This window comes from Labrus bergylta, chromosome 23, assembly GCF_963930695.1.
Source record: "Labrus bergylta chromosome 23, fLabBer1.1, whole genome shotgun sequence".
Taxonomy (NCBI): domain Eukaryota; kingdom Metazoa; phylum Chordata; class Actinopteri; order Labriformes; family Labridae; genus Labrus; species Labrus bergylta.
Genome location: NC_089217.1, coordinates 11,333,699 through 11,405,787, shown reverse-complemented (window position 1 = coordinate 11,405,787; position 72,089 = coordinate 11,333,699). Strand labels below are relative to the sequence as shown.

At 40.3% G+C, this 72,089-nt stretch overlaps 1 protein-coding gene across 1 annotated transcript; it reads right to left on the bottom strand.

The window, feature by feature from the left end:
* Positions 1 to 23,405: 23,405 nt before the first annotated feature.
* pdzrn4 (PDZ domain containing ring finger 4) lies at positions 23,406 to 59,800 on the bottom strand. Its single transcript, XM_020650393.3, has 9 exons — positions 59,336 to 59,800; positions 39,000 to 39,271; positions 38,076 to 38,178; positions 32,682 to 32,780; positions 30,560 to 30,622; positions 28,388 to 28,489; positions 28,043 to 28,159; positions 26,236 to 27,288; positions 23,406 to 26,156 (listed from the first exon to the last, which is right to left on the bottom strand). The coding sequence occupies exons 1-9, from the start codon at positions 59,402 to 59,404 to the stop codon at positions 25,584 to 25,586; spliced, it is 2,451 nt and encodes an 816-aa protein (XP_020506049.2). The 5' UTR covers positions 59,405 to 59,800; the 3' UTR covers positions 23,406 to 25,583.
* Positions 59,801 to 72,089: the final 12,289 nt, after the last annotated feature.

The window sequence follows — 72,089 nt, the reverse complement described above, 5'->3', positions numbered from 1 at the left end:
CCTCAATCATGGCCTGACAATATTTACCCCCGGAGTGATCTGATTCACATACAAAAAAATCAAAAAAATCAGCATGTCCTTGTGTGTGTGGTCATACATGTGTGATCACGTGTCCATAGGTGCAAAAATTATGCTTTGGAAGCATTTATGAATGTGAGTGAGGTGTGGAGTGTATAGCTTTATTGTATTCAGAGAGCCCAGAGCTTATCTCTTCCTTTACCCCACTCTCCACATTCTCTGCCTCACACACACACACACACACACACACACACACACACACACACACACACACACACACACACACACACACACACACACACACACACACACACACACACACACACACACACACACACACACAGTCTTTTCCCTGCATGTTTTTCAATTAGGTAATTACAGTGGAACTGAATAGGGCCTGCCTGGACAGTGGCGCTCTTTTGTAGAAGCACCTGTCCCCCCATAGACAGCAATTACCTGCCAGACTGGAGGGGAGTTGCAGGCTATTGTCTGTGTGCATATATTTGAGAATGTGTGAAACGCTGACTATGTACTGTATGCATGGATACAAGTGTGTTTGCCAGCACGCTCATTTTAAAGCTAAAGGGTCTATTGTGTGGGTCAGATCTGCAAGAAGAGGTTGCACTCAATCATTTTTCAGTGACAGTGAAGCTAGACGATGTCAAGCACATTTTTTTGAAATATAAATATGTGCATTGAAAAAGTAAAATGCAAATGTAATGTTACATATTTGTGAGCGACCTGCAGTGGGAAAAGAGGATTGTCCTTTTGAGTTACATAGTTCAGATTACCACCTACAAGCATGTTGTTAAATTCAAGACATTAAACACTCACTGAACCCATTAACCCCTACTTTAATGATGGGTTTCTCTCAGAATGAGCAAAAAGAAAGGGATCTGTACAAGACAAAAATGTGAAGGAGTCATGGAGAGATAGATTCAATAAACTTCACTCAGCATTAAAGCTCCTGTGAGGAGTTTTCAGCTGGTGATAAAACAGACTGCTTTTGTAGGTCAAGTAGAGGGATCAGTATTCATTTTCAAACAAGAGCAGTATCCATCTTATTGATTATTTCTAAATTGTCATTTTTAATGCTCGTAACCGCTGTTGCCGGGTCGGTGTCAGATGAGTGGAGCTTTAAACACAATCACATCATGTGATATAGCATACAAGGTAACCGGGAAAACGTGAAAAGATCCTCATTGGTAATGTGTACAAAGGTATCTGTACCCTTCAATGTATTATACATACCCAATGAAAAAGAGGAGAAAATGAAAACTGATTAAAGTTACCCTATTGGCTCAATGGAGTAGTATAAAAACTAAATTAAAATGTAATGCAGAGTTAAAACATAAAATTACAAAGATACCAGAGTTGTTGATCCCAGCATCTATCATTTTCCCTGCATCAATTACGAGTAAGAGCCTGTGAACTGTGACTCTACCGGTCTTAAAACATACGAATACATTGTGAAATGAGTCACTTCAACTGTGTTGGCTTTGCGTTGAAAACGCTCTACATCCATAAAGTGTGAATACTTTAAGAAGAGATTTGAAAGATTTTATATTTAACCATTAATAAAAAGTGGAAATAAAATGTGGATGATGGCACGTTTAGATCACTTTAGTTGCTTTTAGCCAATAGCATAGAGTCAAAGGATCAGCACCGCAGCACACTTGGAAATATACTATGTATTAAATGTTTTTACAACCTATAATAACGAGGTTTTCAGGTACAATAAATACCTTAGAATAAAGCTGTACCATGATGGAATGAAAGTTCTTGTAAGGGTTTTTTTTTTTTACGCACTGCAGTACTCATTTATTCATGCATCAAAGCTCATTTTCTGTCCTGAAAATAAAAGCAGTACAGCCGATTGGAACCCCAGCTACTTGTTGTTCTGTCAGGCAGCTGAGGTGTATTTGTCCATATTACATCCTGGTGAATCTCGTGCTGGTGTCTTGTTCTTACAGCTCCCTAGGGTGTTAATTTACGCCCGAGTCCATTTTATAGTGAACACCTATTGATCTGCTTGGACACACATGTACAATGTACAGCGCTGAAGCTCTGTAAAGATGAGCCAAAATGTGTTCTGCAAATTGACGGGAGCATCATGTGCATGCATGTATGTATGTATGTGTGTGTTTCACACTGTGCAATTCTCAAACCTCTCAAGGTGGCGAAACACGTCAGTAACAACCTATCACATCTGTTCCCATGACGATGGGATCCATTCTGTTAATTAAAGCCCTTTACTTTGTCGTTATGTTATGTGATGGACAGGTTAAAGTGGGCCATTAAGGCTTACAGGAGCTGGAGAACACACACAAACACGAATAACATAGTTAAATAATGCGACTGGCTAAGTGGAAGACTCGATATGCTCCATTGTCTCTCAATCTGTTTACATCTCTGTTATTTCCCCTTGGTAAAAGCACTGATGTATGAAGACAGTTTGCTGTCACATGCGTTCTATCACTGACTCCCAAATTATTTCCATGAGTAAAATGCACAGCGACTAATGGTTGAGCATCTTGGCTGGGTTCCAAGTCGCTGTAATCAGATGCGTTCAGCCTTTATCAGTGATGTTTATCAGGCTTATCGCCTCTCGATGTTCCGGGCGGAGGATTTAAGGCAGGATACGAGGCTGATGGCTGTGATCAATCACTGATAGTGTCGCAATGGGACTAACGAGGTCTCTTAACGAAGGAACACAGAGAAAAGGATATAATTGGGAGAAGCCGTGATTACCTCCCTCCGAAAGATGGATTCATTCCGTCTGGGGAGGCAGGCGAAGGAGAGGAGGTGGGAGATGTAGTGAAAGAAAAGGTCAATACCATAGACAAATACTACAGTGGACAGAGTGTCCATCATCAGTCCCGCCAATGGGACAACTAGAACCCTACCTGCACTCGAAAAGATGATTTATTATAACATATTCCACTGTTAAATTAATGATGACTCTTAAAAGTTATATATAGATTAATAACCATTTCCTCAATCATGCTTTGGCTCAGTGGTAGTTGTCTCTCAACCTGAGGGATCAGGGGTTCGATCCCCAGCTCCTGCAGCCACATTTCCGATGTGTCCTTGGGCAAGACGCTTGACCCCCAGTTGCTACTGCTGCTGTGTCAGTGGCTGGTGAATGTGAATGACGGACACTGAATGGGTGTGAATGGACCTGTGGTATTAAAAAAACGCTTTGACCAATCAGAAGACTAGAAAAGGGCTGCACAAGCTCAAGTCCATTTACCATTTACACTAAAAGTATTCTGTTCAAACTGAAGCCGTCTGTGTTTGCATCCACAAGGGCATCTGAAACTTCATTAAAAATTCAAAAGGGACATGTGAAACAAAGGGGTGTAAAAAGCTGAGTCATGTTCTTCCATAATCCTGTCCTGTGTAGTTGCTTACTATAGGTAAAAGAATCGGCCAGGCAGTGTCAGTTCTTTATAAACAACAGTCAGCCACTTTCCCAGCCTCTTGATTCCCCCAGTTACAAACGTGTCAATTCAGCTTTATATCACATTTCCCGCTAATGGCATTATTGCAAAACTAATTGATCCCCATTCTATGTATGTACGTGTTATACAAGAGGGTGAGGCAGAGTAATGGTAAACACCATTATGTTATTATGTGACTATCATTATTATGTGTGTCAGTCGACTGGCTAGATCGAAGCAGATGTTTGATGTTCTGAAACCACAAGGTGATGATTCCAAACCAGCGTAACCGATTAGCTTGATTATAAGCGAGACTAGTTTCTTAAACTTGCATCCGTTAAAGGGATACTTCACCGGTTGAAACATGAATCTGTATTGAAATTGGGTCATATATGTAGTAGAAATGTGAAATACATTTTGAAGTTGGTGCGTTCTTGACCGAGAAAAGGCAGTACGTGTCTGTTTGGCTCATGTGGATGAAAGACAACAACTCCCAGAATGCACAGCTCCGCCCCATCAATTTGTATTTAGCTCTTAGTGTATGACTCTTGCCTGCCTTTTGACCCTGTCTTTTTGCCTAACCATCTGGATTTGTTGTTTATCTGTCGACCTGTGTACTGAACCCCTGCCTGGATTAAAGGACTGTCTTTTGATCGCTACCTCTGAGTCTGCGATTGCCTCCATATAGTGTTTGTTTGTGTGTCAAGATGTGGGGCTCTACTTAATCTCCTATAAATTACAGAAAACTGTCGCTTATGTAAGATCCAGGTATCTCACTTAATAAAGAACAGCAATTATATTCATGATTAACCCATTTGTCAAACAAGGTTGTTCTGCCAACACCAGTACTCCTTCCTTTCCTGGTCTTTCATATGCCCTCTTGAGGATATCCGTCTTTTTTCCGAGTCACGGACCAGCAGCAGTCAGGCAGACAGAACCAGCCTGTGGATCCTCCTGCTCAGACGAACACATTAAGGGCACTTCAGCTGCTCAGACAGGCCTCACTTTGATCCGAGAATACACAGAGTCCTCAGTGCTGACAGTTTACGTAAGCAGCAGATCCTAGGCTGTCTCTCAGATCAGCGCCACTTTGGCAAAAAGAAACGACTTGCTCTTTTTATTTTTTTGATAGTGCGGACGTGGAAACAGACCTGGGAGAAAGACAGACAGGGGGAAACAAAGCGAAGTAGAAAGGCTCTGACACATGTGGGCTTTGAACAAGGTGCATCTCAATCGAAGAGGAATGGTGGAGACTTCTCAGGCATTCCAAACATGATACAGCAGTCACGCCGCAGTCAAGGTCGAATGCAAGCGTGAAGATGTCCAAATCTTTCCATGCTGCTGCTCCGATGGTGAAATAGAAGTGAAATCAATACCCTGAAAACTCTTTAACGGTCCAGCGGAATTATTCCACTTTCAAAGTACTCATTCATTAAACGGTTAATGACTCGAAATGAGAAATTAATTTAACGTCCTGTGGAACATTCCCAGTAAGTGTGTGTGAGAGGGATGGGCCCTGCTCAGCCACTGGACTAATGTTCTTCAAAGTCGAGATGAATGGAGCCCTGCCTTCTTCAGTGAACCCCATTTCTCCTGTACCCATCATAGATATGGGCTGCTGCTTTTCCCCCCTGACCACATTCAATTTATAGTTTAATTAACATTCTGAAGCAGAAAAAAAACCCTCCTATATACCAACTCTCTCTCAAGATGTGTTCAAAGACATAGGGATTTGAATAAGCACTGTGATTTTGACTGAGATATTGTTCTATCATTTGACTGAGCCACATATATAAAAACCTGACAGCTCGTATAAGACTTACTTTCTGCCATTGTACTGTTTAAAAAAAAAAAAACCCTCCATTTCTTTGTTCACTGGGGAGTAATAAAAACAGATGGCAACAAAAATGATCCATGTAGTAGTAGGAGGACAACTTTGAATCATAACTCATCCTGAGCTCATCACAGTAATGTTGTGTTTGCAAAGTGGCTAATTCCTTTTTGATTCAGTGCCATCGTAAAAAGACACACTCTTTGTGGAAGTGGACCCTATTTCAGCTGTCAGGACGGGCTACAGGCTTACTGTCAGCGCTAACATTGGCCGATGCTGATTAAAGCTCTAAATTTTGATCATTGGTGATTCAGACTCTCAATAATGGTGAGCAGTAATTAAGCTGTCACAAAAGGGCAAGGTCATTTCCTCTCTCTGGTAATGATACAAACAACTTTTCTGTGTTTATGTATTTTCAGCAGCTAATGGTAATTATGCTGGCAAATGAAAGAACGGAACTTGAGCCAATTTTTTTAATCGACTTCAGGATGACACACAACTATTGTGACGTGAGGAGCAAGAGAGAGATCGGTCCTCCACTAGTTCTTTGGTCTTGAATGCCAATTATTCACAAAAAAAAGAAAATACAAAAATTGTCTGCAAAAATACTCAGACAGATGTAAATAAACCTGCGCAGCCTGCCTATTGTTGGGAAACAGTCCATACATTTACTCTTAAGGAAAAAGTCAATTCATTTTGTTAGTTCGACCAAAGCTGGACTTTTAAAATGTCTTTGAACCACACCACATATAGTCCCCGGAGTTATAATAGATTGACGTTAGTTTTCCATTTAGAGGACACTAAAAACTATGAGATTTGGTTTGTTTCTGTTTGTTGAAATGTTGAATTGTTTGGTCTTATCCCATCCATATCTGTGGTATGTACTTCATGCAAATGTAGAAAAAGAATTACTGGAAATGTAAACTTTGGATAAATTTAAGTTGGGTTTACATTTCTTTCCAAATAAATACCAAAAACCTGTCATCTTTTCTTCTGAAGTATTACACTATAGGCTTGTGGAATGCTACTACACCCAAAATCGATTACCAGTAAGTATGGAAGCTAGCTTATTTCTCACTGTGATTGTACGATACATTCTCAAACCATTGTACATCATATGCAACAGCAACACATGCATCAAGCTTACAGTGGACAGATATGGATTGTTTGAATGTACATCACTGCAGAGGAATAATTACATCTTCTGATTGTACCAAGCCTGAGCCCTCGCGGGAGACACGCTGCCCCTAAACAAAGAAGGATTCATAATGAAATGATGAGACATGGACTATCAGAGGATGATGCACCGGGAGGGGAAGCAATGATTTAAAAGATGTGGACAAGCTAAGACTTAATCACTTTATCTGATTGGCATTTGAAGGCATGAATCTCAATTAGCAAGTCTTTTTTGGCAGTTATGCTGGGTCCATTTCCCGTGATTGGAATCTGCCTGTCTGTCAGCCAGTTAATTAACAGCACTAGATGAAAATATTTTGAAAACTGCTCAACCAAATATGATCTTTAGGAGTGTCTTTCCAAAAATACCAAAATGTTAAATTCAACCTTATGCGGAAAATACGTTGATCTAATGCCATGTGGACTGAATTTCTACCAAATCAGCACCTTTTCTCATGTTCTTTTTCTTCGTTCTCTGCTGTTGTTGTCGCTCCATTGTCTTATAATTAATGATTTCCTATCTTTGTCGCTTTGTCTCTGCATGCTAGCCCCTGTGTACTGTATCCTTTTTGCTTTTGTGTGCCCTTGATTATGCCTGAATAGGAAACAATGCGTTCTCTAACTGATGGGCCTTTTCCCTCAGCATCCAGGTTCTCTATCGGTTTTTCCAAAAATGCTTGCTTTTGTACCTGCCCCCATCAATAGCTCAATTATTAGCAAACCAAACAGTCGCCGTGGTTACCTGCAGATAAGCAACTACACTAATTCAGTTAGCCTGTTATCTCATCAAGTCGGAAGGTAAAATGAAAGACGCCGGGAAAACACCTAATTAACCGCTTTGATGTATTGTCCCTTTGTACAATCAGCAAAAAGATTAGCATGCTAACTCCACTGCTGCGATCCAAGAATAACAGTGTGCTTTGGGTTTTTTTTTTGTGTGTGTTAATTTTTCTGAATAATTCACTCTATGATCTTCTTTTTGGTGCACAAAAACGAACAAGCAGATTCCATGGAGCCTCCTTTGCATCACCTGGGGTCATTTTGAGGGAACGCTAATCTAGGATTCAGTTTGATAATATGTATATGAAACATTCTCTCCCCTCTCTCTCTCTCTCTCTCTCTCTCTCTCTCTCTCTCTCTCGCTCTGAAAGCGTTGATTGTGCATCCTTCAGTAGGCTGTGTCTGATATCAGCAGAGGCTCTCGGGGGGTGATGCGTGAGTGTGTTTTGCCTGTGGATGACATCGGGGAACGGCTCAGACGAGTATCCTACTTGACAGTTGCTCGCCGCCATTCGATGCCTCTCACCTGAGGCGGAGGCACCGCCGTCCTTCAAAACCATCTGCCTGTCTTTCACTGCTAATTGATTTGTCCTTGGATGGAGGTGTTCGGAAATGCTTTGGGGAGGATATGTATTTTGACAGATGCTCTTCCATACACAAGAAAAAAGGCGGGGCGTTTCTGATGCCTTGGGGTGAATTAGTTCGTCTTTTTGATGCTTTGAGTTGCTCCAAGAAAGCGATAGGGTGTTTTAACGGTTTGGCATCCAAGCAGTTTTATTGCGGCAATCTGGTTTATTTTCTTTGTGCTTCTAAGTACATTAAACTCTCTCTCTTTTTCTTTCTTGCCCTCTGGTAGCTCCCTAACTAAACCAGCACTTTCCAGTCTTTGGGGATTTGTGCTTAAATGCGAGAAAACACCATCGCAGCAGGGGGGCCGCCTCCCTGCATTTCTCATACAGCTTCCAAACAGCTTTGCCTTAAGCAGTATGTCATATTCCCCAAGCACTGGATTCAATACGTTGAGTTTTGTTTCTGAACACATTGTGATAGCCCACCATTATTGTGTGTGTTTTTTTGTCAGCAAGACTGCATGAAGGCAATAATTAATTAAGTAAATGAGGAATTATTCAAGAAGAAGAGGCTGCCAGATACAAGTGGAACACTGTAGCCTTTAGTTTGAATTCAGTGCACACAAGGGATTGGTCCAGAACTGAATGTTTTTGCACAACTGCACACTAAAAAAGTTATTTCCCCTCCTCCATACTTCACCATATCTCAACTAATCAATAGCCTGGGAGAAGAACGGGTTTTCAGCCATGTGATGCTCTATATTACAAACTTTAATTAATCAGATTCCAGCCCAGAGTTATGAGGAAAATCTATAAATGATAACCAAAAATGGGAGAAAGGATTTTTTTTTTTGTACCTTACTTTACATGCTTTGAAGAGCCCATACTATGCCCTTTTTGGGGTTCATATATTTAATCTATGTACCTACTTTTGTACGTTCACAATAGCTAAAGTCTGAAAAAAGTGTCTGTTTTCATGTACTGCTCCTCCTTGCTCCCTCTACGCTCTGAGTCTGTCAGCTACGCTCTGTTGAGCCCACACTGTTAGACCCCACACTGTTAGACCCCACATGGGCCAAGTCTGCTCTGATTGGTCTGCCGATCCGCTCTGTCGTTATTGGTCAGTTCTCGGAAATGTCCCACCTCTTTTACCATATTGGGAATGCAGCCACTTGCTCCTTCCGAGGGGAGCATAAACATTAGCACCTTAGCACTACTGTGCTACTGCAGGCGTGCAACATGAGCTGCTGGGCTTGCCACAACAAGCCAATGGGCTTAGATCAGTGATCTCACACTGACAATGACGTCGGACTGACACATGTTTTTTCGAGGGGGGCTAGAACCGAGCGTTACATGCAGCTAATGCTGCAGCTAACAGGAGGACGTAGGAGAAGCCGCGTTTCTGCAGACTTTGAATTTTTGCACATAGATGTGCCTAAACATGCACAGGACACTTGGAAAACACACTAAAGCGCATATAAAACCAGAAAAAGCATAATAGGGGACCTTTAACTTAATCCTTAATCCAATAGAAGCGGCTTCAACAGTCGCACTCATACCTTCCTAATGACCACAGGCTCCATGGGGGACTTAACTGTCCTCTCCCTCCTCCTCCCCTGACCTGGAAGCCGGTGTAGACTTTAACTACCCACCTATAATTGGTCTGGCTCAGGATTTATTCCCAGGTGAGAGTGTACAGCGAACAATGTGAGAAGCTAATGTATTGGTGTCAGAAAAGGTTAAACGCCTTCACTGGCATTAGAAGGTAATTAAGCCTTTGTCCCGACACGGAAATGAAGAAAAAACACAAACATGTATTGCATATGATATTCACTTAGTAATAAATGGAAATATGAAGCTTTGCTAATACGACAGTTTGAAAGCGATCTACTTCTTCTAATTGAAATTTAAAAAGTAGTTTTAGAATGGACATTTACAATGATAGTATACCACCAAAAGAGGCTTTTTCCATGTCAACATCTATATATGATTACCATATCAGTATCGATATCTCATACTGATCAGTACCTAATACCAGATACTTATATATTTGTATTGATATCTGACACAAATTGAAGTACCTATACCGGTTACTGATAGCAATATCATTATCCAAAGAGGCACTGCTTGTCAACAAGTAAGGCAGGCAACTACTTGGGGCCCCAGACAAGAAGGGGGCCCCAGAGGGCTGACAAATTTTAAACGAAAGCAGCGACCCATAATGTGCAAATTTTGCATTGCCAGTAGGAGGAAACCTCTCTAAGGGGGCCCCATCTGACAGTACTTACTCTCGTTGCCCTCCTGAAGTGTGGTTGGAAGGCTCCCCAAACAGACTTTAGAATCGCCACTGATTATCTAATACCGATATTGGGATCAATGTCTGATTTATTAGTACCAGCCGCTGAAACTGCCTAAAATCCAGTATTGGAGATTATGCAAAGACCTAATACCATAACCAGTAAGCCCCTTAAAAGAGAGCAATCATATATCATGTGACAATAACATACAACAACAGTATGATGCAACGTTTCTCAAAGCTAGCAAAATATCAGCAATTAGTGTGTTTTTTTAAACTGATATAATGTTGTTTTTTTTCTGTGGCATAGGGATTCTAGTTATTGGCCAATAAGTCTAGGTATCTGAATCAGTAATGGGAAATGAATCCTCAGACACCAGTATGTAAAAGGCTTTGAGGCTGCAGCATCTTGTTGGAGCTATAAGGTGGACACACATGCAGCAACACAATCCTTTGGCCAATTGGAGGAAAGCCACAGCAATGGAGGCTTTTCAAGATGCAGGTTTAATTATCGATCGTACCTGTGATCGCATACCCACTAATCTAATACTGGCATGAATGACTTCTGGGAGTGTGTGTTGATTCCTCGGAGGCTGTGGTCTACAGAAGAAACGTTTAACCATTTGCATTTAGATTGTGTGTTGACACAGAATCTGGACATATGGCCTCCTGATTTGGACATGTATGGGCGGAGAGCAGCAGACATGGAGGGCCCAAGAGATAGAGGTGGTCTTATGTGGATGCACATGTGGATGTTTTGTATGTACACATGGCGTTAATAGCCATTTCTACCTTCCTCTGGTTTTCCTCAGGTCTCTCCCCTATCAGTGATGAAGGATTGGAGGATTCCTAGCATTGGCTCCGCTCTAGCTTATTGCTTATTAGTTGGCCCCGGACACCCTGAGGAGAACATAGAGGTAAATATAAGGGGGATTTAAGGAGGTTCCATCTAGTGAATGGATGGATTACATGATTATAAAGAGCCCTGCAGGGAGGCTTTGATGTTAGTAGAGGCAACCAGCTGAGGGAAAGGAAAACATAAAGACACAGTTAGCACAAGAGGAGAGAAAGAAGGGGGACACCGGTGAATTTTGTGAGCAAGTATTCTTATTAGACCATAGAAGAGTTACTGTGCTGTGATACTGTGGTGTACTGTATGCTAATGAGCTCTCTGCTTTAGGGAAGGTCAGCACCAGTGTCATATCAAGAGAGTTAAAAGAAAATGGTGTTTATACAATCTGGGCCTGATCTTTTTGGCAGGATAACATTTTGCTTAGTTGCTTCACAACTAAATGGAATGAACAGTTTATTGAACAAGCACTAAATCAGAATTGTACCAACTGTTAGGTTTTAAATCTTACAGTTTCTCTTTCCGAGTCTACATAATAGGCTGTTGACACAAAATTTACTCAAAATTGACCTTAATCTGATGTATAAAAATGTAAATCTTAATTTTCTGTTTTGATGTTGCATCACAGCAACATCAGCATTCACTTGCTGATTTATTGGTGCTCTTAAAAATGTATAATGTTTCTTTTCCATATAAAAAAAAGTCTAAAATAGACTCTAGAGAGAGATTTGTTTTAGTATTTTGTAGTTTAATATTTTGTTTATCCTGTCACCACCCGGCTCTTAAAGCCTGACAAAATCACTGAAATGTACGGTTTGAACTGAACAGTTTATTACCAGAATACAACAAAACATGTTGCAGTTCAGGAGCTGAGGTGATGGTGTGACACAAACACACAGACAGAAGGGCAAAACACAGTAGCAGGCCCTGCTGGCGGGAGGGCCGTCACAGTCCATACGTTTACATGATCCCAAATGTTTCTAACAATGTTCAGTAGAAAAGTCTTTAATTGTATGCAAGGTTAGTGAGCATCTTGTTTTTACAAGAAGACAGAGCTTCACTTTTTATGACAGCCTTCTTTATGTGTGGCTTTATCATTAGTATAAAAAAATGATATAGTTCTAGAATTCATTTAGCAGACGCTTTTGTCCAAAGCGACAAACATCAGAGAGTAAGAACAACACGAGAAAGGATCTAGAGAGGAGGAAGCAACGTCAGTAATTACAATCAATCGTTGTTGCTGTTTAAAAAAACGTCCGTCGTTACAATGGATGTTATATTGTGTTTATTCCAGCAGAATAAACACATTGTTAAATAGTGCTCTTTTATCCACATTTACACTTGCAGAGTTCATATATTACTGTGATTCTGTTTCATTGAAGAGGACATCATCTTAGCTCAGTTGGTAGAGTCGGTCATCTCTCAACCGGACGGTTGGGGGTTCGATCCCCTGCACCTGCAGCCACATGTCCAATGTGTCCTTGGGCATGACACTTCACCCCAAGTTGCTCCCACTGCTTCATCAGTATGAAAGTGTTTGAATGTGATCAGTTAATACTGATGGTCACTTTACACAGCAGCCTCTGCCATCAGTGTGTGAATGGGTATATTGACCTGTGGTGTCAAAGGACTTTGAGTAGTCAGATGACTAGAAAAGTGCTACAAGCTCAAGTGCTTTGGCCATTTACAGTAATTTGAAACCTAGTTCTTCTACTCAGTGCCTTACATACAGACATTTCTGCAGCCTTTGTGCAGCTGCAGAAACCATCACATCGGTCTTTTCCCCCCCACTCAGCCTCACTTTGTCATGCAGCAATTACTAATGAGACTATTGCTCCTTACATGACAAATGCTCTCATGATAGCAACTCAATCGATCAGTCGGTGAAACAAATGTAGGTTTGTTAGGACTGCGAGAGAGACGAAATGCAACACGTTGATCATAACGAGTTTGTTCTTATTGACTGACTGTTCCGTTGATATTTACAGAGCTCTGCTGTGTGAAACAGTTCATTATCGATCTCCCAGCATACACTTCTCTGTCCAGCTGTCAAATAAGCAGCTTTAGTCTAAAGCTGTTTTTATTGATATTCCTCGGTGTTTCTTGTATTTTCTGTTTTTCTTGCTTTTTCTTTTCGCACTCAGATGAATCTTTTATTGATTTCAACCTTCAGAACGCTCGCTTTTCTTTTCCCTGCAAAATGCCAAAGGTGTGAAAAATTAAATCCAGTTTTTAACCTTTCTGAGCATGTGAGTCACATACACTTAACCACCACTAGAACAACCTTATCACATATTTTATTCAGATATCTTACTCAGAGCATCTACAGAACTTTTCCTGGAGTGTTTCACATTTTGAACTGCCTGGAGACTCAAAACTTGCAGAAAACTTTATTAACTTAAATTAACGATTGAAGGGATGAACCTAAGGTTGAATTTATTGCCTGGATTCAGATTTTTCAAAGTTTTTGCATAGACCTGCATTGTATCTAAAACAATTCACGCAAAAATCTTTGATCACAACACAACATCTTTGTACTCAACTTGTTAATAACAGCTGCCCACCCATTAAGAGAGCTTTCATGCTTGCAAAAAACTTGTGAAAACAAATAATTAAATACCAAGAATTTTGCCATAAACGACTGCCCAGACATTCATGGCCTCTGTAGATGAGTAAGACAAGCATTTATGATCTCCTTATTTTCATCATCAGTTCAAAATGTAAAAAAAAACGAGTTTAGATGTGCTATGTAGTTAAGCGTAACCCTAACTGATAGCATGCTAATGTATTATAACCTTCATAACACTAGTGTGTTAACATAGACATTGTGAAGATGATTGCATGCCGATGTCAGCTGTAGACTCTTGTTCTACAGATCGTTTGATCTTGTCTGATATCCTGTTGATTGTTTGATGTGTGTGCACAGTTTAAAAACTTTTAAAAATAAATTGGAAGTATTTTCATTATTCCAGATTGTGTATATCAAGTAAGTTGGTGTATGAAGGCCTATAAGAATAAAATATTTTTATCTCATTTGTTTGAATAAACTACAAACTGAATAGCAGCACATATTTAATTGTTTTGGATTTTGGTTTATCTACAAGGCTTACATGCTGCATCATTAAATTGTAAATGGATTTTTTTTTCCTGGACGCTGCCAACAAAGTGTATGCAGGGGTTAATTGTCTTGCCCAAGGAGACATTGTACATGTGGCTGCAGGAGGTGAGGATCAAACCCCCAACCTTCTGGGTGAGAGACAAGCGACTCCATTAATTGAGCCACAGCTCCCCCATAAACTATTCTCTTCATTTCTTTCACAGTGATTGGCCCACAGGCCCTAGCGACTTAACTACAACATCACAGTGCAGCCTCTCATAGAGTCCTGATCAATTACTCAGAGAAGAACCTGATTTTTGCCTCATTTCCTTCCCTCATTTTATCACAGCTTCACAGGGACTGTCGAGGAAGGGCGCACCATCTGTGCACTTTTACTCACAAAGGAAAGAAAGGCGTGTTTAAGAGAGTCTTGTTGGAGACACTTGTTCCTCTGGAAATCTTCTTGCCACTGAAATCAATTTGCTTTCATCAGGCCTAATGACACTTAGTTAGGGCTCCAATTTCCGAGGAGGCCATTCAGGGAGCTGTTTACCGAGGATGAAGTAACTTAGGGAAAACACTTCAGGATCTATATTGTCAATAGATTTTACGAAAAAGATCAAACTAAGTGCACAACCTGAATCTTCTTCTGCCTTTACAGTGAGCCATTTATTTACTTTTTCCTTTAAGTGGAAAGCCTCTTGTTCCTTTTATTGACTCATTTATTTTGCAAATGATCCTTTATGCCCACCCAAACGCTGTTTCTTCTCTTTATAACAACTGTGTCATTTTATACATTTTGTTTACCCCATTACAGAAAGAAATGTTCAATCCAACCAGCTGTCTTGATAAAAATGTATAAAACCCCTAAACAAAGCACAAATGAAAAAGATGATCCAGAGCTAGGCTAATGGCTACACTTGGTTACAGAAGTCCTTGGAGCTAAACTATAGCATGCTAACATGCTCACAACAACAATGCTAAAATTATCACACACCATAAAAACTTCACCGCCATCTCTACATGATAACTCTTTTTGATGACCACTTAATACACAGTTGAGCTGAGGCGAATTAGAATGGCTGTAGTTTTGCAGGCATCTGGTCATAAACTGAAATAATGGCCGAATTTGAATTCTGACCGGTTAAAGTCACTGTCACGTTGAACCACAAATTCTGAATCTAAATGCACAACTCAGGAGACAGGAAGCCAAATCAAAGTCTGAGGATCAAGGTTGTTACACAGAAAACCAAACTCACAGGCTGACATTGGCCTATTCCAAAAATTGGCCGGAAAAAGACTTAGCATAATGCAAAAATTACTAGATCATTAAGGCTACCAAGAACAGGAGGTAATCATTTCTTGAAAGCTGACACAGAGGTAGAAGAAAAACTAGCACAAAAGGAAAGGAACACAGAGGTTGTTTTTGAAACTGCCTACTGCATACTAACATCAACCAGAGATGTATTCAGTATGTACTGAAAACTGCATACGGCATACCTGATCAATAGTAGTATGTATACATGCCAGTCGGTGGTTATTTTGCAGAAAGCTGGTTTCCGGTCTTTGGATCTGGATTTAACAACAGTCCAGCTGATGGCAAACGCTGCTACAGTGTATCATTTACTTGTGGTCTGAAAGAAGCAATTCATTTTGATTTTCAGCATTTTTAGAATCAAAAAATATTATTGGTGGTATCTTTGTGTGGTTTGGTCTGGTTGTGGTCATTTCAGTCTCTGACTTGGCACTTTGGATTGTGGAATACAAGGGCAACACACAAATACGATTTTAGTGAAAAATAAAACAGCAATGACATTTACTACAATTTTTTATTTTCTATAGCCTTTGATCGATAACACTAATAACTTTTGAAAAGATATAACTTCAAACAATTCACAAGCATCTTTCAATTCTACCATATTGTAATACTACTTGTGATTATGTGGCAGGCTGAAAGTAGAGAACCTCTGCAGTCAACTGTTCATCCCCAGCTTCATAAACATGACATATCTCATATATTTAGAAAAAAGGAGGTAGTTATATGCGCATCATGTAGGTGCAGGGCAGTTCATAAACAGCAGACTGAAGAAGTAAAAATGATCACATGAAGAAGACCTCTGGTCCAAACATTGTGATTGTTTTAAAGCTTTTGTGATATTTGAGCCAGAGCTTCTTCTTCCTCATAATTTATGTATTCCACATGAAATCCCATCACATAAGTAAAACTCTTCAGGGGTCTTGATACTTCTTATTGGTCTACTGTTTGTAGAAGTACTGGACTGCTCTATTTGTACAGTCCAACAAAAATGAGCCAATATGGACCTTCTTGTTCAAAAATGAAGCTCAGCACTCACTCTTTCCATCAATCCAGAATAGGGAAGGTGCCCAGGCCCAGTGACCACGCAGTGAAGACCTTATTGAACAGAATCACAGCATGACTTTTGGTACTTCATACCAGATGTTTTGCACAGAGACACCAGACTGAAAGCAGACGCTTTACGCCAAGACGTCCTAAATCGTTTTTCACTTTCACTGCCCGCTTCTTGTGGTTGCTAACCATGATATTGTCTTGTTTGAGGTCTGGATGCACAATTCACATGGATGTTAAGAGGAAAGGGCTGTGGCCAATTGATGTTGAATCTGACGCAACTCTGACATTGTAAGACCCTGGTTGTTTCTGTCCTCCATCTGAGCGTACAGACTTTGATCCAGGAGTTCAAAGTCCAGGCACATATGACCTTTGTCAAAGAAAAAAAAACATTTCACGTAGACACTTCAGGAAGGCTGTTTCTTCTCTTGCAAGGTGAACTACATCAGTTGTTTTATGCTAACCTCAAAGGCTGCAACCTTATCTCTTTCAGTGTAGCCGGATTTTGGTGACAAAACCAAAAGGTCACCTCACCAAGAAAGCCTCTGCTTTGTGTGATTCTTCTAACATTTTAGGCTGTCAGTATGAAGGGAGGACAGCAGAGGGAGGATACCAATTTAAAAACAAGTTATCTCTTCTATTGAAGTAGAACACAGTTAGAAACACCACTTACATTTCCAAAACCCAGTGTCACAATGCCAGGTACATCATTTAAAAATCTGCTTTTTCCTGCTTTTGTTGGGATCCAAAATGTATCAAATTTCATTATAAAGCAAAGAAAATGGTGTCTTGAAAAATACAAATGAGATGAATCTGCACCAGTTAGTCAGCATATAATCAAACAATACATATTAGTATCATCAAGTGCTGCCCAAAGTGGGGTTGCCTTCCAAAAACAAATACAAATTTGAACATTGCATGTTTTACTCATTATTGTGAAATCATACTTAAAGTGAGATTTGTGCTGAAATGAAAGTGTAACAATGTAGGTGTCTGTTGTGTTCTTTGTTAATAAAAATGCACACAGACACACTGAAATAATATCATTATTTTAAGGCCGCTGTATTCTTTAGTGTTGTTCTAATGTCAGTGTTTGGATAGGCTTATTAGTGTGTGCTGCTGTGCACAACATTCAATTATTTCACTTCCAGGGTCAGAAGGGGGTCCCCTGTCTCTCTCGCATCGTTATTTGGAGCGTCGCAGGATGAAACATTTGGGAAACCCTGAACTATAGACATAAAGTAATAACTTCGCTGAGTAACCAAAATCATCATCATTCAGAGTTGTATTATAATAAAACATTGGTTATTTTAGAAAAGGTCAAATGTACCACATATATATCTGATTTTCACATTTATTTGATTAAATAGATCCATTCTTAGAGGTTTCAAGTGAATACAAGAGGCTTTGCTTGCACTTCTTTCAGCTGCAGGATGAAGATCTGATTCCCTCTCACAGGTTCTTTGACATTAGTTGATAGTTTTATTATATTCAATCCCATATAAGGCAAAGAAACTCTAAAATATATCATTGCTTTTGCCAGAGTCCACCAGTCAATGGCAAATATTTTTATTTGGTACTTTCTGGTAGTCTTTGTTTAATAAAATAAACAGAATTCTTGATATTATTGCAACACTTGAAATTGTTCTATCTGTATTGCTGCAAAAGAGAGATGGTAGCCTTTTAATGGAACATTTCGCAGAAAACTAGGTTGTAGAATTATTCCCCCCCCTCTGCTCCAGGGGGCTTTGATTCCCCCCTGAGCGGAGCAGAGATGGTGTTCCCTGCACAACACTTGAAACCACTGAGCCCACCAGGACGCCTGCAGTAAACCAGTAATAACCGAGCAGGATAAGGAGCAGTCAGCCAGATCAATAGTTGAGCACATCACGGGCTAATCAAAGCCTTCACCCCACAGGAGAGACTGAAACAGAATATGTTTGTCTCCGTGGATAAACCAGGTGTCAGAACAGGCTGGATTATGAAACCAGCTGCAACCAAAACCCTATTGTCACACGAGACAGAAAAATACTACCAGAAAAGAAGTGTGATGATCGCTTTAAGTTGCTCTTTTGAAATAGGATGCTTTCAAAAAAGGTTAACACGCATAACATGAAAGTCGTTATTGGAAGTGGCATTTATTTGTTTTCACTTCTTGGAATATTTGAAAAAAATATGAATGAACTAATGCAGGTAAAGCAGCTGCTTTTCAATTGTTTGATTCAGATTTTTAGAAGTTTATCACACTGGATCATTCAGGTGAAAATAGATTATTCAAAAGGAGATCACATGCTTGCTGTCTGCATCAAAAACGATTACCTTCTTGTGCCTTTTTCCATAGAAAGATCATAGAAAATCTGTTAGCTGCTCTGCCTCATATACAACCCCTTCGTCTCCCCCTTACCATCACCACACAGGAACGACTTGCAGCCTTTTTTTGTTCCCTGACACCCCACCTCTTCTGTATGTATTCTGTTCCAATCATCTCAAGTGTTAAACTCTGCTTGGTCCTCTGAATATTTTATATCGCTTCACACCTTGCATTGTCTGTGTAAGGGGGAGGGCAAGAAAAATAAGCAACAGCTGTTCAGATGTGTAAGGGTTGAGGGTGCTATTGGGTTAGGGTTGTTTTACAAATAATTAGCGAAGACTGTATGGTCTAAGGACCAAAAGAAAGATCAATATCACCTGTCACATCATAGATCCAAAATGTTTTCTGATTTTACTTCTGATTTTAGCTCCACTATGTAAGATTTCTACTGAATTAAATCATAAAATGACTTTACTTTATCATCAGACATTAAGGACACATGCTGTCTTGAAGTGCTGGCTTCTCTGTCACCAGCGTAGCAGTCACTATAGCCATGTTTCCACCAAGCAGTCCGGTTTGGTTTCAGTACAGTTTGGTACAGTTCTGTAAGGTTAACCCTGAACTAGCTTGCGTTTCCATAGCCAACAGTTCCCTTATTTGGTTAGCGGAGTGTAAGCTAGATGGAGATAGCCGCGTCAGCTATGTAATAGTGTGACATCGTAGCAGCCCAACACAGTGTAGCCCGCTATTAATTAAGTTAAACGGTCAAGAAAAACGGGACCACACAAACAATGGAACCTTTAGGGTCGTATCGGTACCCTTGGCACCCCAAGTACCAAAAATGTAGGACGGTACGGATCCCTTATTTTGGTACAATTCCCAACTTTTGGCGGTGGAAACGCCAATAAACGGGTACCGTACTGGAAGTTTTGATTGCAGCGCAGAATGGTTTTATTTTGTTTTGACCAGAGAAGTAGGCAGCTATAAGGCACCCCCACTTGGCCGTTTTGGATGCCCTCCTGCTTGTCAGTCAAACGGCAAACCAACAGGTGTTGCAGCGATCGAAGCAGGCAAGCGAACTGGTTCAGATATAACTGATTCTATCCAACCGAAAAAGCCTCGGCATTTTTCTGATAAGCTTTCACGACCAGTAATGTGGTGAAACTTGAATAAATATTGGAGATGCTTTGGAAAAATTGCGAGACATTAGAACGCAGGAAAGGTTTCAAGACCGATGCAGAGCTGGCTAAACACTGAAGCTTCATACAGGAGCAAGCTGCGTGCACATGGACAGTAGGGAGGAGTGGGGTGTGGGGGGGGGGGGGGAGACAGCTCTCTACATTGTTTTGAATGTGGACTGCATTTCTTAAATGCTACCTGTCAGAGTTACATATTGCACCTTTAAGGACATGGATTATGAGGAGCAGAAAAGTCTTCATCATCAAAAGTTTTTGATGTGGTAAAAAGAAGCAAAAATTCAGAAATGTCATAAAGCAGCATTGCCATGAATAACTGTTTTTGCTGTTCTTCAAGCATGAAAATAAAAAACAGATAGAAGTGAAGTTCCTGAGTCTGAGACTGACTAAAGTTCCACTGGAGTGCAGTAAGTTAACGGGTGTTAGAAAAAGACAGTGTCAAACATCCATTTAGTTAATTAGAAGTCTGAATGAGCCATTAGCACGTAATTGAGGCCATGAATAGAGGTTTAATGAATGGAAAATTGTCAGTCATTACCACACCCTAATCAGTCATTTATTTGGTAATAAGACACAACTCTTGATTGTCTGCCACATTATCATATATGGCAGGCTTGGCTGTTGTTGGCACGACAAACAACACTGATTGATCAAATCTGCATCTGCAGGTTGTTCATTTGTGCACAAGACACCGAGCGTGTCAGAGTTTTGTAGGATGGTTTTCTCGTCATTTTGCTAAGCAGGTCTGTTTTTTTTTAATAAAGGGAGACGCGTCTATACCCTGGAGCAACCCAGTATAACCACAGCCTCATGTTGTTTACCAGTTACCAGCTTTACTGGAGCAATTGGGGGTTAATTGCACAGCTCACGGGCGCCTGACTGGAAGCTGCTGAGGTAGGAGGGACCATTACTCATTCTGCGCTGAGGCTTTCCCACAAGGTGTACAGATTTAAATGAGCAGATTTTTATCACAGAAGGACGCTAAGCTAACCTTTAGGCTACATTCACTCTGTTGAACTGAAAGAGGATGTACCAATGCAATATCCCACCCATATATGTGTGTGTCTTTAAATCACCTGAAGCAGGACTAGATGACAACTTTGTGTAGGCTTTCAAAGAAAATTGATTGTAATGGTTAGAAATATATTCAAACTGTGTTTATTTTATCTTAGTTCAGATGTTAGCATGTTAAGCTACCAAGCGTTTCTTTACAATCAACTTTACTTAACAATAAAATGCTTCATCAAATAAGCAAAAGAAAGTCTAGTGCCACTGTGTTTGTGCATCTTTTCATCGAGCAGCTGTGGATCTAAGATGTTTTTTTATAATGACACGCTGTATAATCAAGCTTAAGGACACACACTCACGAACGCACAAAATGTCACAACTACTCTTCATGTCATCAATAGTATAGCACACCTGACTTTGTTCTAGTCATTCCCCGCTGCTTCAAAGGCATCGTTAGATTAAAGAGAGCCCGGATACCACGCATTTTTTTTATCTGTGCTATGCTGCAATATGAGGCTGCTCAGCTGTTGGAATTTGAATGAGACAGATCTAGATGAGAAGCATGGCTGAAGGATTTATAGATTTGACATGTCCCTATTTACAGTGACGATTCTAGAGTCTGTCTGGGCCCTAGGCAAAAATAATTGGAGGCCCCTCCAACCGGCGTTTATCACTATTCTAATATGTCTGCCAGAGTCCCGACGTTTACTCCTCTTCCTCTTTTTTTTCTCCTTTCTCTCCTAGTTGACTTTCATTGACAAACTTTGGTTTTTACAGCAATAATGCATGCAACGCTTAAAAGGAAACAAGACTGAGTGCTGTTAGATTGGGGCCCCCTTAGGGAGGTTTCCTACTGTCATTGCAGAATTTGACAGTTGTTGCCCGCTTTGCCTGTTGACAAGCAGCGCCTCTGCCTATTTAGGTTTACTGGAACTTCCTGCTGTGAATATATGTAGCTCTAGAATTAAGGATTTTTCCAGAGGTAAAGTTTCCCATGAACATCGACCTACGTTTATACTAACACTCGTTACTGAGTGAACAAAATCCCCCAGGTGTCACTATTGAGTTACAGTTGCAGTGTACACTTTGATTTTTGGTAACAAAATGAAGGTGCCTGAGCCCCTTCAGTCCACAATGGTAGTATAGTTTTTTCACTCTATCATTTCTCATGTTGGATTGGTTTGTTCAAATACGTGTTGAGTTTTTCTGTCAAATCGATTTAAAAAATATAGCTTTTAGACATTTTGGAGATGTCTGCTTATTTGTTCTTGTGCTGATAGGGAGATTGCGAAATTGATTGTGACATAAAGCCCCAAAATGACCCTTATACGTCAGTTTTATTTGCACCCAAACAATGACTTAGCATTAATGAATTCATTTTAGAATTGCTGCTGTGCTGGTAAATCATGTTTCCTTTAGACAGAGCTATGCTAACAGGTAATCATTTAGACTTTTTTTATGCTTTGTTAATCTTCTGAATGCAGCTGTACATGTTATGGATTGTTGCATTTAACGGTTCTTGTTAAAAAGCCCTTAGCTAGACACCAAATAATCCAAAATGCCAAACTGCCCCTTTAAAAATCTTGACTGATTTTGTGGTTGAAGCAGAATAAGAATAAGAATTACTGGATTTGCTTTGCAGAGACCACTACTTTATGTAAATACAGTCAATGCATCATTTTCTCAGATAGAAACGTAAATCCATGTATATTTTTTAGCTGGTTTTGTGTTAGCTTTATAGTTATAAGCTGCTATTTAACATTCCATATTCTTACAGATTCATTCTCTTTTATATTGTGTATTGTTTTCTAATTTTGCTTGCATCATAAGCCCCAATATCTTTGCATTAAGCTACACATTTTGGTCATGCCATATTGCTTCATAACATTTATGGAAATCCAAGCCAATTTAAATGAAAGCTATACCAAAAGAAATGACTGTAACAGATCAATATGCATTGAATATACATTCAATTATCTTTGCCTTGCACATTTTTTATTCATCATTTATGATTCTATTACGTGTGGGGGATTATTCCTCAGTTCCTGTGCCATTTCTTTCACAGAGATTCCACCGGTTGGATATTACACATGGAGATGGATTGCAGGTAGTGGGAGCAGCGCTGTTACCTGATTTCACATTATGCATAATAGCGTTGGCGATGGGGATGCCAGTCTGATGCCTCTCATTAATTCTTCAGTTTGATGGCCTGTGGACAGACCCAGCAAGATTGACAGGGGGATGAGTCGACTTCACCAGGAGCTCCTTAATGCTTTGAAATGGGAAGTGTAGTTTAGCTTTGATGCCTCCTATCGCTAAATGGACATGCAACGCCCTCCACATGCGCGCACACACACACACACACACACACACACACACAGATTGTCAGTCAGTCATCCCAGTGTGAATACATGAATAGTGTAGGCTGTAGTGACAGGCTAAATTACAGTGTGCTATCGAGCTATATAACATCCAACCGCTTTATGACTTCCTTTCAGTGTGAATATGGAAGCTTGGTTTTTGTACAGCAAGTTGACAGGTGTAGATCTTTTCCAGGTGCAGCAATCATTGCCATTCCTATATTTCTCCCATGTGTTCAATTAGCAACCATTCGCTATATAATCACTGACAAATAGACTGGGTGTTTTTAGAGTTTAGGGGATTGCTCAGTAAGTTGGCAGCACTTTTAAGGATTTTCTTGCAGTTTGTATCTCAGATCAACAGCCAGACTTCCTCCTCTCATCCTCTGGTCTTTGTGCTTGTGTGTGGCAGAGGATCAAATGTGCTGTTCTCTGCAGGAAACAAGATATTTTCTTCAAAAAGAGTACATTTTTTATTTTTGAGCAGGGGGATGCAAGTGTTTGCTGTTGTGCCTTCTCAAATCCAAAACATGTAAACAGCTGGCTCCAGCATGCATAATGCATGCTGGATAAAATAGAGACATCTTTCACTGTTGACTGAGATGCATGAAAAATTGAATCTCAAAAAAACTTTGGAGCGCTATGTATTTGACATGAAGCAGAGGGGAAGATAACAGAATTTCTTTCTGTAGTCTGGATGGATTTTCAACAGAAAATTCTTGCATTTCCAGTACAAAAAAAGGTAACCATAGGGTCACAGCCATGTTCATGTTGTAATTAGCATTTACCATATGTAGACCTGCGGCAGATGGGAATAAGAAGTTTTGCAGATATTTGGGTAAACTAAAGTTTTGAAAAAAAAAAAAGAGACTCTGTCTTGGTTGCAAACTTCATGCAAATTCATCCAATAGTTGTTGAGACATTTAACTCAAAAGCCTCAGGTATAAACCTCACTGTGGCACTAGAAGAGTGGTTTGGATTTATCATCAGATTATTCCATTATATTGATATCTGATGGTCCAACTTCAGAAACACCAAAGAGGAATTTTAGGAGGGCAATGAGTTACTTAAAGTGAAATCTTTCTCAGTAGTTTTTTTTTATTATTATTGATGTTTTATTACAAATACCACCTTCAACAAATACTGAACTCAAGGCCTCTTCAATGAACTTTACAGTGAAAAGCAGCAGGTTAGAGTTAAAAGGCTGCACTATGATACATTTGTTTGACAGCTCCTTGTCTTGGCCTTTCAAAGTTAGCCACTTTATGTGATACATTTATCAGACAGAAAAAAATAAACAGATAAAAAAAAATCAAATTTACGATAAATAGAAATGACAATAAAACAATATAAATATGAATCTATATAACATTTTAGACATAATTCACACATTCATGGTTTGTAATATGGGTCAACTTGATTCAGAGTTCAACTTAACCAGGTTCTATTGAAGTTTGTCAGAGATTGTAAGTTGAGGTAAAACTGTTTCAAAAAAAGCCCTCCGAGCTCATGAATAACATCAGCTTTTGAGATATAGAATAAGAATATTTCCAGTGCTTTCAACTGAGACTCTAACTGAAGGGACATTTCAATGCATGTGTCTTGAAAGGGTCGTTGTCTTAAGTGAATTTCCTAAAGTTCCTCATTGGTCTGGTATAAAAACGCTAAAATACAATCAAATATTGTCAACTCCGACCTTAGTGATACAAACACAAATAAGAAATTGCAGTAAATAGGTTGACAGTACATTGACATTCAGTGTAAAACTTCCCTTACAAAAAAGTCACTTAGTGTACAAAGTGTGAAAAATATTGTATTTTCCCTTATTATAAAAAATGCCACCTTGAACGAGGCAAGTGAAGTCTCTTCATATGCAATGAAACAAAAGAGTGGAGAATAAAGAGACACAATACATGGTATACAAAGGGTTCCTGTTGACGCTGGTAAGGGTGCTACACAGCAGCATGGTGTCAGTACTTCACCTTTTTTTTATGAATCAGCTCAAACAAAATGCTACCAAAATCATCTGTTCATCTGCTAGTGCATTATCTGAAAGCAGGTGTAAAAACCGTGTAAAGTCATGTCGAATGGATAAGGTCTTGGAAGGACAGCATCAAAGACCTTAGGAAACATTCTTAAAGTGAAAGTTACAAAGTGAACTCAGGAATGCTACTGATGTCCTGATACTTTTTTGTATATAATACAGTAGTTCCTTCAATGCAAGCTACCTGATGTTGAAGTGTTTAATACTTTAAAGTCTGCAGTACTTTTATGTGTCTGCTACACAGTTGTAACGGAGAGGAAGGCGTTATGTACTTTGGAGCCCTCTGGGACTCTCGCACCATGGCTCATTAGCTCCTGGATGGTCATCCAGTTGTCAAGGATCTTCTTGTTTCGTTTCTTCATCATCTTCTTGTGACTGAGCTCCAAGATATTAATCTCCTTCCTGCCTTCAGCTCCACTGGCCGGCCCCTCCTTTAGACACTCTAGACGGCTCTTTTGCATGAACTCCCTCCTCTTCCTTTGCTCCCTGGCCCTTGCCAGATGTTGTTTCCTCTCCTCTTTGCTCCAGTATCGGCCCATCTTCATCTCACTCATTGCATCGTCATCTGTAGTCATGCCTCCGCTCCTCTCCTCCCGGATCCTTAGCGCCCGTTCCCTCAGGATGCGGTCACGAGCAGGCCTTCGGGCCACGTAGCGTGTGCCGTCAGCACGTACTTTGACTTTCCATTCCAGACGGGGTTCCCCAGGGCGCCCTCCTCGGTGCACTGGATCTCTGCAGAGGCTTAGCAGACTCACCTGGCTCTGGGAATACTCCAGGGATGAGTGCTGTTGTAGCAGCTGGACGTAGCTCTGCAAAATGGAGAACATTGTTAGAATGACATTTTCTTTCACTCTTATGGTTCACACATCTCTTCTAAATTACACCTACCTGAAGTTGCCTGGATCCTCCCTGGCCAGGATAGGGGGTTGTCTGGTACGTAGAACCATAGGGAAGCCCCCTCCTGGAATCTCTTGCTCTACCTCTCTTCTCACATCTCTCATCATCTGCTGGCAGGGCAGGGTCTGACTCGGATCGGGAAGGGTTGCTCTGGTCTGGGCTACTTGAGATCACAGGCCCTGGGTCTGCCGGTCTGACAGCCTTAGGTGTACCTTGAGGCTTTGGGATAGGAATGGGGCTGGACGGTGTGGAAGAAGCCAGTCTGAGGTTTTTCTGGTTGGTAATGCTGATGTGTCTCTGTAGAGAATGATCAGGAGATCTCTCCATACCAAGTGGTGTCGACCGTGCACTTTCCGCAGTGTTGTAGGCACTGGAGCTATCCTTCTCTCTAATCTTATCACTGTCCAATCTCTCTGGGTATTCGTGGATGTCGGCCAACCTGCCGTGTCGCTTGTGTCCATCTTTTGGGCTCCTTCCTGGTGAGGAAGGAGACTGTGATGGATCCACCTGGTGGGTCTGGCGGAGCTGATGTGCCTGCATGATGCTCTGGCACTCAAGCTCAATGCTACGCAGTTCTTCATTTAGCATCCTCAACTCCTGCTCCACTCCTGTACCTCCATCTTCATCATCCACATCATCTGCATCCCCTCCCGCTTGCTCAGTGAGACTACACTCTATACTGTGTCGGATGGAGTACACCCCACACTCTCCTCCATTACGGATTTGACATTTGAGCTCAAGGAGTTGCTCGAAGCGATTCTCTAACCCTAGAATTCCTCCTCCGCCATTGCGAATACTGATTACCCCTTCATGGCCTTTTGACGGGTTCCTTGGACCCTGAGCGTCCGGCGGCACTACAGTCCCTCGTCTTGTGTGTGGATGCTCTGCCCGCCATCGTTCCCTAAGGCAGTGTGCTGGGGTCCTCCTGTGAATTCTAGCTAGAAGTGGTTGGTGCTCTGGACTGTCTGTACTGCGTCCAAAGCCACTGTCTTTGTCTTGATTGTTTGAGGAATAGGTTGCTGTGTCTGTCGTCTCTTCTTCAATCTGATTTGATGAAGAAAGATTAAAAAAAAAATTTAATGTCATTTACCTGCAAAGCTTCCAAGGAGAGGAGAGTTTGACACACAGTACGTTACAGAAGGAACAAGTATCAGCCAAGTAGCATGTTATATTGTAACCCTATTGGATGATTCCGCACCTGACAATTGATATAAAGTGACATTTGTTCCTAATACAAAGAGTTTTGCAGGAATGAGGCCGGTGACTGATGGGTATAAAACGTCTGACATATAACCAGGTGTTTCGATTGGCCATTCTTCGTTGATGAAATAATGATACAAGTATAGGTATCTGCCTCAGAAACTGTCCAAAATGCAGTATCACTGTTGACAAGTATGGTAGGCAATGCACTGTTCAGATACAATAATTGATAATCCCCCACTCCTCCAAAAAAGCATCAACTAGTTACAGGTAAAAAATAATGTGAATGTAACAAACAATGGTGCAGTGCTAGCGGAGAGCTTAATGCTAGTCAAAGCCGCAGAATGTCTGCTACCAGGTTTTTTTTTTGCCTATCACATGGGAATAATTCTTAGTTATTAATGAGACCAAGAGTTGTTAAAATGTTGACATTAAATTCAGGCTTTTGTTCAAAAATCATCAGGATATTGATTGTTGGGATTGGAAAGATGGTAACCAACCTCTTTAGGTCTCCTCTTCCCTCCTGTCAACCATCTGACTCTTTATTCACAATTTCTATCTCTTGTTTTGACAAGTGTTTCCTAGATTAGACTCTCACCTCATCTCCCCTGTGAAAGTTGTGCTCCTTCTGCTTCCTTCTCTCCTCTAGGATCTCCATCTTCAGCTCCTCTACAAGCTGCTGCTGCTCGTCATCCAGCCATACCTCCTCCTCCAGCTGAAATCACAACTTCTTGTCAGAAATCAATCCCTCTTTGTATTGTACGTGTGTGCCTGTGTGAATGTGTGTGTGTGTGTGTGTGTGTGTGTGTGTAGAAAACACCAGCCAATCTAGCTGACAGTTTGAAGGAAAGGAAAAGGTACTCAGCAGGCAGCTGTTGTTATTTGACATGACATAGGTTGTCAGGATAGGGCAACGAGGCTGTGTATGTGTGTGAGTGTTTACCTGAATTTCTGGTCTTGTCACCAGAAGTATGATGCTCCTTACTTCTTCACTTGACAGCAAGGCAACGGCTTTCTCTCTGTCTTGAACTTCACAGCCATTTATCTGTACATATAAGACAGGTAGAGACGGTCATGTTAAGAGGAATGGACTTGTAGAAAGTCTGACAGAACAATCTGTAATATAACCTTCATAATCTTAAATTAAAGTGACATGAAAGAAAAGGAAGAGCATAATACGTCTAACCATCGTTTCCATTCCTACAAGACACACCTTGAGTAATCATACATTGACACTTTTTTTTTCTTGTACTCTTTCCATCCATTTATCGTCCTCCATTTGTCTCTTTTCAACACTTCACTTTCTCTGCATGTCTCCTCTACCTCCTGTCTTTACGCCTCTCTGCCAGTTAGGTCTTTAAACTTCTCACGATGACGTTGAAAGGAATGGGTAGTGTACACGCTATAGGTAAGGAGAGTCAATTTGGTGTGCGTAGTCCGACCTCACTAGAGTCTGCTCTCACCACACATCCAGACACACAATTAACTGTTCTTTGACAGGTGGCGTTCATCTTTTCCTCACGAGAGTAATGGGCCTGTCAGGAGAAGATAATAGGGCCAGGAGTACAGCCGGCCCTGCTACCCACAATCACTCACACAACTGGGACACAGAAACACTCGATAAGAGGATGGGGGTACTCAAGAGAGATGTAGTATAAACAATGAATATGGAGAGGAGGTAATGTTGGTACATTGGTTCAGACTGGAAGCAAGTAGATATGTAGCCTTCTAGGAGGATACACATAGAGGACACCAAATTATTTTCTTGCATACATGTTTTTAATAAGTAACCAAAATGTCACTCTGACATGTAGCGTTTAAAATTGGTACTGCTGTCCAAATTCAGAACACTGGAGAGCGCTGCCTCCCCCTGCCCTCTCCTTCCTTGAGTCGATGTGCATGCAGGTTGCTAAGTCTCGGACTCTGAAGCTTCAGTGTTTATCCAGCTCTGCTTCAGTCTTAAAACCTTTCAGAGTTCTAACCTCTCTCTATTTTTCAAAAGCTTCTCCCAATTTATCCTACTGTTACTAATTTTCTGGTCTTGAAGATTATATTAAAAAAAAAAGGCTTTTTAGGTGGGTTAGACCTGGAAAACCAAGGGGTAGGGCAAAACGGTTTAGGGGAAAATGTGTTTTCTGTTCACATGTCCCTCCCTCACAAACAACACACATCTCTGTAAAACAATTTCTCAATCATGCCTGCAAGGTAACAAAGGACAGAGGGACTCTTCAGTTGCAAACATGTCTGTTAGTAATCAGCACAGCTTACAGACTGTGTGGCTCTGGAGGATTAAATAGGCCTAACCCCCCTGACAGAAGCAGCCAATCAGAAAAAAGCAGTCAGAGGTGAAACGTATGATCAATTAACTAATCAACAGGGCAGTTGAGGTCAGGCCTGGAAAGGTATTAACTAAATGTAGACAATATGCCCATATAAACCTATACACTGTCATAAGAGTGTATATTGTATATTCTTAAATTAAAAACTGACATGAATATGAACACACAGAAGTATACAGGCTGAATGAGGTCTTTTTTTAAAAGGCATAAAGAAAATAAGAAAATATTTAGCATTTTTATCCAAAGCAACGTCCACCAGAGAGTACAACAAAAGCAAGGATCTAGAAAGAAAGAAAGCAATAAAATATCATTTATATTTTATTCGAAGTGTAAATGTTGTCTTGATATTACAACATAAAGCTACTGGAGCTACTTCCAACTGGGGAAACTGGGACCAATCTAAGGAGCACATGATTGTAGCATCAGACCCCAGGGCAGAGATCGCATTATGAGACAGAGCAAGATCGAGACAGAGAAGACTAGAGATGATATAGTGTCTGATGTAGCAGCTACTAAGGACTTTAATTTCCCTGGTTAAACGAGGTGATTAAATATACATAAGCTCAGCCAGACTGGGGAAAGCAGGAGCTTGGGTATCCTCTTAAAAGACTGCTATAGCGAGCGTCATTTAGGGGTTCATGCTTGGCTTATTGTTCAACACAGAGAAAAAAAAAAGGAAACAGGAAAACACTGAGAGGTAACACATGCAAAGAGTTTTACCAAGTTTGAAGCCATGTGTGTTCCTATAACTTGGACACTGAGATGAAAATACGCACCTGTAGAATACGATCTCCTTCTTTAATGCGTCCATCTCTTGCTGCTATGCTGTTTGGCTCCACCTGTAAGAAAAGCAATAAGGAAGTCAATTCTCACAGCCGGTCATTGTGTATCTCTGTATTCCCGAAAAGAAACCCAACTGATGTGCCACTCTGAACACTTCTCTCTGATCTCTGCTGTCATAAAAGGCTTTTATCATTAGGACAAGATGCTTATGTTTGTGCTGACAACCCTGTTTTTTTTCCATATGATATTGGTGGTTTCAGAGGATAACATTTTTACCCGGTTTAAAAGCAGGTGACAGACACTGGCTGGGGATAACAACTAAGTCCTTAAAATCATACAAAATAGCAGACAGTGGAACAACAATTTGAATGGTGAACATTTACAGCACAGATATGATTCTATTTTTCAAAATGTATCCCAGTGGATATTCAACAACGCTACGAGCCCCTCAATCATCATTTCATTCTTTGTTGTTCTCGCATTGGAGATCAAGAGAAGGAGAGCTACATGTGGAAAACAAAAAGTGGAGAAAAATAATTCCTGCCTGAAAGTACTATGCATCCATACATTTTAATGAGGGGGAAATTAGCATTTTTATCCTTTTATCAAACGTATGAAAATAGACGCGTTCCACCGGTTGGAGACGGCTTTCATCTTCTGGTGAAGTTCAGCAGGTGCTAATGTTGTTTGTGGTTTTGTATTAACATGTAGAGTAAACATTCATGGTGGAAGAACAAGTGGAAACCACATTAATACCTGTCGAGTCATTTTAAAAATTGTAATTGGAACTAAATCCACTGCACATCTGTAACATGTACATTATTATAGCAGCTGTCTAATCCTCAGAACAGCTTACTCACACTTTTCCTTCATTATAATGGGATTGAAACTGCACCTGCGCTTAACTTTTATTCATGTCTAATTCACTCAGTTTGTAGTGCTTAAAGCTCCCATAATTCCATCCGTCACTCAGGTTTGTCTCAGAAGCAAAAATAATTTGTTTAAATTTGTCTTATTAACAATTTTGCAAAAGGAAGTGTAATTCTTTCAAAGCTGCAAACACATGTAATGTAATATGTCTTCTCTTTGTGTAGTATGTTTGGTATTCAGATGGGGTACAGGAAATGGGATAATGTGTCATTTAACATTCAGTGTGGGGGGAGTGAAGGGTGTCGCTCAGAGCTAATTAAAACCTTCAATTAAAAACATGTGAAAGGAGGAGAAATGAGAATGACAGAATACGGGAATCGCATTTCAAACCTGACTTCCTCTTTGGCCATGCGTGGCTCATTTGGAGTTGATATTTGACTGGCAAACATTTCTCTCTCCTTCTTCTCTAATTCAGTTCGTCTTGCTCTCTGTGCAACGATGTAAAGATGGGTATTCAAATGGGGTTTCATACATTTCTTCCTGCTAGGAAGGAAACTGATCATGGGTGCCTGAGTTCAATCAAAGAAACATGAAAGATGCTTCCATATCAGCTCTCATCAAGGCTTATACTCCAGCGCTTTTCCAGCACACGTCATTTTCATTTATAGTACAGTGAATACATTTTAGGTAAGATAATTGTTTGGCAGGAAATCAAAAAGGTCTAATATGGTAAGCAGGGGTGTGTCTAGAAGGTTGGCAGTTGTTGTTTTTTTACGGGCCCCCCTTTAAACCTGATTGGCCACCCCTAGTGCAAACCCACAATCCTAAACTATTGCCATTTTGCCTTGTCAGATGCAGTACTTAGGTTAAAATAAACTATTTGGGCTGTTGCAGCAGAATGCCAGTAGCTCTTTCTGCATTTTAATGCAGCTCATTTCCTTTTTAAGTAGTACCTTAAATTTTGACTTTGGACATACTGTACATGTAGTGTGTCCCTGAGACTTTATGTCATGCCTGCACAGGCCAGAGCCATAATAAGACCACCATAGTAAAAAAAAAAAAGAGGTTTTCAAGAATTCATCCAATCTGACAGCTTTTATCGTATTCGATTATTTTGAACAACTTGGGGTGACATAATTCTCCACTTTAAATGTCAGTGTAGTAAATGAAATAATATGTATTACATTTAAAAAAAAAAAAAAAAAAGACATAATTGGGACAAATTAACGGGATATCTGTCCTTACCTGGCTGACATAGATGCCAGTGTCCTCCTCATCGTCAGTTCTGTAGCACAGCGTCAAGCCAAGCTTCTCCTGGCTGTTCTTCCTGCACAGCTCCACTTCCTGTTGCACACACAAACACATAAAATATTCCAAATCACACCTTGCCTCATGGTGCACCTGTTATGACACTACAGGTTTTTCCCAGTGGATTTGATGGATTTCTAAACCATAGAGCATCCTTTCAAACATGTAGTCTATTCAGCTGCTTTACAGAGCAGCAGAAATGACAGGGCCCATGGGAGATGAGGTTCAACTTGATTTTTATGCACTACATTATAATTTCTAATAACTCTGGGAGCGTTTTGTTGCTCTGTGGTCATAAGTAGTAAGTTTTGCTTTAGGCAAAGATGATCCATGTTAATATTCTACTGACAATAACAACCTAAAACATACACAGAATGATAATGAACTTGTGAGGACGGCTACATAGTGCATCAATTCTAACCTTGACAATACCTTTCAGTCTCATCACCCAAATGTAACCAATGAAAGAATTAAAGAGGGTATATCTGCTGGCCCGAAATTAAGGGGGACATCACTTATGAACGTTTACAAGACAACATCAATCCATTATGTTACTGCAGCATTGGAGATTTTCAGGGAAAAGGTGTTTAATGTCTCCCCCTCTGTTCCTTGGGCTCTTGGTCTACTTGTAAGCCTATGCTGACTCACAAGCTGCCACAACTTTAGGCTTAGCTTAGCAGTGGGAATGACATTGAAAATTAAGGGTAGGCACAATATACGGCAACACAGCACAAAGTACTGCACAATTAAACCAGGTATATAAAAAACAAAAAACACAGACTTAGACCCAACATGTGTTCTGTACATCAATGGGGAAAAAAACCTGTAGGTATCAAACCAGAACCAGCATGTGGCAATAAACAGGTCAGCTCTTTCATGTCTACATGGATGGTATTTTACTGGCTTGTTCCCTCCCAAAGGAACTCCGTCTCTAAATTTAGCCCCGACTCGCGACTGGCTCCATTTGATCTCTGCTGTGTATAAAGGTAATCACATAAAGATAACTCCGGGGGTAATCTTTATTAACCCCTTGCTCCCAAATTCATTTCAGTGCAGTAGAGTTGTAAAAGGAGGAAAATGGGGGGGGGGGGGGGGTAAAAAGGGAGATCAGAGCGGGGCTACAAGACTCAAACCCCAACCCCCCTTTTTTTTGCTGTCATGGGAAACCCCGATAGCAAAGATTGACAGGGGAAGTAATTAATTTCTGTGGCATTTAACCCCCTGTGCAGACAACCCTGACCTTCAAAGGTTGGGGAATATTAGGAGTTTATAATATTATATCACCCTGCACTGGTTTTGACTACTCATACACCTCAGCAGTTGAATACAGCTCTGGATTGTTACAAACCCTGGTGGTTGGCTCAAATGGCTCTATTATCTTAATATAAGTGTACAATGAATATGTTTTGCTTTAATGGATTATAGGATTTATTTGTCATGATGAAGCAACAAGCAATGGATCCAGATGTTTAGATCAGTGGGTGCAGAAAGGCTCGACTAGGGATCATTGGATCCAAATATGTGCCACAGTGGAGTGTAAATTATGGCAAATATATGACATTGAAACTAATTTAATGTGGGTTATAATGTTTGATGAAAATTCATAGAATTTATCTTCTTAATTTCCTCTATGTGGTTTCCATATTTTTAGCAGGAGAGATCACATTGGCCACATGCTGCCAAGGTAAATGAGGAATGAAGACATATATTTTAGAGCCACATTAAACATCTGTTGGTAACAGTTCAGTCTAATATGCACTTAACGATTACTTAATGTTTAATTGAAAATCATTTTCTGCCATTCCTAATGTTAATATCCTCATTATGTCCCCTTGTGCAGATGATGCTATTCTTGCCGCTGTCACCTTTTTACAGCCACAATCTTTAAGGTGTACTGATGATTATTCAGCAAGGAAATGTTTACAAATGATTCTAAATGACAGGTGTTTCATTATGCTGTTTTTCCCATCTGCTGAAGTGCTTCTTGGTTTATGCAAACCAATGAGCTACATTATGGGGGAATGGCCACTTCAAAAACCTTTATGCAAAGTATTTGGTGATGACACGGTGGTGACGAAATAACCTGAATTACACTATTAGGCTTATCATGGATTGGGTTAAAGACTATTGATTTTTAAGAGAAAACCTGTTACAGACTTGACATATGGATTTAGAAAGGTGAAGGCATTTATCAGTAAGAGAGTTTCCAAACAAAATGGGATCTTGTTGCATCATTGTATAATAAGAAAGAAGGTTTTTGGTGCTTGACTTATCAATAGATAGTACAAACCCTGGTCATGCTTGCTGTGAACTGAGTCTGAACATTTTTGCATCTGAGTCCCAAACATTATGGACAGGCATCTTTAAATCACAAGTGTACTCTTCCTTTCATGCTTTTGTGTTTGTCAGTGCTTGATACACACCGTAGAAACACTTCTTCTTCGTATTCTTTCATTTTATACTTGCAGAGAAAGAACTTTAGGCCGTTGTTGTACCATCTCTTGCATACCAATATTCTTTTTTGTTTTTGAGGATTTAAAAAAAAAAAGTCCATCCTTTGATGTTTAGCACCCGTTGACTATCCATAATTGAGACGTGTTTATTTTGACTAATTTGGCAAACAGAAGCTATCTGGCTATTTTCTCACAAACTGCTGCCACTTAATTAGCTTTTCTTTATATGCTGATGACCTAACTGAGCATTCATTAAAATCTAAATTATTTATTCATTCAAACATTGTTTGCCTAGAAAGTAGACACTATTATCCAAAGGGGGCTACAGCTGTTGAGACATTCACAACTGTGTTTTAAGTAACTCTGGGAATTTGATTATAACAGTTTGCTATTTCACAACACAATCAATGCATCCACATTATATACATACTATCTGCTACTTGGCTTTTTAATAAACTGATATATTTTCAAGAAGTGCCAGAAATGATACAACAGCAGGAGTAGCCATTTGGACAATCAGATGGAAGTGAAGCTAAACCTGTCAGAAGTAATGTTTCTGAGAATGGTAGACCTTTTCTTTTTTCATCTGAGAGGAAAGCCATTCATGTTTCAGTTTGATACACATGGATGGAGAGAGGTAAGTGAGGAAGACTGATTTGGTGTGTGTAAGTCTGGCGGGTGGGGGTGGGGTTGGGAGTTTGACAGTATGTGTGTTAGCTTTGTAATGCTGACCTTGTTCTCATACTTTTACAATCACCGCACACAAGCCCTTCACCTCCACCCCCAACCACACGCTGGAGACTCTTTCATCCAGATGACGCTTTAAGGTAAGGCCACAGCTGGCAGCAGAGGAATCCTAATGACCCACAGTGCAGTTCACTGAACCAGGAAGTGCCCATTAAACCATGGGGGACAACTGATAGTAGAAAAACGTCAGCCATCACTGTCACCCAGCATGACCTCGAAGTCTACTGTCAGAGTGGCATGATGCATTCGTCACAATGGAGAAACTTGTGAGCAGAAAGCATTGACTCTTTGAGTTAGTAAGACTATGTAGCAGGGTACTGCTAGAAAACATACTTGGAACTAAACAAAATACGTATGAATAAATAAGCAGGCAGAAGTTGACTGTCTTATAATTTATGCCTTTAAAATCTACGGAGCAGGATTGTGGACAGCCATTTATGCTCCCCAAAGATTTGGATTTGGATTTTAGTTAGTTAAACTAACTTAATTTCCTTGAAGTTAATCTTACTGTTCCACTAGTGCCACCACTTTAGGTTAAACATGTTTCAATACTTTGGTTCACAACCTCCTAAATGTAAATGTAAATCGACATCATCCTACACCCTATTACACCCTAGTTAGCATTTAAATTATATGTTAGCATTTTAACATTAGCATTGGCTTAAAGGACAATTCAAAGAACCGCTAGCTTGGCAGAAGGCCATAAACCAAAGGTCGGATATTTTAGTGACATGTGCTAACACAAACATTTTGTTATTTTAGTTGCTTAAAATTAAACATGTGTCTGAGAGTAAGAGAGCGAGTTTAATATGTTTCACCATTGATAATTTGGAAGAGCACACCTATTAAAACTCTTCTTTTTTGTGCACTAAAAACTAAACTTGAAGCTTCAAATTTTGAGGATAAGACCTTAATGAATGAATACAATAGATGGCAGATAATTCACCAGCCAGAACGTAATACTAAAAATGACCAAGGCCATTAATTAGGGGAAGGTTAGAACATTCTGTCACATTGTGAGGTGTGCAAGGTTTGGGCTGAGCAATTATTTCGTTGGTTTCGGCTTGACAAACTCACCAAATCCATTGTCATACTAGTGAGTATCTTATTTTTATAACATCCTCACAATTTCTGTTCAGCTTCAAGTGGCTGTCTAGAAAGGGACACAAACAATCCTGAAGGACAGTGCATGATAAATGGGAAACTATTGGCCTGTGAATGAAACACACTTGTAAGGCCATTTAGAGTGTTTTTTCTTTTTGTACCATTATACAAATAAAGCCTTCCACCTTAACACAGGGACTTTGCCATGTTACACATAACAGTCCATACTGGAGATAGAAAATTCACATGGAGCAGCCAATTTTCTTGTAATGCAGTGGTGGACAGTTTTTCCTGTGTTGCTGTGGGACTGATGAGCATTATATGTCAGGTCTAGCCTTGGTATGTCTCATAGGATAGTGTACTGCCTAAATAAATGTGCCCTCAGGACTAACTGTAATAATAGAAAAGCTTGAGCCTTATCAATTAATGAACAGCTTAAAGGCTCAGATTTCGTCACAAATTTGCATCTGTGTTTCATTATCATTGTTATATTTGCAGCTCGTGTATTATACAAGTTTGATGAATAATTTCCAATATTTATCCTACATTTAACAGCTGCATGTGCTGCACGGTGAAATCAAGTTAACCAAGGGGTTGATCCTCTTGGTCTTGGGAGCATGTATGAAAAGTCAATTCAATGGAAAAAAAATGTTTTTCCTTAATTATCTTTTAGATATTTTATACCTTTATTAAATACAGAACAGTATAAAAACGTAAGTTAAAGATGGGAGAGAGAAAAAGGAAACGACCCTCAATGTGAACTCAAACTTGAAACATTATTAGAATTAAGTCTCTTGCACATTCTGACGTTTTTGATATTTTTAAATAATTTGTAAATTATGTAATATGTACATTATTTAAGGTGATCTTATACCACTGCTTCTTTTTGGAATTTGAAGTTATACCAAATTTCCTACAAATCCCATCCAGTTATATAGTAATGGACAAATTCTTCAAGAATATGTTTTACTGTCCAGTTACAGTAGATATAAGAACACTCATACGGTATAAAGATGATAAATCTTACCTCATACTCGTACTCTTCAGTTCTCTCCACCTCTGCTGGGGTATTGGACAGGTACTCTGGACATTCATAATACTCATGTTCCATGGTGTGAATTGAATGGCAGCTAGAGGGAAAAATGGGGGAAGAAGTTTTATTAAGTGTCACTCATGGATATGCTTATATGCAGATGACTTCACGTTATCTTTATTTTTATATTTCATTCAAGTCGTACTGTGTTGATTACCTTTGGCTTTCTGACATCTTTGAGAAGTCAAGAAAAGTAAGAAAAAAATGCAACCTTTGTAATATGATTATTCAACATACCAAAACCATATGAAAAAGCTTGCAGTGTTAAAGTACTTTATGGGTCTCTGTTAGGAACTTCAACAACCAATCCAGACAGCTAACATTCACCTCATTGAAGCCATGACCTCTGTAAATTGTCATCATAATAACTTCCTCGCCATGATCATTGACTAAGACTGGCAGAGTCTTAGTTTTATACGACAAATAGATTTCATCACTCGCCCAGCAATGCCCTATAAATAGGCACAGAATGCAGGGAGCGCCAGAATGCCTGCTCTATCAGGCCATTGGCTTTTAATCGCCCAGCTAAAGCTCCCATTAAAGAAAATGGATGTAGCACACAGAAGCAATTATTGCAAGAGGGTTTGGTTCTGCATAATGATATCACAGGGACAAAGTACTTAGCCTTGCTGAGGGTTTCCACACTGTGATACAACTGCTTGATAACTACTTTGAAATGAAACTTCATTCCACTTTCACTTTAAATGAAAATAAAAAGTCCTAGTTCCAAATAAGAAAATATTGGATAACAGTTTTGAGCCAGTCCATGTCATCTTTGCCTTAAGCATAAACATTCAGCAACCTTTCATTAAATGGAAGGCTAGAACTCTTTGCATTAGCTATAGGTGATTCCCTTACCTGTCAGACAAAAGAAAAGGACAGATATCAGGGACGGGTGGAGTCGCAGGCCGGAGCTTAGCCAGTGCCATGATGTGCTCGAAGGTGATGTCTGTCTGTGTGCAAACATCCACCACACACACATCTTCTGGCATTCCACTGTGATTGTGTGCAACAGAAGCCGTGGCTCTGGTTGGGGTCCGCCTAAGAACTTGAACAACGATGGGGTCTCGCCTGATGGCCTCCACCACTGCCTCGCCATGGTCGACCTTGGAGAAGTCTCGAGCATTTACCTGAAGGGAAAGAAGACCAAATCACTAAGACGCTGTGTTTTTTATCTTACATTTATGAAAGGAGAAACAAACCATTTTTTTTCCAGAGTCTGACCCCCCTCATCAACAACACTGTCTATGAAAGAATAAACTGTTAAGTAGAAGTGCAAGCAGACCTTGCAAACTCATTAAACATCCAATTGCCTTTTATAAAACACTCATCCATCCAAGGACGATCGAGCAGACATGCATGCTCTTTTCAGCAACAACCTGTTTCACATTCTTACTGGAGAGGCTCACAGTCCCTTTACATGTCTCCAGAGTTATTCGCAGAACAGCTTCCACCAAAGCAGCCTAAGTTAAGTGCTTTTATAAAGGGCACTTTGGCAGTAATTCTTGATGGATGGAGCACATTACATATTCTCCCTTGTTTTCACCTACACAGGCCACGTTTCCAGCAGGTTCAGATATTTTAACTGCTGACCAGCTATTCACAAATGTGCTTCTTTCACCTCTAGGCTACTGCAACATTCACAGGTTGAATATTTTGCTAGATATCAGCTTTTGCTGAGCGAGAAAAAAATCCTTAATAAGCTACTTTTATCTTATTCTGTCCTGCACAAAAGCTCTTCAAATCAATCTAACTGAAATGAATCATTAACATTGCATCCCCTAACATTATAACAAAGCTGATTTCAGCAAATGGCAAAGAGGGGAGGAGCAATTAGGGTTGATCACGCTCCACTGGGAACAACACTTCTTGCAAGTAGAACGGACATAATTTGCACGAACTGTAAAGGTTGTGCCAGAAGGAAGTCAATGGAGAAGAGATATACTGTCAGCTGTCAATGTGGAAACCCATACACATACAGTATGCATTTACTCTCTGAAACTAACACACACCCAATTAGTTTAACCTCTTTATGCTGAGGCAGTGCTCAAGTTCATTTTCAGCTTGTCACATACTGAAATAATCGTTCACATTGATTTTTGGATGTCTGAAGGTCATAAGAGTGTTAGTCAATGCTTTGTTATTGGGAGAACTTAGAAGTTAGAGGTGACATCAAAGGTCTTAGCAGCAGCATATTGGACATTGCTTTTATTGCTAATTGTTTTTCTTTGTTTGATGGTTGCTGTATCCTACATACACAATAATAAACCATTCTTTCTAAGCTATACATGGAAATTCCTTGACGTTTTTTGTTTAGAAGCAATGAGTAATGAAAGTTTTGCAATAGTTCCCATCCGAGTACCATCTGCTCCTATGTTGGCAATTCATTTACGGCTGCATCAAACCTGTGACCTTTCCCATTATGACAGTTTTTTTGTTGCTACATAAAAGCTGCCCTCCAAACACATTACCTTTATTTTATCTCCCTGTTTGAACCTCCGTGCATCTCGACGAAATCAAACAGAAAGTTTTACAACATTTCAAAGTTGTAATGTGGTCCAGATGGACACATTAATCTCCAATCAGAGGGAATGATCTAGAAGGCGGGAAGTGATTGTGCTGATACACCTGCCAGTATGTTTACCTGCTGTTGTTCCTCTGTTCAATCTGCCTGTTGATGAGCTAAGTGGGGGCTGATTAATAGCTAGCAGATGTGACAAAGGCTAGGGATAATGGCTCAGAACGGGCCCGTTTTCTGTGTGTCTGTGTGTGTGTGTGTGTGTGTGTGTGTGTGTGTGTGTGTGGGTGGGTTTAGTACATCATATACACTGACTTTACAAAGCATTATGGGATAATTACACCACAAATAAAGAGAAGCAGACATGATAGAAAAGGGTTTTAAAGATTTGAGACACTTGAGATGTTGATTAGTAAATGTTGCAGAATAAGTAAGTTCATTCTCATATTTGTTTCCATATAATATAAGCACTACTGTACCTGCTCCTTAGTTGCATTTTGCACTGTTTTGTTTATTTATTTTTTGGCACTTTTGCGTTGATCTGATAAGACAGTAGTGAAAGAAATTAAAAATAGGGAGGAAAGAGTGGGCTGCCTGGGGTTGAAATTAAACCCGGGCCAGCAACAAAGACTGTAGCCCCTAAACATGGGGCGCATGCTCTAACCACTTAGCTAAACAAGGCCCCGATTTCCAATTTCTAACATTCTTAGTCTGTATTGAAATGTATCCACCATAATCAAAGATCTGCTATTTCCATTCCATTGAAAAAAATTAATTCTCCATGCTCTGTGATATATAATTTTCTTTCCCATTCCAACTAGTGTCGCATTTTGGTTACTCTTACCACCATGGGGACTGCATTTTTGTCATAGCATGGTATCCTGCTGTCAGATCATGTATGTGTATGGGAGCCATACATGCAGGTGTGACATCTCAACTGAGGCGTGTGGTCTGCGGATTCCATCAATATCTGACAGTAATTCCATTTTGATTGTAAGTTCCCTTTCTTATTACTCCACTGCGCTCCTGTGAGCAAGCTGACAGAGAGACAATATCAACTCATTACATCATCTGATAAAACCCCCAAAGCTCCATGAGAACACTAAAAATAGTCGACTCTTCCCTGCATTCCGTAGGGATGGCTGTAATGAACCAACAATCCAGCGCAGCCTTCATATACCTCTCAAGTTAAAGGTTATCTTTGCCAATAAAAATGGTTCCCAGTAGCCCCACACCAAAGCTTCATGGCTGTCCAAACAGTCTTCCTAAAGGTCAGGGTTCAGAGTGGTGTGCTGTTTGGAAGATAAATTTACTGTAGCCTTTGTGTATGTTCTGCCAGTGCACATGTCATAATCGACCTACAGACTTACCGAAAATGCTATTTACTAGTATGATTATAACTCCTCTATATTAAGGCAATTGGATGGATTTCCTATTGACCTCTTTACGGGCCTACACAGCCAGAAGGCATGAGCACAAGTACATGAAAGCTTGAAAGGAAAGCGGGAAAGGCAAAGAAGGCTAACACATTTTGACTCGTTTGCTTAATAGACTATGACTATGAAATAAATGTTTTGTATTAAAGTGTCTCAAGGGAACAAATGCAATATCTACAAAGAAGACAAGACATATTTCATGACTTCCTCTTGACTCAAAAGCTAAGGTTGGGATTGCAGCTAATTCTACTCTGCTAACTCCAGCTAGCTCGTTTCCTTCGAGCTAGTGATGGGAATTCCGGCTCTTGTATTAAATAACAACACAAAGGGTAACAGCGACAACTTATCATTTAAGTCTATCTTTGGCTAAGGCTGTGTCCCAAACAACATGTTAATGTACAGTCTTCTATATACTTAAACAGTACTGCATACTGCCAACCTCCCTGTTATAGCAACATATGAATACACATCCTCTCCGAGTTATAAGACTTCATCAAACATTTCAGAGTCAAATAAAAAGTATTTCTGTACGATTACTTTCATTCATACGCCCCTTGTTGCCTGGTTGACTGAGGAGCAACAATGCATTGTGGGGTTGTAGAGTATGATAACTAAGCCCCCTGTATCATGCTTAAAAATGATGGCCAATTAAGTATACATCTAGGCATTTCTTTGAAGTCATACTTAGTATGATTATTAAAGCTTGAGGTTTCAGATACCGCCTATATAATCAGTGTAGCTAGCTTTAACTCCATATAGCTTTCTTGCTTTCGTGGTTTGTGAAAGTGCAAAAACAAGTGTTGAGTTTTAAGGCCATGTTTTATGGGTAAGGCTTCTGCAAATTTTTACCATATGCTACTTTTTTTTGCTTTGGAACACAGAAAAAGGTGGTGTATCAAACTTCACAGCAATGTTTTCCTTTGTATTCTTTGTGAAGTCCAGTGGATTGTTCCAGTAAGCTTGACTTCCTGGTGTAACATGTAGTCATTTTTTTAAGGTCCTGCATATGAAACTGAATATCAGCTATACACACTTTTAATGAAGCATTCTGCTGCCTCTGTTGCACCAATTACACACATGATTGACTATGAGGGGTTACTAGCAGACCGTGGTGTGGAAATAGCTATTACATGTGTTGCAATTGGGTTGAAAGTAGCACAGCGAAAGCCTATCGGTGTCAGGCCCGAGGGCTTCCAATATGCTCAAATACGAGGGCACATGTCAACCTTTAAATGTGTCAGTGGATGTAATCAGTTGGCCACTAAGAAGGCTAAATGTTGTTTCCACTTTTGAATACAAACAGGAGCGATAAGGGAGGCCCAGAGATAAGAATTTGTTTGTGTGTGTGTGTGTCTGTGTTTTTGTGTCTGTGTTCCTGTGAATGGATGTGTTTGCTGCCCAGAGATAAGAGCGTGATGGAAACCACTCAACCCCACAGCTAAATCTGACAGATATGGTGTCATTGTGAGCAAATTGAAGCAGACACACACAAGCCACGGGCACACACAACTTCAACATAACATCAGCTCCCAAAAGACTTAAATCAGGCCTTCAATAGGGTTGTTTGCATTATCCATGTTTTACTGAACAATAGCAGTATTTCAGACTGAATAGGCAAACAATGGACCAGGAAACAATAAGCTGCCATGGAGAGACCCCTATTCAGACCAACCTCGTCTGCCCCTGAGGAAACAAAGCCTCAAAACCACCAGCAAGCTTTCTCCCACAATCCTTCAGATTGTGATTTTTGGTGAACTTCAGCTCAATACAAGTGAAATTGATTTTCATTAATTTAAATTGACATATTGTGAACAGTGAGGAGTCACAGGTGTTGCGCTCAAATAATCTGCCAGATCTCATTTCCTTTGCTGTATTGTTGTGATTCAAGAGTCTGCTCTCATGTGACAAGGGCTCAATGTCATAAATGTCTCATTTCAATAATAAAAACATCTGACATGCAATATCACCTACTGCAGCAATGAGATGATGGATTCATACATTTGAGTGGCAGGTTGTGTATCTGGTTACCCAGGCTTGGTCAACTGAATCACACTGACCCTTGACTTGTACGGTATGAGAATACCACAATTTGTGACAAGCCCCCAGCGCAGATAAGCAGAACAGAAAATGGATGGTTGAAATAAACCTTTTTTTTCCAGTTATTCTAATGTGTCCTTCCAAAACATTTCACGATATTACTGGCTAAGTTCCAAATTAATAAAAAACAGCTCTATGGAGCTGGCCAAAAAGTTGCTAATTCAGGTGGCTAATGACTTTGTTTTAATGGGGCGCAGAAAGTAATTTTCATGATACTTCATAATTAGAAAAAGTTTTTCCCGAGGCGGCTATTAAGGCCTTTTTAAGTTACCCTAAACCTTACCAAACAATGGCAACTAGCATCTTTCATCTTTACCATGTCCCTTTGTTAGCATCTTCCATCTACTAGCTAGCTGCTAGCTTCCCTCAGGCTAAGAAAATTAAAGACTTTCTCTCTTAGTGCCAGTACTTTTTCCTGAAAGGTTTTCTTATATTACATGCTAACTGTTCAAACACTATCAGTCATGTTTGGTTTCTTATTACTTTCCATCTCTAAGTGCTCTGAAAGCACGGAGTGAAAAACAACCTCTCACTTACTATGCAATTACAGCACCTGCCATTTCAAAGGAGATAGTGGCACTTGTGTTTTGTGGCAAAGAGGGATTAAAATGTATATTTCAGAACAATTATAGACAATTTCAAGCTGAGCATAATAACTCCCTGGTGTAAATGACTTCTGTTATGCTGTGATCTGATTCATTTGAAAATATATTTAGCTTGGAAAGATTGTGTTATTATGTGAGCCCTAGTTTAGCAGCATCCCTCTCATTCACTGCTAGTTTAAAAGAGTAGTCTAACCACAGTTTTAAGCAAATTACTAACTTTGCTGGGTATAAACTTTCCTTTTGGACACCTAGAGTTTTGTAGAGGAGTTGGCTCATTGTGAAGTGTTTCAGTCATACATAATTAAGGTAACTGCTACATTTCGCAAGGAGAAACTTGAGGGAAAGGGCCATTATTCCTTGTCATTATATCAATTTGATGCAGACTGTCTTAAATGTCTAGCTCATGGCAAGCATGTGGAGGAAGTTGAAATGCTAAATTTGGACCTCAGTCCTCCTAACTGTGCAATTTTCTTCAGATGTAAATGATTCACTTCATGAAAATGGAGAAACCCTGACTCAACTTTAAAAGTGCATGAGGAAAGTTGGTCAGATTTCACCTCTAGTTTGCATTTCCAGCCAGGCTTCCTCCCAATCAGCAACTGTTCCCCGTGTATTGTAATGCTCTGCTGTTTTACATTTCTGTATCGCACCAATTAATCAAAGTGACAAGGTATTTAATGAGAGGCAATTAGAGTGTTAACCAAAATGCAAATCAGGTGGAGAGAGAGAGTGCAGAAAGGGGGGGTGGGTCTTCGAGATGTGAGTCTCAGTTGGTTGTAGTGGCAGCTTGGGGCATGCATGTGTGTTATTTGTGTGTGTGTGTGTGTGTGTGTGTGTGTGTGTGTGTGTGTGTGTGTGTGTGTGTGTGTGTGTGTGTGTGTGTGTGTGTGTGTGTGTGTGTGTGTGTGTGATAGTGTATGTGATAAGCTATGGCAACGGGTTCAAGGAGATTTCACTCAGTGCTTGTTTTAGGACCCTTGTTCACCAAACAGAGTTCAACGGTTCCTGTATTTATGAGCTCATCTGCACACATGATTGCATCTATGTCCACATCTGTGTAAGTTGTTATGAGTGTCCTTCAAAAAAATTTCACCGACATGGGCTCCTGCAAAACAGGCAAAAACAACCAATTAGTTCTGCATGGAGGAAGACTGCATGACACCCTGAAACATGGATTTAATAGCTGTTGTCGGGCAGGATGTTAAGTAGTCCTCACAGGTTAATCCCTCCTACATCACACAATATCTGTCTGCAAGTAGATTAGACTTGGAATCGCTCTTCACAGCGCTGGCATGTTTTTTCGCCTTTAGATGTTTGCTTCAGAGGGAGCGTTCACTGTTAAAAATGCATGACATTTTAGCAGAAGAGCTGCTTGCTTTAGATGCTCACAGCAACAGCACAGAGCAGAGCTTCCCACTTGTCCCTGTTCAATAAAGCCTGCTAAAAGTAACAGGCTGCTGTACTGTCCTTCAACTGCATCCATGAGCCATCTGCACTGCTGAAGTGTCCTCCAACAAGATTGACTTTGCTGCTACATCATTCACTGCTGCTTCCCTATGAAGAGCCAAAGAAAAAGCTTATTCCCGGTATAACCCAGAATAACCTCAGACAATCTTCATAGCAACAAAAGGCTATCAACATGAAATGAAAAACTAGCCAATGTTATGTCGAAAAATGTATTGTTTGGCAATGTCACAATAATGTTCTGACCAAATGGTGATGCCTTATTTTATAGTTTTGTATAACATTCTTTCTGTGTCTAACCAAAATGGACCTTAAAGGATTTCTGGTGTACAATGTAACATTCTTTATTGCATTTTCTTTTAATCATGCATACCTTTGGAAGACATTTCTTAAAATATACAATACTTATTGCTGATTACTGTTCATCTTTGGTGCTTGTTTGCTTTGTACTATCAAAAGATTTTCTCTTAAATCATATTAATCCCTCTGGTTTCTTCCATTCTCCTTTTTGTGCCTTTCTCTTTGTCTTGCTGCGTAGGTGTTTCGCTCCCTTTTTGTCTGTCACTGTCACTGCAAATCATCCCATTTCATTAAGATTCAGTTTGTATTAAGACCCGATATTGCAGAAATGCTTTTGAAAAAAAAGAGAGTATGTTGTTGTCTATTTCTACCTATGTCTTCTTTGGGTTTGTCTCAAGGGTTTTCCTGTCTCTCGCTCTTCACATGCCTCTTTCCCCACCCCATCTTACCGACGCCAGCAGTAGAAACACGCGCACAGACTTCAGAGACTGTTGACTTGTGACTGTCATTCCAAGCAGCCATTTCTGATGTAAGTGGAGGGAAATCAAAGGTTATCATGTGCCTGAGAACACATTAAGAGCCATCTCATTTCCTGCTCTTTGTAGTACTTACATATGCAGGGTGGGCTTCCTTTCAATTAGGCTTCATGAATACAGATTCTTACCACTGGTACAACCTTGGATTCTTAACATGATTTGTCTTGTATTCTGCTTTTTTGGAATTACTATATGCATGTTTTCTTTTTTTTCTTCCATATATCAACAACTGTTTATGGGCTTACAGTATGAGGCTTCAAATGTCACCACCACACAGTCCAATTAAGTCTTTGTTTTTATTCTCCATTTGTACCACAGTTTGTAACAAAACATAGCCTATTCAATGAGCAGCCAATTTCCTCTGACGGCGTAGTTTTAGTGCTATTGTCCAGGTCTGATGGCCTAGCAGCGTGCCCCATGTAGAAGTCTGTGGTCCTTGAGGCAGGCGGCCGGGTTCAAGCCAGACCTGCGGCTTCTTTCCCGCATGTCATTCCCCCCCCTTCTACTCTATCTTTTGTCCTATCAATATAAAGCGAAAAGCCTAAAAATAAATCTTTAAAAAAAGTTATTCAAACACATAGTACCTGACATATAGTTATCATTGTAACACGTCTAAACTGATAAGCAACATAAAATTCAACAATATGTGTATATGGGAAAGGAAATCTAGCTATGTTTTCAATTAGCTTCTGTCTGACAACAACTTACTTGTACTATTAGCTTATTATAACATTAGCTAGGTAAGGCTAGAAACTAGTATCCTAGAAGCCTATCACCAATTGTTAATGTCACATGATTAATATGAAATGCATTGCATCAATAACTAGCTAATGTGATTGCAAAAAAGTAATAAATCATTGCATTAGCTGTTATTAGCCATTATCTTACAGCCTAAATGTCCCTCCAGATTTTTACTCTTCATTATCTTTTGGTTTGTAGCACTTTGATAAGTGCTTAAATTAAAATTATGAACGGGGAAGCTATAAATAGCTAATGTTGGCATTCACCATTTCCAGGCAAATATTAGGCTCCATTAGTTTTAGGAAGCTGATTGGAAGTCAAATATGTATGGTTTTGCTTGAATTCTCTGTCGCTTTCCATCCAAATTTTTAATGTTAACAGACTTTAAGTTTCTAATCAATTGGGAAGCATTAAAATAAAACTGTGGAGTCAGATTCTCCAGGACGAAAATGGCCACCATGTGAATTTGGTGGATTAGATACAATGTCTAAAACCCAATGGCAAAAGTCAAGAGGCTTGCTTGACACTGAAAACATGTATCCACAATCAAACTGTACTGTACCTCCGGTTTCTTTCTTAAAATGACTAATGCCCTCTGCCTGGTGGGCTCATACATCATGGCAGGGCTAACATGTCTGTGTTTAACTAATAGGCTATATGTCCTAAAGCAGCTACGTTTGGCACTGGTTATGACAAACTGCATCAACAAGACATTTATTACCCTCAACATCCTAGCAACCGAATCACAATTACCGTGGATCCACGAGTGAGCATCCCGCCTCGCTGATGCTCTTCTTGCACAACACGTCGCCAATGCATAAATTAGCCTTCTTTTGTCACATTGGGGGGTTGGCGGGTTGGAAATTAACGTGGTTTGTTTTGATGAGACAGGGTGCACTGAAGGCGAATGACTGGAAACTTCTTACTGACAAATCAATTGAAGTCACTTTCATTCTCACTCCGCATGCGTCTGTTCATATGAATGTTGTTTGTGCGTCTGGGGATGTAAAAAGATGTACACACAAACACATTGGGTGACAATGCGTTTGTGTGTACATCTTTTTACGCATGTTTGCTTGTGTGTGTGTGTGTGCATTCATGCAGATACTTGTCTTGACTGACTAATGTACTTGGCCTGCGCTGCACCAGGACTCTATTGTTGCACCGTGTCCTCCCCACAGTCATTACATCGCCATTAATCTCTCATCTGCCATTAAAACAACAGCCAGTGAGCCTGGCTGAACAATGCAGCGGCCCCTTCCTCCAGCCCCTTGACACATACTAGCAATGAGTTTGAATTAGGCTCTCGGGGGTCACCGATTAGACCCACATAATTCATCCAGATGACTGAGTTCACAAAGAGGTTATGTGTTACTCCTCTATATGGGAAAACCTAAACTGGCCCATAAATGCAGATTCCTGGGTAGTATTTATCTCAAAAACAAAGTTGGTAATGTGCTGCTTTTTTTATTGTCAAGAAACACCATCACAAGTTTTAAACCATTTTGGTGTGATCCTATAAAAGTCTAATATGCCTGATGTATCTTTCTTCTTAAGACCTTCATTAATGTCCAAAAATAAGTGCTAAAGCAACTAACTGTCCTATAAGGTGACACAATATTTCATTTCCAAACATATGGGCACTGTAGTTTAGTTTTAGTCAACCCAACAAACAACCGTCTGCTGCTTAAAATCGTCATAGCAACAAATGTGTATTCATCGACCACTGGAAGAAGTTCCCCAACATGCACTTATGTTCAGTTACTTTGCTAAAAAAAACTTTAAATGACCATTGGGTAAGGAGTTTGAGAGCCAAAGACATAATGAAGAAAATTGAGTTTTTGGACATTTTCTGTTCTTCTTTTCTTTTGGGATGAAAATGACTCTTTCTTTCTTTCAGCCAATTCAGTTTTCTGTGATCCTTGTTTTGATTCTTCTAGGTCTGAACAAATGCATGTCTTTGGGTACGTTGGGTTCTAGAGTGCCTTAAATAGACCTCACATGGACAGAGAATTGTGAACGGTCAAAGACAGAGGGTAAACTGCAACTGCATAAACTCATAAAAGTATGACAAAAACCGGATTTAAAGCAACCCTAAGGAGGGTGGTAATCTACAGTTATTCCAGCATAAATCAGTGGGTTAATGATTTACAATTTTTGAATGTAAAACTCAGAAAAGGATTCATACTTATTTAATGCTGTATCCCTCTGAACCTTTGTTATTCACATGAGCACAGATTTGGTTAAAGGCAAAAAACACTCAGCTCAGGATTCAGAGGCATAATTAGCAAAACATGCTAAAGCTTGGAAAGTAAAAACATTTTACTCTGGAGCGGGAAAATAAAAGATTTATGTGCTGCTTTTTGCATAAAATTAAGTTGTTTTTCCAAGAAGCCTACAGTGTGAACTTCACATTTTTCCCTCCACCCACCGAATCTTTGCCTCTTTTTTTTCTTCTAATTTTCAAGTGATGCATGTTTATGCTCACTGGAAGCACCTTACCCATTAGCATTATTCATAACCTGAAGCTTCCCTGGTTGGCCTTTGCTGGGGAAGAAAAACGACTTCACACCCTGCTAACTCTAAGCGAGTGAGAGGAGATCTCCTGTGATGAAAAATATCTTCATCTAAAAGTATGGTTGCTTCGTTAAGTGAGGGATACAAGATGGTACAATTTACCCCTCATTCCACCCGACTCAATCAAGACTTACATTTTATTCAAAGGTTTAGGAAGCCGAGAGTAAGCCTAGAATATGAGTGAGTGAATGGGTAATCAAATCTCCCACCAATGTATCATCAGTCAGATGATGATTAGTGTGCTTCTGGGTAATTTTCAGACCGTATGGCGGATTGACTCTTTGAATCAAACAGTTGTTTTCTCAAAATGGGTCACTAGTCTAATTTATGCGAGTCCCCTCGTCACAAGACTTGGAGTGTTTTGCACTGATTATTACTGACGAATGATGTAAGCCTTAAAGAAGATAAGTCTGTTTTTTTTTTTACTTCTTGTAGCCAAAAACTTCTATGACTTTAAGCAAATGGGATGGACTGATGAAGATTTAGTGATATGGTTTGAAGACCCTGACAGAAAACACTGTTGGGATTGTTCTTTTGTCATATTAAAACTATATCTCAGGAGGATTTTGCTTCAACAGTTCTTCACAAAGGGAATTTTTCACCTTACCCAACCCAAAACTGGTGTTGGAAAAGCAATAACATGGACCACAGCAACCAACAGAAAACCATTTAAGGCTTTTCAGGTGTATGTGTGCCTCTTATAGGTCTTACAGTATATCGTTGCGTCCCGTTGCTTCTTGTTCTGTATAGATTTACCTGAGTTTTGTATTTACAATGATAGTTCCTACATTTTACAAACCTAACAAGATTTAATGCAACTGCATCACAGAATAGATTTCCTTAAACTTAGGGCAACACAACTCAGCCGCTGAGCCTCCATTTCTCTCCATCCTGAGGGCGTTTCCCATTTCAACACAAGGCTTATGGTTACACCCCTTGCTAAATGTAACCCCCCATCCCCCTTACTGTGCAGATGGTTTAGTGTCATTCTATCCGTAACTGGACTCGATGCCAGGCTTTGAGTGGGCCGAATGGCTCCAAAACCCAAGTTGGTTAAGTTGGAATTGGACACCAGTGCTGTTCTGTAACATAATCTCCCCTTAGACCACCTGGACCAGGGTTCCAACCCGAGGGTTCAAAACCACATTGGCATTGGTGGCACAGAAGGCTATTGTGTTCACAAAAAAAAAAAAATGTGGTCTCAAATGAGAATTGCACCTTTGCTGCCAGAATTTTCCTTCCAAAGTTCTGACATAGAAATGTTATGCTAATTTGAAGGATTTTATTTCTCTGTTTTAGCACCCCCCTGCATTTGCAAAACATATCCAGGGGGACTTTTCAGGTTCATGTGTGCCTTTTTGCAGCAGCATTTTGCAACATATCCATAACAGCTCCAGATGGTTTGTCCCAACATCTGTCTAACCTGACGAAACAAAGCCTGCAGTGTGTGGCCATAAGGGGTATTATTGGGTTATTCTGGCACAAGGTTGCCTGCAAACTGCATTACAGTCACAAGCTGACAGCACGCACACTGAGGCCCGACAGCATTAGTGTCTTTATCCCACACATGAATGACAGAAAGTGTCTGTATTTTTCTTCCCATGGTTTCTCCATCAAGCAGAGAGAACCCTGTGGCACCTCAGAGGGCGGGGTCACGCCAAAACGAGTCAGATAGACAGACAGTGGAAAAACAGGAGAGAAAGACAGACAGGAGCAGTGGAATGGAACGGAATGGGGAAGAGTGTCTGGCGACTGATAAGTGATGGGAGGAGGAGGAGGGCGAGACTTTGTGTTTGGTAAAGAGGTGTGGTTAAATCAGGAAAATAGAGGGATTTAAAGGACTTATTGATGGCACATGCCTCGTCTTTTTCTCGCTCTGGTTCTCTCCCGTCATACTTTACTACTGCACTATCTGCCTGTTTTTTTCTCTTTCTCTGACCTCCTATCATCTTGGCCAGGCCACTTGGCTGATTGGTGTGTATGGTAATAAGCTAGAGGCTGATAACAACTGATAAGTCCTCTTGTCAGGTGCTAAGAGCATGAATGACATTTTTACGCAGTCGTAAAAAAGGGAAAATACGCCATAAAGCTGATGAATGGACGGGCCTTGTGTGAATGTACACAGTGTGTGCAAATAGGCATCTCTTAACACTGCCATGTGGTTGTGTGTTAATGCCTGCTTTGCCTTGTCTGGAAGGGAGGCATGAGGAGGGGGTGAGGAGTCACTCTGCCCACAGAAAAGGGCTTTCATCCTGGGCTTATCAGAGCCAACGCAGGGGGAGATCGTTGGCCGGTGAAGCGAGACGGCGACTGATGCTGTCCCCTCAACCCCCACACTGAGACCGGTCTTTCCCCTGACTCTCCGATCCCCCTCAAACATACACAGAAAAAAAGTGATTGTGTATGATTTCTTCCAGTCATAAAAGAAGGACACAGCTAATGTACCTTACAGTGGACCCAAAAATACATCATTTTTGGGTCCACTGTAACAACACCAAGAAGAGGTGTTATCCTGATGGTGAAAAATCACCCATTTCCTGTTTCCTCTTTTGGAGGGCGACCAGAAGACGGGAAACCCGTGGTGCCGTCGACAAGGCCATATGCACCTCTAAATCATTCGGCATTATCACCATGCTGTGCTACAACGAGCAACTATAACCATGATGGAAGACACCAGATGATCTGTGTACGGCTGCAGAGATCATTTCCATAATGCTAGATTAACACTTTTAGAAGGGAGAGGGGGCTGTTTATTATTTTGTACCTTAAGGCCATTTAGTGTGGTTGTGGAACTCATCTCTTTTCTTTTCTTTTTTTTTACAGTGTTGGCTTTCAGAGCAAGTGTGTGTTTGTGTGTTAGCCAGAGAGACTTGTCAAGTGGAATTACACTCACAGGTGTAAAGGTCAAAGCGAATGACCTGCTCAGACAGGAAGACAACTTGTTAGGCCAAAAGAATGCATGAAAAATGGAAAGGTCACTTCAGTCAATAGTTTTCTGAAAAAGGTTCATCCCATCAGAGACACACAGAGAGAAAAGAGAACATGTCGTTTGGAACCGGCGCTGTGCCTCTCTGATAAGTGGACAGCTGATAATACAGTGATACCAGTTATATTTTGTTACAGTTGGGAGATTACTGCAGGTGTATAGCTTTTCTGCTTTGACTCCCGTTCAATAGTCGAGGAAATGCCTCAAGGCTCCCAGGCTGATATCAGTGAAAAAATTCTTCCCCCCCCCCTATCTGGACAAAGCCGTGGTCCAGGTCTGAGGTGGCCATATGGAGGTGACGGCTGTGTGGGTCTGTCCGCAGCTTCCTCTGCTCCGTGTGGCACTCTGTGGGCACCATAGGTGGTGTCGGGGTTAAGGGTTCTCTGTCTAGCCCCGGCCATGCTGTCTAACAAGCTGGACGTGTGGCAAAGCATCTGTCTCCGGAGGACAAGCCCACACCAACACCTTAATAAAAAATGTATATGTATACAAGGTGGAAGTTCTGCTTTCTTTTAATACATGTCCATACATTCACTGTTTCCAAGTATCCCAAGGAATTATATTTATGATAGTGTACCTTGCAATCTACAGCCCATGAGCCACAATACAAATATATGTATCATCTAGACAGAGTGAAGCACAAAGTAAGTATATAGGTTTGTCAGTAACTATTTTTCCTTTAATCTGTGCTTACTTCTGTCTTTGTAGTCCTCCCAATACCTACATGTTCCATCCAGGGAATCAAAAACTGACCTTTTTAAGGACCTTTTTAACAAGTATTGCTTTCTGTCAACCTCAAACCTCAAATTTCTGAAACCTTGACTCAGCGAGGTTAACCTCTTGGCAGAGCAAAAGTGTCTTCAAGTCAGGTATACCAGCAGAAAAAGAGCAACGTGTGAGTGAATGTCTAAGTACCTTAGCTAATGAATGGAACAGGATCTTTCTAAACCGCGTTCAGTTCAGACTAAACCACGCTTTTGTTTACATTCATTTCCATAAATCAGGATTACACCCTCACAACTCAATCTGCAAGCAGGTAATCAGACACAGGGTATGTAGTGACAGTTGTGTACTGTAAATTTGGGCAGTCTGGTATTGTTGTGAGATACAATGATGCTGAATTTGGTACAACTAAAAGGACAAAACACATGAGGCTTGTGAGACGCTGGAGGCCGAAGGCTGTGGAGACAATTTAACACAGCCAAAAGCAAAATACATGGAATAGCAATTGCTACCACTAGAATGGAGCCCTGAGGTGTGAGTGTGTAGAGATGTACACACACACACACACACACACACACACACACACACACACACACACACACACACACACACACACACACACACACACACACACACACACACACATATCACAAATGAAATGTTGAATGTAAATAGTCTGACGAGAGCCATAAATCTCTCAGTGGCCACTGGGCAGCTGGGGTCGGTCAGTCCTGTCAGAATAGTGCAGCTGTGTGAACAGAGATAGCCACTGTGCTGGTGGCGGTGATGGGGGAGACGTTGAGGCAGGCCTGCAGGCTGAAAACTGTAATTGGCCTCTGAAATGCTCTGATACTTTCTCAAAATGAAAGGTGCTGAACAGGTCTGTTCCAAACACCATCTATCCATTTATAGAGGGAAATTACTACCATGACTCTGAACTGGCTACAATGCATTTGGGTTTCAGCTCAAAAGTCATTTAACAATTTTGAAAGGGGAAAAAAACGTCCTAAATGCCAGGTCACAAGAGAACACAAAGTTTGTCTTTGTTGATGCTTGGTGACATAACAAATACTGGCAGGACTACTGAGTCAACTACTTCAGCTGGTAGGGATTAAGCAGAGTATCCATAAATACCAAACCGATACTTCTAGATAGAGATGGGAAAGAAAATTGATTATAAGCTTCTGAGATTTTAAATCAATTCATAACTTCCAAATATCGGTAGGTGCGAACGCTAGCTCTTGAACTAAGTAGAATGCCAAATGGAGCAGCAAGAAATTCAGCAAGTCTCACAGATGACTGGAGTAGATCCTGAATTATGTACTAATTCAAGATTAGACTTTGAATCTATGGATCCATGAATCCAGAATAGTTTTGAATCAATTCTGAATCGAATCGTGAGCCCAAAAATCAAAATCGAATTGAATCATGAGACACCCAAAGATTCCCAGCCCTACTTTTAGAGTTGAAGTTGAGTTGAAATCCAGCAGAGTTTACGGTGAATGCATGCTTTGCGTCGCTCTGCTTTGAAGTGAAACTGCCTTTAGAGGCTTTGAGTTTCACATTTTGGCTGTCGCCATTTAGTTTTTCGGTGTTTACAGCGATCGTATTTGGATGACAGTGTGGCTACAAAGTGTTATGACACTATTCTGGTTGACAGTCATATTTAATAATATGTTATAGTCAATGGTAGCTAGCCCTAAATGGTAACATGCTTTATCAGGATTTTTCTCTGAATGGGTCCAATATTTATGCAATCCATAAAAACCTGTTTCCCGTTAAGGACCATTAACTGGTTAGAAAATGTTTACTGAGGAGAATGTGTGCCATTTTCTCATCTGGTTTCTTATGAATGGACTTGTGTTTGCAGCCAATGCAGTCCCCTCCCTGCTGGCCATTAAAAATAATCAAGTGACCAGTGGTGCCATCGCAAGCAATTGTATCAACAGAATAGATTGTGCTCATCAATTCCATTGAAAAGTATAGATTTTCCATAAAAATGTTGCCATCGCTACCAAGTCTAGCATCAAGGGAGCCTCAAGACGTTCATTTATTATGCCAACAACTGATTGCAAAGATATCAGTTTATTAATTTGACTACGTTTTTTCTGAGTTTGATCAGCAGAGAAACAGATGCGAACAGGAAGTCACTTTTTTTCGTCCTTAAAATGTCTCATTGGTTTAACAAGCAATCGACTTGGTCAAAACTCAGGACAACTGGGAGCAGAGCGACCAATTCTCAAGTCTAGTACCATTGTATTCCTGTTATATCCCTGCTGTATCAATATTCTTTGCTTTTCTTTCTTTTTATAATGAGCAGGTGGTGTCCTGTTGTGTCGCACCATTGGAAGTGAAACAGAACAAAAACACTTTTAGAATCTGTAGTCGTGTCTGTTTGCCAAGAGAGATAGACTAATGAAGGACTTGTAGAGGTTTTTTGAAAAAGCAAAAGAAGACGCAATGAGTCTGGAGTGATAAAAGAGAGAAGAAGACAGAGGGATTGTCGACGAGTCTCTCTGGATTTGCAGAATCCCCTCAGCCACCAGTTTTGGGACAAAGTCACGCTGACACACTTACTGCCTGGTGAGCTCTCTTTCTGTCCCCCTTCCCATTCTTTCTCTATCTTTACCCTCTTTCTTTCGCACCGGTAATGAGAACGGTAGGTGTTCGCTGACTGTCAGATACACACCATTGAGCATTTAACAGTGAGCTAGTGTACCCTCTCTCTCTTTCTTTCTCTTGTTCTCTCCCGACACACACAAACCGCACACACACTCACAGAGGATATTCTTGGATGTCTGCCAAAGCGACAGGACACCTACAGTGTGATGGGAAAATGGGAGGAAGGCATAAGGCTCATTTTTATCTTAGTTCTTTTCAAATTTTATACAAATATACTTTATCAAACAATCATCTGCACATGTTAAGCCAAAATACAGTTGCCTAAGATATAACTGTTCTATTCCCTTATGTAACGTTAATATGTCACTTTCTCACTTCCTATAGGATCTACAGAAATCCTATATTCTAGATCCCAAAATGAAAACTAACTTCTGGCTAATCTAGAAGAAGGGAAAGACGTGGTTATTTTCAATTCTTGTCCAGCTCGCACATTCCAAACGATTCAAAGTACAAGTTTTTTCATTAATGTTATTTCGGCTTTTAAAAATGGGCATGCAAATATGGGCTCTGATGAGGATTCCCTTATTTTGGAGGACACTTGAGGAACCGCAGTTTCTTTTTCCGATAAATATACAGCTTCTTTTGTCAACGCTGGAGGTTGCCTCGGATTTTGTTATCTTTTGATTTAGTCAGGCTAGCTATGTCTCATGATGTACGTCTTTGTTTTGTTGCATCCAGCAACAATTTAGCTATGTCGGCATACGCGCTGGCACATGCTAAAGTTAAAAGGAATTCGTTATTTTGTAAAATTTTTGTACATATTTTTCAAACCATATTTTTTTGCTTTTTGGGAAATGGATTTTGTTCCCAACAACTGGCTTTAGCTAACACTATACACACAGTAGTGATATCTACCTCCTTGCTCCACTGTCATAACAGAAGCGAGTTAATTTCTATTAGTTTCATCAAAAACACATTCATCATTATAATTCAGTTTGTCACTATATGTCTTTCTATAGTAGATGGTAAACGGGGAATCGCTCAGTTTGTCCGATTCCGCCACAAAACACATGAGCAGCCATGACCTCCCAGGGTTTCCTTTAACTGGCGTGGTTCATTTTCTTGCATTCCACTCAAGCAGACAACACAGACGTCAGCCATCTCATTAAAGCACGGAGACATTTAGTGTAATGAGCCTGCAGCACTCTGAATAATGTTCATAAAAGGATCTAGCTGCAATGAAAAGCAGGACAGTGATTAAGTATTTCTCATACTTATCGCTCAAAACATTACGAACTTTAACATTATAAACTTTTTTTTTGACATTTCTTCACACTGTTAGTTTTGTATACTATTAAAGTACAAGCCAATGTAGTCAACAGAAGTGCTCATTCTCATGGTGCTGTATCCAGTGTCTGTAACAGTGTAAGGCACTGAATGATGAATGAGCCCTTCCTGCGGCATGGCTTGTATTCGCTTGTACTGTACTTCACAACAGAGGAAACCCAGCGCACGTGTTTCGCCACAATCGGCTTCACACATACAACCATATTGCTGATGTAAAAAAAAAAAAAAAAAAAAGTTGCTACTGTATGTTTCACATGTTTGTCTTTCATTCAAGGTTGCATTGACAGACTGAAACTGTGAAAATATCACTTACAGATTACCGAAGCCAACAACAATTCTAAAGATTGGCATTTCTCTATTTTTTGGAAAAGCAACACTTCTTCACACTTCCTATCTTCCTATCTTATTAACACATTCCAGCCAAGCCCACATCAAGATTACAGGTTACATATTCACAGTATTTTACTGCTCAAAATGGTAATATGATCACTCGTGGAGGCAGTAATGAGAGCGTGAGGCTTTCATAGTGAAACGATGAATCTAAAATAACTATTCACTATGTATGGTTTATGCTTCAGTTCTGCCTATTCATGCATATCACATAAATGTTAAGGGCGAAAGTGTATGACCCACTATGTTTTCAATATTGCTCGTCAGCAAGAGTGTGTCATATCAGGTCAAAGTCAGATAAAAAAAGAAACAAGTCCAGTTGTGAAGAACAACAGAGGAGCAAAACAGCAGAACAACATTTTACTGTCTTGTTCTTTGAACTGCGTTGCTTCTAGACAGTCGCAGGCAGAGGAGATGTGATGAATTCCCCTGGAGCCAGCGCGGGAAAAAGAGCTGAACTTGTTCTCACATCTCCTGCTGCCGAAGAGAAATAACTAGCTCCACTCACTTTGATGGAGCCAGGAATACACACATACACACACACATACACATGCTGGCTCTCTGCCTGTCTGCTGGGAAGTAACTCATTTTTTCCTGCATTTTCTCTGGTCCCTTTACCATTTTTGTCCTGCTTTCCATCTTCAACCTGTCTGCTGTCTTTCTTAAAAAGGCTAACTTTGCCAAAAACCTTCCTGTAACTCTTCCCTACATCCCCTCTCTTGCTCAGTTCCACGAGATCCAATTATTTTCAGTTGCCAAGTCATTAGCCTACTTCCATCATCATCATGCCTTCCTTTGCTGTCATTAAGCTTATTTCCCAGCATCAAACCTCCTACAAAAAGTCTCACTTACCTGTGCAATCTCATACAGCAGTTTGTAGTGTTCCTCCCGTTTCTGCAATGTGCACAAATTGCAGCCCATTCTAGTTGTCAGGGAAACAGTGCCTGAGAGCCCGCTGGAGTGTGTGTGCAGTCTGTGGCGTGTGTATGAGCTCCCCCCGGGGCGAGACACACTCGGGCTCCTCTTCCTTGCGTTCCCCCACACCTCTTTCTCATCCGTGTATCCTCAGAGATCCCCTCTGTCGCTGCAAGGGCAGGAAACACACTCACACAGAGTGTGTATCAGTGCACTGCTACAGTAGAAGTAGTTCCTTCAATGTGTGTGTATCTGTGTGTGTTTGTGGGGAGTGTATCAGTGCTAAGAAAAAGCACCTGACTTCTGCTTCCTTCTCTCCCGTCACTCCTTCCCTTGATTCTAACTTGCATGCCTATATACACCCTCTACACTCTCTCTTTTCTCCACCACCTCCTCTTCTCATGTGAGCACACACTCATACGCACACACACTTTTGGCTCATGGAGACACACCTCCTCCTGTGGCAGGCTGTCTACACATGCCTGGTCCTACTCCGGATCATGAATAGACAGCTTCCTCATTGGCTGCTGGAGGAAAGGGGGCCGGGAGAAGAGGGAGGGGACTGGGTCTTATCTTGTGCAGATTCAGTATCTGAACATCAGTGTTGGTGCTTGCAGGCCAACGGAGAGACATGTAGCTTACATGTGCGTTTGTGGGTTTGTTTATGTGGTGTAGTTTCTGGGCAATGTCCAGACTTCTCTGTTTGGGGTATCCAGACTGGGGTACTGATTTATGCAAGGGCTGGTATGAAGTAGTTTGTGCACTCCCTTCTTAAAAGCATTGGGCTTTTTTTTCTCGATTTATGTCTCATATAACCTAATCTACTTGAAATTCAAGTCTTTTCACAACCGGTTATTTGTCAAGTGTGTGGTGTCAATATGATTCATCTACCTTCTCCTGATCAAGTCAGATCCTCCCTAATCACCATTTTCAGATTGTACTGCCTCTGATGGAATATCGGCAAAAGTCATTGAAAGTGAGCAGACCGGGAAGCTTCACCAGATGTTGCGTACTTCTACAGTTTACAAAGATGGCAGCAAACACAGCAAGCGCCGTTTTCTCATCCGGGATTTCACACACACCCGTGTTCCTGTGAGATCTTGTGTCTGGGGAATCGCCACTGTGAAATTGTTACTACAGATTTCAGGTGTGTGGTCTCAGGGTCAGCCCATAGGCTAGCGTTTCCCCCTCTTTTTGTTGAGTTTTTTTCCCCAAGCTAATGTAAGTCGGACTATTGCCTCATTTCATCTATACAGACATGTTGAATGTCAGCCTTTGTAATGAAAAGATATAAAATAAAAATGTTCTCCAAAACCTTAAAATTCCGTTAATATAATAGTTCTGAAATTGTTATTTTTTGACAGCGTTAAGCTAGTTGTTTCTCGCCGTTGTTACTCAGCTAACTGCTAGCCCTAGCTTCCCCTTTAGTGTACACATAAGAGAGTTGTATCAACTTAATTGTCATATTTTGTGTAAAAAACATACCAAATATTATGTAAAAATGTGTTCTGTATTTGTATTCAAAAAAGTGGAATTTGTATACATAATGGAAGCATAATCCCCAAATGCGCACATTTCCACATACTGAAATCTTGATCAGGAGTTAAAGCACCATCCTTACAGTTAATCAAGTTACTGTGAGGGCTTTTTGTCTGCGCAAAAAGTATTTGACAACTGGATTTTGCGTGGAAATGAATCTCATTTGGATTCAATCAGATAGCGCTTTGCACTCAGTACAATGGTTGCTGGAGTGGCGTTTAGTGACTGCCATAGATTTACAGTCAAAGAGTAAGAGTCACCAAACAGATGCTCCCATCTCTCTGCCGGCAGTTAGACAAGGGCACTGGACTGGGCTGACGCATACAGGAAGAAACACAGACGAGTATTGATTAGCTTCAAATTAGCTACCAGCCCAACTGGCCACTCTCGACGGGGGTTGAGGGGACGGGGGGGATGGAAAGAGGAGGGAAGAGTATTGGAGATGTGCGAGTGAAGATAAATGGAAAGTGCAGTGGTGGTATTGCAAACCTGTCACGCTAGGAATTATGCTAATTTACCACAGCAAATGTGTTTCTGCGGAAAATTTACAGCAGCAGTATCCAGATGAATTTCTTTTGGAGGAAAAGGTTGTCATTGAACAATTTTATGGATATGTTTTGACGCTCATAGCACTTTCTTCCGGAAAGAGGTTGAGGTGTTGGTTAAATAATGAGAAATTTGAAAAATAATTTATTTAAATTTTAGGTTGAATATTCCTGTTTTTGAAAGAAGATAAGACCCTATTTTACATGTTTCTTGTGGAAACATTTAAAGTTTTTGAAGGTAGGGTTTGACTACTTTTTTCATCTCAATGATAACATGCCATCCTTGTTAGCCCTTGTACTTTGGGTTCTTTTTCCCTCCTTTTTAAGACTTAATGCAGTTTCTGTTACATTAGCAATTTAAAGACACACGCTCCTTTAGATCATTTCATGTTTTGGTGTAAGATTGTATTTCCAATTCAATGCAGAAGCTGGCAAGCTAGGCTAACAAGCAAGCCCTTCAAAGTATGCTTCCATTAGAAAACATGTGCTAGCAAGTGAAGAATAGTACTTGTACTTAACATAAAACTCAAGTGTATCTTCTTTGTAATCCACCTCAGGACAAAAACTCCTGTAACTAAACAACATGTTGTGGGATGGTTACTTATTCTGTAAGTCTGCAGCCTTGAGCCTCACAATGACAAGTATTGGACACACTCAATGCCTATACTTATTCACTGTATTGTATATTTTCTACAGTCATTGTGAGAGTTCCTTGAACATGTGAGTCATCTTTTCTTTCCACAAGGTTGCTGCAGTTCATACCGTTCCCTCGTTTATTTTTCAATTCAACAATTTCAACGATCATCAGAATCAGTTTCGGCAAATTGTTTACTTCCGAGCAAGAGGCAGATACAGTGTTCTCGGTCTGCATGACGAATGGCTGTCACTGCTAAGACTGAGCTGAGAGAGCACAGATGCGTCATCCTCCTTATCACCAGTCATGCAGGTACAAGGACCATAGTGGTTCAGTCAAGGGCGTCGGAGCAGATCCAGATACAGCCCCCCAGATAACACTTAACCCTTTCACGCCGTCCACTCTTGTCCCATTCTGATGAGGTCACCGCTTTCCCCACTGACCTCTGAAGGTGACTTCTTCAGGGGTGACATCACCACCTAATGAACTTTGGGGTCCTTCTTAAGCTTTTATGACTTTTTTTGTGCTGTTTTTCGTTTCCTCTGTATGTCTATCCCATCACAGCTGATGTTTGCAGTCTGAGAATGGGATTAGTAATATACCTAGACTCTTTTCAAACTGCCACTTCCATGAGCTCGGATTTGCTGACGGACAAACAATCAAAGCACTAAACACTTATCCACTAACACACTGAGACATCCAAAAATTGTGACGGACATTCAACAAAATAACTGACAATTACAGTCTTATGCCTCCATGTTTTCTCTAAAAGGAAAGTAAATCTGAGATGCATGACATTTCTGCTCAAGGTGACATCATCATTGTGGTCATTTATGGCCGTTCACCACCATTTTTATTGGTCATATCAACCACTTTCCATCATCTGCACACCTCCTCTCCTCATCCATGTCACCATCTTGCTCTATTGTCTCTGCTGATACGAGACACCGGACAGACGTCTAGCTCATGCTCCCCTATAAAAATTGAAGAGACTCGTATAACTTTAAGAGAGGTAAGATTCGAAGCCTTGAGATTAGAAATTATAATATTGCACGGACAAAATGTGCTTCATGGTCTTTGATGTCTGAGAACTGGACCGGCAATACAAGCAGCAGAAAGGTGTCATACCTGTAATGTCGTATGTTGAATAAATTCTTTGACATTTAGTTAACTTTAAGGTGAGGAAGTCTGAGACAGGTTCAAACAGCTGTTCCAGTCATTTCATTTTTAACGGTAAAGTCCCGTCAGTGGGATCTGCCAGTCAGTCAAAGGTTAACCAAAAATAGCTTGCTGCAGGGGGAAAGTGTTGCACTTCAAAGGACGCCTTAAACGCCACATTAGCATAATGTCCTATATGGCGGTGATGGAAAGAAAATTGGCCACTTCCCATGTTCTTCTCTGAAAATAGAAACTTGTTGGGTAAGCTCTGAAGCCATTTCAGTCTTAACTCTAAGCAGTAAATCTGAGTGCAAACTTTGAAAACTGTCAAAGTTGGAGGTGTAGCGGGTAATTACAGCTGCGTGAATCCTTCACCGAGATGTTCAAAGGCCACAGTATCCTTGACAACAGACGAAGGAGTGCGTCACTGGTAGAGGGCTGATCTAATCAGGAAAGATGATCATGCCTTGAGGCTGTACTTGATGGCCTGTCCAGCTGAATACTTCTTTTCATTAAGTAACAAGTGCAGCAACTTTCACTCTTACAATGTTGCCTTGAAGCACATCAGGGTAAACAAATCCAAGACGCATCAGAGAGGCGCTTCTTTAACATTAGCACGGACTAACTGAAAAACATCTCCATGACTTATTCTTGGTTTTTTGATGATCTGAGATTCCTCTTCTTCTTGCAAAGTCATGTATAACTCTTTGGGATGATTGAAATTAAGTTCAAAACAGCACCAGATTCTGCTTTGTAGTGGCACCAACAAAGCTGAGGTGATGACACACCTTTCATTATTTGATAATTAAGAAAAAGGTCCTGATGTCTGTCTTTGTTTCGCAACTTTCTCAAAAGATTCAATCAATTTTCTACCACCTGTAGTGGAAAAGTTTGCTTTTAAATTGACTTTTTTGGTGTCACGCCATGTGTGGAAAGATCAAAACAAAAAAAACAGCAGCATTTCTGCTAAGGTAGACAGCTGGGCGTCTCAAAGCCAATGGCGTGAGAAAAGCCTGAGGGCGACCCACACACTGCTCTCAATAGCCATAACCGATGCATTATTTAACACTCTGAACCATTCATCTAGGTAAAAACATGATTTGAGTGCTACTTACAGCACCGAGCTAAAGGCTGAGGGGAAACGATGGTACGTGATGGTAATTGAAAAGCGGCGTCCCTTTCTGTTTTTTGTTCTAGTAATTACATTGTAACTATTCATTATTGTCTAATTACTTTGTGGGAGGCCAGCGTTCAGATCCAATCCTCATAATGACTATCTCCCCTCCGTTCATTGTCTTCTGATCCTGATTGTTAAAGCAAAATGACTGACTCTGTAAAAAAAAAAAAAAAGAACCACAGCTATTCCAGTCGTTTAATTATAAAATTTTGAGTAGAATTATAAGAGAAACAAAAGGCTGGGGGCATAAAAACTATAAAAGACACAAAACAACTAAATTGGGCTCCATTCAACAAAAGACAAAGGGACCTTTTGCTCATAATTTGCAGAATGCCAGTTGGGCAAAAATCATTCATTAGTGAGTTGTTCTAGAAACAGTCGGTTTTAATTTCCAATCTTCGTTATGTCCCCTTTGAGCAGCCAGCCATAGTGAGGTAGACGCATACACAAATTCACACATAATGGAACCATTCAATGCTAGCGTCAAACAAGTCAAATCACTGATGAACCAGTAGCTAACACTTTCTTTTCATTGCTCCATTGAACATGACTGTTTAGAAAGGCAAATGGCAACATTTCACAATCCTTTCTTGAACCATTGTGACCAGATACCCGGAGGCTGTGTTTCCCTCTCCCTGCTCACTATTCAATACACAGCAACTTAACCACCACGGTGAAGCATGACTGCAGGGAATATGAGACCCCCCAACAGCCTCTTTACTCAATAAGCCAGCAGCCAAACTGGCGTCTGACCAACTGACCTTACAACACGTTGGCCATTCAGGGTCAAGTAGCCCATAAGGGTGGAGTTGTCCTCAGGTGAAGATTTCCGTCAACAGCTTTATTTGAAAATTGAGCAGCTTGAATATACACAAAATCTGCCTATGAAGAAGGGGTTGGTCGGGATTTAGCTGAAGTGACAGTCACTCAGACAAAATAACTTTTCTAAATGTAACTAGTCTAAGTTTGGAACTTTATTTGGTGTGGCTGTAGGGATGGAAAGGGTTTCTGTTGGTTTGTTCGCCCCATTAGTCAAGACTGAACTATCTCAACTATTTAATGGGTTTTAATAGGATATAGAGATAATCATATTCCCAAGGTGTCAGGAGACAGAGGGAGTGGGACGCAGGTGCGGACCCGGTGTCTTAACAGTTATCCCAGAAGGATCACCACAAAAATCTCAAGCGAATGATTGGAGAGGGGAAAAAGCAAAGAAACTGTATAGACCCAAAACAGCCTACTAAACTAAATAATGCACCAAAAATGGTTAACTAAACCACTGCTGCCAAGAAGGTGACTCAATGGAGTCCTGGAGTCAATGAACTCATGACTGTAGCCAGTCGATCTCTCACCAATCTCACTGAGTAAAAAGAGTGAGTGCCCTCACACAATGGATGAATCCTTATGAAATTGTTTAGCCACTAACTTCTCCCTTGGTACCACCAGCTGGTTAAAATATTCATCTATAGCGGCATACATCAGCATCATCTGCGTAAACAACAACAGTTGTAAACAGTCATGTTCCACTGAAGATGTACCCTCACGCTTTGGATTTATCTCTACATTGTTCTGAAGCACCATCGTACAGTTCACTTTTTCAGTTGTGAAATGACTCTACTTTTTCGCCAGATAAAAGATAATACATTAATGTCCGTGACAATATATTTTGGTTATTCCATCACTTTAAAATAGCGGCATCATAGAAGTCAAAATTTATTTTTTTCTAATCCTTTGGCTGATAAAACAAAAAAATGCAAATCAATAGTGGGGATATTTGTGATTGAAAAGTCACTACCATGTTGTTCTGTCATCTAGGATAGAGATATGTTAACGGTTTCAAGTGTATCAATCAGACATCCTAATATGGTCAATATGGAAAAAAAAAGAAAAGAAGATGAAATGGTGAAAGCCAAAATGTTGAACTGAATACTGGACATAAGGTCAATGTCATAGTGTCTGAGTCCCCTTCTTTAATACAGTCTATGTGACATACTCACACAGCTGCTATTCAGGCTGTAGACCAGTTTTCTTAAAGCCTTTCATTCATACTTTGATAATCATCAATTCCAGCAGAAAATAACAGTGGGTTGTGATCCCATGCAGTTATCTGATTAAAGCATCTGAACCAAGTGGGGTTCATCTGGTTCACAGCTGAGTCTCCGGTTCCACAACAACTAACGTTTATGTATGTGTGAACAATAAAGGCAAAGACAATACCATGAGCCGTGGCCTCAGGGTGTTAACATACACAAATACTGCCTTTCTGCAGATACACACACAGACACACACACACGCTCTGGAGTGCTGCTGGGCTCTGGGCCTGTCCCTGTTGTGTTAACCCAATAGCATAGCTCCAATAAAACTGATTAGAGAAGTCTTCCCCTGCTGCTCCCAGGCCCTGCTGCTGGACTAATGGCACAAGTGGGCCTCTCAATCTTTCCACAGCATCTGTGCCAGTATTTAACCATGAGGATGGATGGAGCGCCAGGATCGAGCCAACACAAGTGGTGACCCATGGGAGGGGAAGAGATGGATTCAAACAGATAAGACACTGAAGATAGATAGACAAATAGATCAATAGCTATCCAAATTTGGTTGTCTTTTTGTTCCTCTGGTTTTCCACCTGAATTCTGTGCACATCATCTACTTCTCTACTCAATACTGCAGAGCACAGGAAGGCCAAGCCAGCTGTTCCTCCATTGTCCAGGTGCTTAACAGGATTACAGGGGGCACAAGGCCAGCCTCTTACACACACATAGACACACACACATAGACACACACACTTAGTCTAAAACTTTAAAGGCAGACCAGGAAGCACAAGGACACAGCATCCCTCGGATTTACATATAAGGACTGGGTACATGCTTTGCTAGGCACATAAATACTGTTATTTGGATGTTGATAGTTACACATATGATGTAGGGAAACATGCATCTAGTCTTTGAACCCTGTGTTCAGTGTTATATCAGTGGGTTCATTTTCAAAAAGTAAAAGCCTGTTAAATATTTTGACAGAAGCTTTGATTTGTCTTTTGTCTTGCTCGGACTGGCAGATAGTGTCGATTTTTTGAACCAAGTACCACATTGCTAGAATTTAGTGTAACAGAATAAACTCAAATACAGTCAATTTCACCTTGGAAAAAGCAGTACTAAATTTTTTGGGGCTTTTTGTGCCTTTATTTGAGAGATAGGACAGTGGATAAAGTCAGAAATGGGGGAGAGAGGAGTGGGGAACGACATGCAGGACAGAAACCACACGTTGGATTTGAACCTGGGCCAAATGCTTGGAAGACTACAGCTGCCACACATGGGGCGCGCGCACTAACCACTGCGCCACCAGCGCCCCAAGTAGTACTAAATCACGTTACATTGTGTGAGATGTGTTTCACTGAATAGAGCTTACAGCTTCATACTCGTGATCGTAAGAAATTCAGCCCAATTCCTCTATTTCAGATGGAAGTTTGGACATCATCGTGCTTCCCTTCTCAATGTTTAAATAAGTATGCAACCATAACTTTTTAGAACAAACAGTTAGATACTGTAATGCTTCAAAGACAATGTTACGGCTAACATGCCAATGTTGGGCAGGGATGATATTTCCCATGTTCATTTAAGTTCAGGGCATTAACATGCTAACATTAGTTAAACAATGCTTGAAAAAAGGTTTAGGGTTAGGCTGATGTAAATGTCATTGGTTTTGGAAGTCAGGGTATAGGTTATTTATTTAAATTCATCATAAGGGGGCATGTCTGTTTGGTGGAGACAGAGAGCAGCAGTCAAAATCTAACGCTGTCATTGAGGAACACTTCAAAACAAGCACTGAGTAAAAAAAAAAAAACGAAGGTGTTTAATACAAAGCTTAATGAGATTGGGTTCAGGTGTTGAAAGGACTTCTTCTCCATCGTCTGTGCTGCTGCTTACCTGCACACCCTATATGTAGTATACTGCCACCCTCTGCTCTGGCTGACCCATACAGTCTGTATCAAACGTTAATTAATGAGTCAAGCATATTGCAGGTGAAAAAGAGATTGCCCATTAATTCATCACGTTTATCTGGGTGATATGTGTGTACTTAATGATCCATTGGGTTCCTAGTCTCATGTATTTGCAAATATTGTCTCTCTGGGGTTTTTTTTAGGTCTTGCCTGTATCAAGCATTTTGCTCAGTTTGGACTCCAAAAGACCATTCATTCCTTTTTTTCTGACTAAGGGGGTCAATTTATGAACTTCTTTTTTTTTACTGAGGTTACAAAAGTAAAGTAGTTAACAAATAAATGTGGATATGTCCAAAGTATTTTGCCAATTCTGTCTGAAACTCAAACAGTTCTTTAATTTAGTGGCAAATGCATTTTGTCATCCAAAACCTTGAGTAACTCATTATGCATAATTAATCAAAATTTTAAAAAGCTTACTGTAATTTTTCTAATGCAATTAATCATTTTTTAAAGCTGGGAGCCACTACATTTCTCTTTTAAAGAATATAAGTCTTTTTTTTTGCCTCCCACTCAGCTTCTGCTCTTTCTTTTCCATGCACATCCTCCCAGAGCAGAGCCGTTTCGATTTTTATCAGCGCACCGGCTGGGTTTAAAAGGGCTTCCCTGTTGTGAAATAATATGGCCTTAATCTGGCCCCCCACCAAAGTGATAAAGCGGTGTAAGAAAGAAAGCGTGTTTGGTCAGAGGACACAAGATTAGTCATATGCCACTGAGCTCGAAGCGGGGACCACAATGTCGCGTGCCTCCTAACTTCCTCTTTCCAGCTGCTGGTGCCCCTCTCTCCTGTCTAATCCTGATGGAGGACAAGCGACTGCCTGCCAGGAAGATAAGGAAGTGTCCATTGTTTCCCTGATCCTTCTTATGTCTGACATCAGAACACAATGTGCCAACCTGAGGTGTGTCCAAGCTGAAAAGAACTTTGAACAATGTTCCCATCTGGAACAAAAAATCACAAAATGGACACATGTTGAAATATCCTTGTTCAAAGACAAAACATGCATGAGTGTCCTTTCTTCCTTTAACCTTTTCTTGGATGATGCAGTAACTACAAAACCATTTCTCAGCTCTTCAAGAATAAAAGCAAATTAAAACTTTAAAATCTTTAGTTTATGCACATAAAAGTTCCCTGGATGTCAATTCCTTTACAAGGCTGTCTACTGTTTAGTTTAATACCTTTTGACGCTACAGTGCATCCATAGCAACAGGGGCCTGGGCCCATGCAGTGAGTAAGCAGGAAGTATTGATCAGGGGCCTCTGTGTCGTCAGGTGAGGCTGCCTAACTGGCAGCGGTTGGCCTTACAGTCAATATGTTCAATAAAGTGAGATTGTAGAACATACAGTAATTTGGCAAATCCCAAAGAACACAGATCTATACTGTGTCAATCTATACAGCAGGTCAGAGGGGATTTCTATCAACAGACATCAATGTCTATTTTAATAAGTCGTCTTATAAATTGTTGGGTTCTTTCATCACAGCAAAACTCTGAATATGTAGTAAAATAATAGTTTTTGTCAAGTCATTTTGCTACATGCCCTTTAATCTGCAAGAGTGTTGTAATAATTTACCCTTACATAACTGAACTCTTAGCTTTTTCCTGCAACGTTTTTTATAACTGCTGGAACAGACTAATAGCCTCGACCTCTTTTACAAATTCCATTTATATGTTTTGAGGGTTAAACTCTTGTGGAAAATGGTAATTATATGCTTTTATATTTCTCATATTAATTTATGGATCAGATGGATGGAATGGATGGATGGATGGATGGATATATAGGATTGATGGATGGATATATAGGATTGATGGATGGATGTATTGGATTGATGGATGCATGGATGGATGGATGGATGGATGGATGTATTGGATTGATGGATGGATGGATGGATGGATGGATGTATGGATGGACTGGATGGATGGATTGGATGGATAGGCTATTACAAGATAGTGATGTTTGCCAAGGAATAACATCCTCTTATGTCTAAATGCCATAATGTCCTAAAAGCTTGAAATGAATTGGACATTCAGATGCAGATAAGTTAAATAGCCATGTTTTTTGTATACATCCAATAGTTTATGGAACATATTGTTGGTGGGTATGTAGCGTTTGTTAGATTTGTTATAGCCTTGAAGGAACAATTAATTCTAGCCAAGACCATCCATATGAATGATGGTATAATTGATAGAAAAACAGAACACTGACATATTCTTGAAATATTTTACACATTAAAATGATAAATTATGTATCTAATGCAGTTATTACTTAAGGCAGATAACTGTAATCTTCAGATGGTAAAATGGTGCAACTGTGGTTTTACATTTTTTAATTAAAGCCAAAAAACAATCAAGGTAAACAAATCTAGAAACCCCGCACTGCAACAATCTGTTAATCGATCCATCTGGAAAATGTGTTTTATATGCCAGAGAGCCACAAGACATCAAGGTCTACAAACATTTGCTGTTGCCCAGCTTTCTCTTTTAAACTCACAATCTGGAGGCAGAATGTTGTGTTTGTTTTTGTTTTGGTCTCAAAAATGGTCTCCACACAAATAAATGTGATTGATTGCGTGATCTGCTGGGCGTGCCTTTAGCACCCTGCTGGTCCCAGTGTCAGCCCAAAGTGACCAATAAACATTTTACTGTCCCCAGGATGGCCATACAACAGAGGAAAAAAATGGTTTTATCAGGAGAAGATGACCCATTACAACCCAATTGAATGGTTTTATTTCTTTCTGCAATAAACAGTATTTATCCGTTAAAACAATTAAGATTAAGATTTCAGTTTTAAAATCTCATAAATACCAAATGAAAAGCAACAGTAAACATTGTACATACAAGCCTTTGACAAAAACGTCAAACGTGGTGTTTTCTCACATTTGAAAGTCTTTATGATGTTGAACTTTAATTCAAAAAGATAAAAGCATACAGAAAGGAAACATTGTCAACCATCTGTTTAACATTGACATATAGGTCATTACATAGATTATAGACTGCAGCTTTGGTTTAAAGCAGCCTGAACACAGACGCTTTGGTTACAAAGACAAAGCTCAGACACCAGCTCTGATATGACCCCAGAGGTTAAAGGGATGCAAGGATCAGATGGCCTCAGTCCTTTACAATGCTAATAAGCAATGGGGAGGACCCCTTTTTTTAAGAACTGGGAATGGCAACACATGCACAAACACAACATTTTGTAGCTTAGTAAGGATCTTCTGTTGACTGCATTTGCTGGCTGAGCCGAAACCTTTACCAACCCACTTAAATCTGATCCTATTATTACAACGAAAACATGAGCAAAAGCTTTAACTAAACCTGCTTGTGAAAAGGATTCTCTTTCCTAAAAAGGTTGAACAATAAGGTGTAGCAGTCAAATTTATGTAGCCAAATATTTTGGTATCTGATGCTTTGTAAAATACCAGAAAGCATCAAATTGTGAAACCTGTTTGGCTGAGTAAGATGCTATAAACAGCAAACAATTAAAACATCAGCCAGCTTGTTATGAGTATATTGCTGTCAGTTGCATTATGTCTCTCATCTGTCTGAGCCCTTTTGCATAGTGTTTACCACCGTACCCAATTTCATTAAATTAAAAACTGTAAGGAACAGAAAAAGGTCGATCAAGACATTAGTTCGACTTAGTTTAACAAA

Bases quoted from the DNA above. Each gene is read 5' to 3' on its own strand.
- pdzrn4 (XM_020650393.3), bottom strand. From the start codon at position 59,404: ATGGGCTGCAATTTGTGCACATTGCAGAAACGGGAGGAACACTACAAA. The intron at 38,179-38,999 runs GTAAGGGAATCA...TTTTCCCTCTAG, and splicing joins CCTTTTCTTTTGTCTGACAG to CTGCCATTCAATTCACACCA. The intron at 28,490-30,559 runs GTGCGTATTTTC...TTATATGTACAG, and splicing joins AAGGAGATCGTATTCTACAG to ATAAATGGCTGTGAAGTTCA.